The following is a 72,089-nucleotide window of genomic DNA, read 5'->3' as shown; positions in this document are numbered from 1 at the left end:
GACTTCTGTTGGCAATTTAAAACACTGCTGGAGGTTTGGGCTCCAGAGGCCTATCCAATGACACCATCAGAACTGATTTTTCTGGTATTCCGTATCTTCCAAATTCGTGTCAAAAAAAAATACGTTGTCACCCACCTGTTCCATTTTATCTTTTTTCCCCATGATAGCATCTTAAATATAAGGCTTTATTTATACATGGTACTGTTCTCAACTCTAGAAACCATGAATCATGGGCTTTAAAATAAGGCCACATAAGTGAAAATATAGCCAGGAATTAGAAAATCTAACCAACAAGATCTTCAAACCCTTATATAAGGCTAAAAGACAAAGGGTCATTGACAACAGGCCTACTCAGTTATCATAAGTTTCATCAAATGTAGTTTTTAATAACCTTTAACATTATGTGCTTAAGGTTTGCCAGGATTGCCAAGAATGCAGCTATTGCCAAATTACTGAAATCAGGCTTGTGTCTTGTGCAAACACTTTTCCAAGGGACTTGATAACCAAGCAAGAGACACAAGCACCACAGGATGTAGATGAGATGGGCTGAACATAAAAATGCATAGAAAGGGAGAAAGCAGGAAAAGAGACACAGAAATAGAAGTTGAAATAGCATGACAGTCAAATTCTAAGAAGTCAAATCTAGTAAGCAGTCTATTGTACTCTAGGGATGGTGAGAATCTTTGCGAGACAAGAATCATGTGGTTCCCTAAGGCCACGGGTAATCTGGTAAAATATAAAGACGTCTGCAAACAATCCCAACTTAATAGGATAACTCGGATGTGCACTTGGCAAAGGACTATCAATCACATGTACAGCTTTTAAAAAATGGTGAATTGGAGGTAATCTCAAAAGGAGTATCTTCTTATACAGAAGACACAAAGAGCAACATGCTCAATACCCACTGAATTTTGGAGGGGGTTGATTTGGGAGTTTCTTAACAGGGCTTAGGACTCAATTATCTTACCACATCCATCTTGTTACAGTTCTTTATGACTTTGTTTTCCCTTCCTTCCTTCATTCCCTCTTCCCACTCTCCCTCCTTCCCTTTCTACCTCCTTCAACAAATACTTATTAAATTCAAATTCTAGGTCAGGAATTTTGCTAGATGGTTCATGTCTTTAGGCACTATTTCCCCAAACTAACAATACAGCCCATACTCCTGAAAAGCAATCCATATACCCAATGGGTCTTGAAGACATACAGCCTAGGGTTGAATCCGGTTCTGTAGCTTTGAGCAAATTACTTAATCCTTCAACTTCAATATACTCATCCATAACCTGAAAATGATAGTTACATGTCTATCCCTTAGTTTTGTGGTAAATATCAAATGAGAGAATCCAGGTAATGAATTTAATATTATATAGGACATATAGTAATTGCTCAATAAATTTTAGCTATTATTACCATTATTGTTTTTAAGATTCATCATGGCTTCACTTTAAACCATCTATGAACCACCCCCCACGGCTGAAAGAAACTTCTGGGATCCCACAGCATCCTATGTGTGGTCAACAGAGAGACGCACCACCCAGATCCCACCCCCCAGTCCCCCATTGCTTCCCAGTTTATAAGGAGTATGGCCACAAGAGAGTCTTCAGCTGACAGCATCAGAGTCTGCATCAGCTGCAAAGAACGACCTCATCCAAGGTCATGTACTTCATAGGGCCACCCACACTCACATCTGGCCACTGAGTAGAGTAAGAGATTTATAGATGCGGCCCGACGTGGGACAACTAATTTGGGCAATACTGCAGACTGTCCCACTGTGTTGGCCAACACTTTGGCAGACCTGTATTAGTTTGACTTTTCCTTCTGCCCAATCTTGTCTCCTGCCTAATCCTTTCACATGTTTATCCCTAATAAACCTCTTGTATCCCAAACTTATCTTAGTGCGTGCTTCCAGAGAACCTAACCTGAAACTGCCCCATAGCTGTATTCTATTAGTTTGCTTCTCCAACTCCCTGACTTGACTGTATATTCCTTGAAGACAAGGAAAATCTTACTGAGCTCTGTATCTTCAGAACCTAGCAAGTGGTGATTAAATAGAAAACACTCATTCAGGTATTGTACACTGAATGAATAAAAAATAAGCAAGGAATTAGCTTGAAAGGAAAAAAATTGTAAATGTGTTCAAGAAAATTGAATCATCATAAAAATAATTATGTTTCACGTTAACTTAAAATGCTTCTGTGAATGAGGTAAAAGCTTTTTTTTAAATTACATATGCAAAGGTGGAAGAAGTAAATTTTATCAGCGAATTCAACTCTGCTCTGGATAGAATCCTCTTAACCTTTTAACAGCTGCAGAAACTTTTCTTTCCAGTGCTTCCTCCACATACTTGGAGAACCAAATAATGAACAATGTATGTACGACATCTGGTGGCTTCCAGATAATGTTACATTGAACCCTCTTGGAATCTGAGCCACAGAGCTTGGAGATCACAGGATAATGCCTGGAACTTTCCTTATATTGAAATTCTACCCAAATTAACATAGATCGCTCTGCGAGTGCTGGGAGGATGGGAGTTATTAAATTTACCACAGATGCCAGTTGTGATGAACATAACAGCCCCATTCTTTTAAATCCTTTGATTTATATTGTCTTCAGAATTAATAATCATTCATCCAATTAAATGCTCTTGGTCTGGGCCTCTGGCCAATTCGATGTCATAGGAGGTGATAAGACCCATTAGCTATAAGCCTTAAATTAACCAGCATCAGACCCAAGGGAAGTATGTTGCCCAAATGAGCCACCTCCCTTCTAATTCCAAACCTTCATGACCGATGCTAGAAAGTATCTTCATTACATTGCTGCTATTACGATCAGCAGAACAGATTTAAATCTTACAATTAATAAAGCTTAAGATCTCATGAGACTTTTTCAACCATTGGCGAATTAAAGTTACATTTTAAAAATCTATGCAGGGACGCCTGAGTGGCTCAGTTGGTTAAGCAACTGCCTTCGGCTCAGGTCATGATCCTGGAGTCCCAGGATCGAGTCCCACATCAGGCTCCCTGCTCAGCAGGGAGTCTGCTTCTCCCTCTGACCCTCCCCGCCTCATGTGCGCTCTCTCTCTCTCTCATCCTCTTTCAAATGAATAAATAAAAATCTTAAAATAAATAAATAAATAAAGTAAAAATCTATGCAAATATTACGTGACCTAATATAAACTTATGCAAACATAAAACATCTAGAGATAGGAAGAGCACAATAAAAACATAGACTTTTATGTGCTATTGATGATATTGTTATAAGAACACACTCCGGTGACCAGCACATTGACTAGATTAAAAAATACTCTGAGAAAAGGAAGAGCAAACTTTTGTGATTTATTAATAGGTGGCAGGATTAAAGGTCAGATTATGTTTATTTGCTTTATTTGGACAATTGACTTTATTCTACCTTTGATTCTGTATGTATTCTTATAGCTTTTGTTGAAAAATTTTAAATAGCGCTTGAATATATAGATCATACATCAGGGAAACTAGGAGGAGAAAAATAAAAATTTAGGCCATATTTGCTAAGTAGCTTCAGTTTCTTTAGGAAACAAAAGAAATCCACTAAAGCTAGGTTAATGTTTGGTGCAGTTCACATGGATTTGAGCATATGCTACTTTGTAACGGGCTAAACTGTGGGCTTTTCTTTGAACTACAAATCCTCAAAAATAAGAACTGATGAAAAGGGTCAGCAAAGTTAAGTCACCATGGAAATCCAGGCAGTTTTACGCACTTCACTTTCAAAGTTGACAAGTGCCATTGGGTTGAGGTCAACATTGGTATTCAAATAAGAAGGTAATCTACATTCCTTAAAACTAAAATCTAACAAACATTTTAAGAATATTTTTATGTAAATAAAATGTAAATTTCAACATGTCCTCAATCTTTTGAATTCTACTATTAATAAATGGGGACATGGGGACTTTTTCTCCAACAATGATACTAGAAAAGATATCTTTTTAGTTTTCATCTGTGCACATGAATTGTTTAAATTAAAATTACCAGAATTTATTGAACATGGTTCAGAGAAAAGCCAGGAGATTTTCTGGATCAAATTACCTCATAGCCTATTTTATTCCACTTGATTTGTAATGACTTGTGTATAATCTCATGACTACAGAGTTTACTAGAAGAGTTTGATTTGCCAAGAAGGAGTGGGCACAATTTTTGCGCTTATTGCTGCTAGAACACATACTATATGTTCAGGGGTTAGTAAACTTGTCCAGATCTGAGCATACACATGTTGGTTTTTAATTCCCTTTCAATTTCTCATGCTTATTTCTCATGCTCATCATCATTATTATTATTGAACTTTGAAATCTTTAAAATCTTTCCCAAAAGTTATCCTCATTGCCTCCTATTGTAGATAAACATCTGGAGAACTAAAGGAGGCCAAATTTGTATTTGTTGGTAAGTGTCAAAACTTTACCTTTTAGCAAAATTTTGCTAAATAAATAGAAGAGCAGAATTTTAAATATAGCTGATTGATAACCCTATGAAAATCAAACCTTAACTCTAATTTTACCTTAGGAATTCTGCAAGTTCAGAAGTGGAAAAGAAAATATATGGACCTAATTATTTTTTAAGTAATACATACAAAAATCCCCACCTCGTTTAATTTTAATAAATTATCATTTTTATAAAATAGGTAAAAAAGATCCATGACAGGAAATTACGTAGGGACATGGTTATAACCATGGAATGGAAAGGGGCCTACACAGAGCAATCCACATTCAAGAGAGCTGATGATCAAATAAGAACACACCGTCGACCGGAAAACTGAGGAAACCCGCAGTGGCTGGAAACCACTCGTAGGCTCTGTGTCTCCATCAGGGTTCTTGCTCTTTCACCTGTGAAACCACGTGATCTTAGGCAAGTTCTTAAATATTTCTGAGTCTCTATTTCCTGCTCTGTAAAATGAGAGTAAAAAGTACCAATGTCTTGAAGTATTAAATGTAAATTAAATTAAATTAATACTTTGGCCTATAATTGGCACATGATACATGTTAACTGTTGCTATAAAAAGGGTTTTTGATAGAATCAAATATTGAAAAAGTAAAGAAAAATAATCAAAAAAGACATTCAGATAATAATGATGAGGTTGAACAGAATAAAATTTGACACATTAAGGGAAGAGAAAGCGTTTTCTTTGAAATTAGGGGGGAAATATGTTTTGTGGATTAAAGGAACATATATAAATCTTTACTCTGGTGCTTGGCAAATACATCAACAAGCACTATCTTTAATAGCATAATTACTAATAGTAATGGTAGTATTAAATTCTATTGGCTAAAGCTTTGCACAAAAGTACTGAGGACTTGGGCTTGAAAAAAATCAAAGCAGAGTTTTTGTTAAGGAAAATGCCAACTCCCCCTTCTGGCCTTTTGACGTGAACTAAGGGAAATGTTTCACAGAGTTCACAGACTCACAGACAAATGTCCCTATTACAGTCCTTTCATCAAAATAGAAAGAAAATTATTTGAAGGGATTAATGAGTGTGGGGATGGGAAAAATTATTCACAATAGACCATAGATTCCAAAGGATGTTGCCAAAACATTGCCCCAGTCAGGAGAGGAGTGAAAAAAAATCAGCAGTAAGAAAGAACAGAGCACTAATAAAGATAAATGGAAAGTAAGATAAAGTCAAAGTTTGAGAAGAGAAAATAAGTACAGAATTAAATCATCACACATGTCCTAAATTTGGTGCAAATTTTATGGGTTCTGGAACTGGCTGAGCTCACCAGGCACTATGTGGATTGGTCAAAGGGAGATACGGAAGGCCCAAGAAGTATGTCACCAACTGCATTAAGTGTCCATGATTGGTTATGCGGCAGACACAGTGCCATATATCCCCTAAGCCCCATTTTCCTTTCCTCCTGACCACATAGCTAGATCCATTTGCCATTGTGCCTAGCAGTTGGGAGGAACAATGAGACTGAATTATACCAAATAGGGTGTGGAAGGTGTATTGTACATCATTTCTAGCACTAGCTTCTCTGAAAAAAATCTTTGCACACTTCTCTCTTCTCTTCCCTCATCTTCCAGCTGTATTCAGAGGATTCGGGAAGGCTCTGGGGGATGATGGAACCATTATTTGGAACAGGCATGGGTCATACAATGACGGTGGATCTTAGTTGTCTCTATTCCAGCCTTCATTCCACTGTGCCATGAGCAAGAAATAAACTTTCACTGGGCCAAGACACTCAGATTTCATGAAAATCTGTAAGCCTCCCCTCATGAGAACCACGAGTTAATCTTAGATTTGGCAGAATGTAGGTAACTGACAACCTAAGTTGAGTTTCTAGTGGAATGGTGAGAATGAAAGCATGATTGCAATATGTTCAAGAGACAATGTCAAGAGCACACAGTTGTTTGGGGAGTTTTGCTGTGAATGCAGAAAACTATATATATATATATATAGATATATATATAGATAGATAGATAGATAGATAGATAGATGCAAATGTAATATATATATATATATATTACATTTGCATCTACACACATATAAACATACATATATATACAAAAATCAGTGGCCAAGTGATATGTATAATGAGGGGTATGATAGGCACAATAATGGTCCCCCAAAGAGGCCCACATCCTAATCCCCACAATTTGTGAATATGTTATGTGGCAAGGGAGAATTAAGGTTGCAAGTAAAATAAAGCTGTTAACCAGCTGGCCCTAAGGAGATTATCCAGGTGGGCCCAATGTCAGCATGAGAACACTTAAACCAGGAAGGAGGAGGCAGAAGAATCAGAAGCCGAGAGATGTAGTAAAGACTCAGCTGGTTGTTGCTGGCTTTGAAGATGGAATGAGTGGGTGAGCCAGGAGAAGCTGGAAAGGCAAGGAAATGGATTTTCCCCTTGAGTCTCTTGAAGGAACACAGTCCTGACGACATCTTGATTATAGCCCAGTGAGACACCTTTTGGACTTCTGGCCTCCAAAATGGTTAAGATAATAAATTTGCACTGTTTAAAGCCACTAAGTTTGCTGTCATTAGCTACAGCAGCAAGAGAAATCTAATATGGGGGAAAGCTCATTTTAACAAAAGCAACCCAAAATGGTATGTCTAAGAATAACTTCATAAGGAATATGTTGTGCCTATCTGAAGAAAATTGCAAAATTTTATTGCAAATTATAAAAGAAAATTGAAATAATTAGAGAAACATAATATGCTTCCAAATAATGCTGAATGCTACATAGGAGCTCAATGTTCTCAGGCTTACATATAGATTATTATAGATTAATACATCTACATTATTATTAGATTTATATATTTATATTTTAGCTATTAGATTAAGACCTATACATCATTATTAGATTATATATAGATACATACAGATTAATGCAATCACATGCATACCCTTCAAGTCTCTATCTAGCTCAAACTAGGGTGTTGTTGTTTAGTGATTTTTGTTTTGGAAGAGTAAGCTAGAAAACACTGAAAATTTGGATAATCTCTACCTCTACTCTCTGCTTCTCTCTTCAGATTAATTTCATTACTTCCTAGACCTGTCTGGTTTCTTCATCCTCTTGGGAAGGGGACGAACATAGCTTCCCCGCAGTGTAGTCCTTATTGGCCCAGCCTGAGTCAAATAACTGTCCCTGATTGGCCCAGCCTGAGTCAAATAACTGTTCCTGAACTAATCTGTGTAGTCGAAGGAATGGGCATCATAATTGGTCCAGTCTAGGACACTCACCAGTCCTGTAGCTAGAAAACCTGAGTCTCTTGCCAGAAGAACAGATGCAGATAAACAGATAAGTATTCGACACAAGTCTAATTCTCAGAATCTATTGTAGGGAATAAAGATGAAGAAAAATATTTATGTAAAATATTTTTCATATTGGGTTATTTATAAAAGTTATTGAAACAATCTAAATATCCAACAATAATAAATAGTAAATTAAATTATGTTCTAACCACATGATGAAATATTTGGCAGCCATTAAAAACATTTTCCATGAGTTTTTAGGACTGATTGATAGAATTGAAAATCCATGGGAAAATACTCATAAAGAATTAACAAAACCAGAATACAAAAGAATGTACATTACGGTACAATATTGCAATATGTATATATTTCACCAAATATTAACAATATGTATATCTAGATAATGACATCACATTCTCTTTAACCTTTTCTGTATTTTCTAATAGCCTAAAGTGGTAAATGATTTATACTGTTTATGGACCTACATATAAAACTTTAATAAGCTATAAAATATTCAACTAATATAGACCTATCTCTTGCTACTAGTACCCAAGGCTCTAGTCCAGTGGTTCTCAAGTTTGACTAGGCATTACAATCCCCTTAAATGGCTATTAGAACACTGATCACTGGGCCCTATCCCCAAAGTCTCTGATTCAGTAGGTCTGTGATGTGAACTGAGAATTTGCATCCCTCACAAGTTCCCATATGATGTTGATGAAGACAGTCAGGGGACCACTGTTTGAGAACCAGTGCTCTATTCCTATCTGACTACATGAAATTGCTTGAACACCCTGCTTAGGTGCCCTTGTGAACCTTCATCTAGCTTCTCCTTCCTCAAACATGTTGCAAAACCATGCCTTCCTATCTGCCTAAATCCTCCCTGTTCAGAAATCTGATGAGACAGCACCTCTCCTGAGGGATTATTTCTTTAATTTCCTACTCTGGATCAGGTGATTTACCCATTGGCTCTCAAAGCATCTAGACCTCTTATCTGTCTCCACAGGGGGTCTGAAAGGCTCCATTATATCCCCTAGCATAGCTTTGAATAAAAGAATGAACCTATTGTCTCTTTTGATCTACAATTATCTCAGGTCATTGTTGTAACTCAGTTAAACTGTACAAATCAGTTAAACTGAGGCTCAGAGAATAGCTTACTGTTTCAAGGTCAACCAGATAGTTAACAGCTGGATCTGATCTCAACTCCAGGTTTCCTGATTACGAGTCCTGTATTTTCTGTATTCTTTAATATTCTAATCACAGAGTATAAAAGCTATGCATCTAGAACTTATTTTTCCGCTATTCAGTACTATGAGATCAAATTGATTCAGAAATAATGGATCTGAAGCCTGCATCTTCACAAAAAGCCACCAGAAGCAGGAAAGTAGGAGACAAGAGGAAAGAAAAAAATAAATTCTTGTTTAAAAAAAAAAATATATTGTATGCCAATGTTAGGTAAGTGGGGGGGGGGAGTTGGTAACAGTTTCATTGAGAGAATTCACATATGATACCATTTTATACGTACAATTTTAACGTGTACAATTCAATGGTTTTCTAGTAATTCAAAGGTTCAACTATTAGCACAATTAATTTTTGAACATTTTCATTACCCGCAAAAGAAACCATACCCTTTAGCTGTCACCCTCCAACCCTCCATCTCCCTAGCTCTAGACAACCACTAATCTCTCACTATAGATTTGCCTGTTCTGGATACTTGATTAAATGGAATCATGAAATAATGTGGTCTTCTGTGACCTGCTTCTTTCACTTAGCATAATGTGTTCTAGGTTCATTCTTGTTGTAGCATGCATGGATAATTCAGTCCTTTTTATTTCATTGTATGGTATACTGTATTTTATCTGTTCAGGTGATGTACATTTGGATTGTTTCTACATTTTGGCTACTGTGAACAATGCTATGAATGTCTGTGTACGAATTTTTGTGTGGGCATATATTTTCATTTTTCTTGGGTATATACCAAAGGATACACTGATTCGGTCACATGGTAACTCTATGTGTAACCTTCTGAAAGGAATGGCAAAACTATTTTCAAGGTGGTTGCATCATATAAATTTTTTTAAAGTGAATTTGTGCAAATACTTAGTAAGTTTCATTTGGACTATGCAAAAACAAACTTAACCAAAATATTCACTTTTTGGTCACTTATTCACTGTCACATCAATACAACGAACAGTCTCCTGGGTCTCTCTGGGGGTGAGGGGAGGTAGAGAGACTTCTGAAGCATTCACAGCCTCCTCCATCCTGTTTCCTCTGGCTCGTCTGTCACACGCAGTCATTTCCGAAAACCTGGAGTAAGGCCTAATTGAGCATGTATAGTAGTTTATACATGCTTCAGACTCTTATGTGAGTAGTTTCATATAAGAAATTGAAAAAGCCCTGGGAAAAACATGTGAGTTTACTCAACCAGCAGACTATATTAGACTCTGAATTTTCCACTGGTAATTACTTGTAACTTTTTGATATATTTCCACCAAATTTATGGAAGGTATCACACCATTAAAATACTAATCAAGATAGGTTTACCATTTCAAAAATATTTATTTACAATTTCATATGGATTATTATATTCATGTTTCAATTGGGTGGTTCCATAATCACAAGTAGGTGCCTTCAAGAACACAGCTCTGGGATCTTGTACCCTACAGGATAACTACTCATTTCTTATCAGAATTGTTGCCCTTGGGCATCATCTGCTGGGTTTTTGATTTAACTTGGCCAAGAATCTTGCCAAGGTTTTAATCTAAGCCTCTTGTTGGACATGAATTCTCAGGAATACTCAAGTTCAGTGGGAAGAATGAATTCTCAAGTGATGTTTTTAGACCTGGTATGCTCCTTTCAGAGGATTTCCCATTTTTAAAGACGTGTTTTTTTAAAAGAAGCCTTGATAAATAAGAGTGGGGGTAAGGGAGGGGGCCAACTGGACGTTGAATAAGTTGTTCTTTGTGTTCTAAGGGAAGGGAAGGAGAAACAAAGTTTTCCACCCTATTCTAAGATGTGCCCTTTGTCTTTTATCAGGATCTTTAGATTTCTCTAGTTTTCTCCTGCCCCATGACTTTGCAACAATGTGCCTTATCAGTTATCAGTGGACAGGCAAAACAATTTCCCAAATAAATGGATATGAATGACTGAACAAAAAAAATCTAATTTGCAAAATGCTTCAAGCTAGAGAAGGAGGGGAGGGCAGCTCATAAACCTATTACATTGAGATTTTAAGTTTATAGTAACTTTAAAATGAGCCATTGAAATTGTAACACCCAATTGAGGAGTTGGTAATACTCTTCAGAATTTTAATAGTTCTCAGAGAAATAAACATCTCATGTTTGAGAACACAGGCTTTAGAGTCCGAAAGCTTTGGCTTGAGTCCTGGCTCTGTAGCCTCCAAGCTGCGACCTAAGATATGTAATTAAGTCATCCTTGTCTAGTTCCCTTGTAAAATTGGTAACCCTGGAATATCAATAAATCAATATTTATAAATAGGATTTTTGTGAGCATTAAACCAGGCTATACAGTGAAAGCTCTTTGTCCAGTACTGAGAAAATAGTTAAGTACTCAAAAATTGCTTATTATTATTATTATTACCACTAAAAGCTGAATAGTCTTCTCTAAAAGAAATGGCTTCCCTGGAAGAGCTATATCAAATCTTAACTAATGAACTCTAAAATCTTAAATAATTGAAATTAAAAAATCAATAAGGAAAAATGTCAAAGGATTTTTGCTTTCAACAAACCCATCAGAACCAAATGTTTGAAGAGCTACTTTTTGTAAAGTCTTGCTTCAAAATACTCATCTGCTTTTAAACACTAGTTGAAGCCTTGGCTGGGCTTTGTGGTTAAAATTTTATCTGGTCTCCTTTTTAAGTATTCCTTCCTTAAATAAGTTATATCTGTCTTCATCTAGTTTCCCACAAATGTCCCCTCCCCTTTAAACTGTCCCACTCCTTTGAGAGTCAAATTTCCTTCCAAGAGTGACAATGGCAACTGTCTCCATCACCAACACTAGAATCAGGTGCATGTCTGTCTTACTTGTTACTCCAGTTTTCTCTTTAACCAGTTCATTTTTTTGTATATCATTTTTTATTTTGAAAATTGTGAAACCTTTAAAAAAAAGTTACAGGAATAAGAAATATTCAAATACCTTTCTAGATTCACTAATTGTTAATAACTTGCCACATTTTCCTTATTTCATTCTCTCCATGCCCCCCATACTTTTTTTTCTCATATCTTTATTTCACCCTAAATACTTCAGCATATATCTCCTGAGAACAATTATTACACTTGGAAAATTTAACATTGTGCAATTGTATCTAATATACAATTCATATTTAAATTTCCCCAATAACGTCCTTTGTAGCTACAGCAACCCCCACTTTCCAATGCAGGATTGATCAAGGATCACGCATATCTATCCATCTCTTAATTCATCAAGGATTCCCTTTATTTTTATTTTATGCTCCTCCCCCAGTAACCCACTGAACTGATATCCCAGCCCTCCTCTCTAAGAGTGGGCTACTCAAGTTGTCTGGTGAATGCTGCTTTCATTCCCAATCTGAGTGAGTAGAATTTCTGTCTATGCATAGATTAGAAAGATAGAGGTTAATTTCATTCATTTACTCTCCCTTCATCTCCACATCCAAGTAGACAAAAATTCTTAAATCTAGAACCTGCCTACTCCAGTGAATGAATAGCAACAGTTTGGAAACATTGCAAAAAATTAATTTTTTTTACTCCATGAACCGCATGTTTTGAAACCCTGACTTCCCAAATGCCTTATTTAATAATCAGTGCCTTTTAAATAAAATCACAGCACAAGGCTAAATTCTTTGGTGGTGGGGAGGGAGTGGGGGGCAAGTATCTACTTTTATAGGCTTTTTTGAAATATTTGACAATAGTGTTTAGTCTCCTTTCCAGGTCATTAGAAAAGAACCCCACCCCGCCCCGCCCCAAATGAAAACTACTGTCTTACTATAAATAAATGTGAAATTACTTACCCTGCCATGTAAATCTCTTTACACTGTGTCTCTTTCTACCTCTGGCCTAAATGTCCACTGTACCACCTTACTCACTGGTGCACCAGCCACTTTTGCTGTTGCTCAACTTTTTCACACCTCTGCTCTTTTCCCATCTGTTCTGAAGCTCAGAGTCCTCTTGTCTCCGTTCTTACCTATCAAGATATAGGCCAGTGTCATGTCTCCATGAGGCCTCCAGTCCTCTACACCATGAACTGTGGTCTTATTTGAATGGTTTCTCAGTACTTTGAAGATATATCTATCATAGGTTTTATCACATTCTGTTATTCTGTCTCTCTTTGGAAACTCTAAGCTACTAGAGTGCAGAGTCTACTCTTTATCATTATTTTCCCCTGTGGTCTAGCACACTATAGATGCTCAATAAATGTATGGTGAATAAATAAGTTCATCAACTAACCCATGGGCAGATAGTAAGGCATGTAGCAATTGAATAGAGAGTCTCTCAGGGATAAAGTGGTGGTATACTGGTTCTCCAGCAGTTATGACTCTCAAACTCCTTTGACGGCTGTATAAAAGCTTAGAAGCTGCTCCCCCAAAAGATGCTTACCTGCATAACCACATTAAATCCCTTACAATGTTAACTCACTGGACTAGGTCTCAAATAACTTCTGCTGTGGCCTATGATCTTCCTGTCAAAAATATTAGCCAATCACAGTTTCTACCTATGGGTGTGGCAAACAGATCACCCATCTATTTTGCAGAATCTACTATTTGGCTAGAAAATAACTTTCAAACTGGCAAAGCAGTATCATGTTGATAACAAAAAAGAGGCAAGTAATAAAATAGTAACTACAGTATTTTAGCATGAAAACACCACAGGAGGGGCGCCTGGGTGGCTCAGTCAGTTAAGTGTCTGCCTTCGGTTCAGGTCATGATCCCGGGGTCCTGGGATCGAGCCCCACCTCGGGCTCCCTGCTCAGCGGGAAGCCTGCTTCTCCCTCTGCCTGCCACTTACCCTGCTTGTGCTCTCTCTCTGTCAAATAAATAAATAAAATATTTTTTAAAAAATTAAAAAAAAGAAATAAAACAGCACAGGAGCCAATTAAATCTAGTTCTCCCTAATCTGAATACTCAAACTTAAGTAGAACAGTTACTCCTTTTGTGTATCAGCGGTCAGATTTCTAACGCAGTTATTGCCTGCTTCTTTGTCTTCAGAAAAGACTTAAATTTAAGAAAGTAAGGCTTTATAGCATGGAGAAAATTAGCCACTGCTGAATCAGTTTCTCTAAATTACATTACTCTGTAGCCAGAATTTAATCAAAATCAGTCACCATTTTCAGCAAAGTATGTTCCGAGAGTGTATCCTAAATAATGTAGTCAAGAATCATAAAGTCAGTGTATAACCTTCTATTTTTTAACCTTCCTGGAATAAAAAGATAATGAGAAAATAGATTGTTTATATTTATAGACTTTTTAGACATCTATGATACGAAGAATTTTAAAATAGGAGTTTAAAGCAGAAGAGCACAACACCATTTTAGATGTAGCAAACATATATGTAAATATTAATAAAAACTTTTCCCCTGAATTTTATCCTTAGTGATTTTTCAAAAGCAAAATTAGACTTGCCCCATTAAAACACCCATCCATTTGAAGTGTTAGCAATTAAACAATGCATATTTACCTGGCTAAAATATGCAAATACTTAAAAACTTATAATTGTGCAGTTATGTTCCTCTAAGAATTTAAAGTATAAGACGGATTTGTAACATTCAAGCTCCTAATTTACCTACAAATTAGGTAAGCAATGGAGTTGTCATTGACATTTTTGGGGGGAAAGGATGAAGACCTAGAAAATGAATATATTTGGACTAATATTTGTGGTCATAATCCCACTAAAATTAATATTTAATGTCAAATAAAAATTATAACATAAATGTGATAAGTACTGTATAGAATGAACCTAGATAAAGGATGGGGAGAGAGTTGGTGGGGAAGGAGAAATCGTGCCTCCACCACTATTACTATTGGTTTTTCTGTTGCTATTTATTCAAAGAGAAAAAGCCCTAGGATGGGTTCCAACTTACCTTCCACTGGCACCAATTTCCAATGGGTGTAAGTTTTAAGATAACACTGAGTCTGAACCATGTCTTTAATAGCTAGAAACAGACTATGTCATTGCAACAAAGGAAGGTGATATTCTGGTTGGTTGGACTTCAAATGATACGTAAAAGAAGACAAAATACCTGAAAATTTCAAACTGGACCAGATTATATCTGGCAAAATGAATGGATGAGGAAACAAACATGATTGATCGTAGCAGTGTTTGAGTATACTAGCAACAATAATTCTTAGTGTTTTTTGAGTTGCTTCCATGGAATTATGGACACTGCCAATTTAGAGCTAACTTAATTATTGCATCCCTTTTTTAAAAAACATTAGAAACTTCCCATTAGAATAAATTTGGTGCTTATACATTCTTCAAAATGTCACTGTATTGATAAAAATCACTTGATATAACAGCTGCCCACAGATAATTTAAGTATGTGGAGATGTGATCAAAGAAATGAATTTTTTTTTGCCTAATTTTGATAATTTTATAACTGCTTCTACTTTGTGAAATTGCCTCTCCATACAACTTTTCCGAAATGGTTTTTTCTTTTATATTAACTCTCACAAAGGCAAACATTTTTTATTTTAATTCAATTAATATATAATGTAGTATTGGCTTCAGAGGTACAGGTCTATGATTCATCAGTTTTATAGAACATGCGGTGCTCATGACGTCATATGCCCTCCTTAATGTCCGTCACCCAGTTACCCCATCCCTCCACCCCCCTCCCCTCCAGCAACCCTCAGTTTGTTCCCTATGATTAAGAATCTCTTATAGTTTGTCTCCCTCTCTGGTTTCATCTTGTTTCATTTTTTCCTTTCTTCCCCTATGATCCTCTGTTTTGATTCTTAAATTCCACATATGGTGAGATCATATGATAATTCTTACTCTGACTTATTTCACTTAGCATAATACCCTCTAGTTCCATTCATGCCATTGAAAAATGGCAAGATTTCAATTTTTGATGGCTGTGTAATATTCCATTGTGTGTGTGTGTGTGTGTGTGTGTGTGTGTGTGTGTGTACACATCAATCACATCCTCTTTATTCATTCTTCTGTTGATGGACATCTGGGCTCTTTCCATAGTTTGACTACTGTGGACATTGCTGCTATAAACATTGGGGTACACGTGCCTCTTCGGATCAGTACATTTGCATCTTTGGGGTAAATACCCAGTAGTGCAATTGCTGGGAGATAGGGTAGCTCCATTTTCAACTTTTTGAGGAACCTCCATACTGTTTTCCAGAGTGGCTGCGCCAGCTTGCATTCCCACCAACAGTGTAGGAGGGTTCCCCTTTCTCTAGATCCTCACCAAGATCTGTCATTTCCTGACTTGCTTAAAGACACAGTATTTTCTACTAACATGCTATGCAATTTTCCACTATTCTGTCTCAATTCTATAAAAAGAAAAAGATTTATATAAAAATACATTAAAAGCCCATACCTGCTTGAATATAGTACTTTATTTTTTATTTGTAGGGGAAAACGCTAGAAATGTGGGAAAACCTAAATTAGATATAGAAGACAGAGATATATGGATATGGAGAATTTGTTCACTCAGCTAGCCTCATTAACGGTAAAAAAATGTGTAATTATCCAAGCTGAGATACTTTGGAGAATGAAAGTAAAAGTAAAATGGAAATGCTATTCATAATTACGTTGGGACAATAGTAAATGAGGCTTTTCCCAAGCAAGTTGGGACATACGCTTTTCCTAATTATTAAGCATTTGTTAACATGACAGGCATAGGGATCTTTTTAAAATAAAATAATCAGTTGCTGCCTTCAGGGATCTCAGAGTCTAGCACCTGAAAGGAATAAATCAGTCCTGCAAAACTGATGCCTAGACAGCAAAAAGGCCCTGCCTTGCCAGCCAGTTGCCTTCAGTGGTAGGTAACTTTCTCATCCTTTATTCACTCTGGGATTAGCTTGGGGTCTAGGCTTCTATTATGTGTTTGGACATTTTTATGGCTTGACTCTGGCCACAGTTATGGCCCAGCTTTGCTCTCTTAATGGCTTTTTTTGGTGCCCTGTTTTCACTTGTGGTGGCCTAAGTTCCATAATTTAAGTAGGAGTACACGAATGTTCTTGTTACCAGAATTGGACATGCCCCAAATCCGGTTTGAGCGTGTGTTTACTCCCTGAGTACTTATGATAGAAGCAGCATTGATCTTGAATCTTTACATTGTCATTAATAATTTTTTAAATTGTCTGTAGTTTGCTGTTCACCATTCCATATGTTGGCTTCCTTACATATGTGGAGCCACGCAATCTTCAAAACCACCCAATGACCTTGATCCTATCATTATTCCCAATTTATAGTTGAGGAAACAGAGTTTCAGAGAGGTCAATTAACTTCTCCCAGGTACCCAGCTAATAAGCATGGAACTAGGATTCAAATCCAGAAATCTGCCTCTAAATCTCAAAACACTGCACTTTACTGGATTTGGCAGTTATTACTCAAAACACTACACTTTACTGGATTTGGCAGAACAACAGGTTCAACTTGGAATTGGCATCCATGGATTAATCCTTACCATCAGCTCAACTGAAATGTAAGAAGGTTAAATATTGTTAATCCCTTACACAGTTAAATTTGCTTTCTTTATAGTTTATCTTCTCAAAAAGTATGTGTGCTTAAAAATGAAGGAATCTGAAACTGCTTAGAGAGTACATTGTCCTTTCACAAAGTAAATATATACTAATGTTATTAGAGGAAGGCAGGAGTCCACATTTTAAGGGTCGAAGAAAAGATAGCTATTTAAGCTCCAAAACCCGCAGGAAATCCATGATCTTTTATCCAACAGTACAATCAGTTGAGTGGTCCAAGTAGCCATCATTCCAGAATACCTCCCCAAACAGCAAATGCAGATGATTGGTTCAATCAAAATCTTCAGTCAGAAAAGTTCTTTAACATGCTGGTCACATAAAGATGCTTGGCTTGTTTCTATATTTTGAAAAAGTTAGTTTAAACCATGCTTCAATTCCTCAACTCTAAATAGATGTAATTACAGGAATGATATTAGATATCAGAGACATGCAGAGGTTTCTTATAGCCTACCTATACAAAGTCGAATTGTATTCCATTAGAACATACCAGGTACTCTGCATAACTGAGTTTGTTATGTTTGCTAACAGCATTAATCAGAGTCCTCTTGCTTTCAACTTGAGTTGTTGAAAATCATTCTCAATTGTCTTTGTTCATTCTTGTTCTCATAAATATAGACAAAAGATCTTAAAGTGTCTCTACTAGTTTCCTAAGGAGGAAGTATAATGCAGTAAACATAGAATGAAAACTGAATTCAATAGCTTGTGTTCCTGTAACTTAATAGCTACTATTGAGCAAAACACTTCATCATTTATGTCCTGGCTTTCTAAACTGTAAAATGGGTGATGTCTGACCTATTTATTTTAAAATATCAGTTCAAGGGCGTCTGGCTGGCTCAGTCAGTAGAGCATGTGACTCTTGATTTTAGGGTTGTAAATTCAAGCCCCATGTTGGGTATAGAGATTACTTAAAAATAAAATCTGTAAAATAAATAAATAAAATAACATATTGGTTCAAAATTTAAATGGCCCAATGTATATGAATGTACTTTGCAACTTAGAAGCTCTATATAAATGTATACCCATTTAATATGAAATATGTGTAACTGGGCAGTATGACTTCCAGGTATAATCTGGAAGTTGTTGAGAATTTTCCATTTTAGGTATTAACATCTTTTTGTTCTTCCTGCATGTAACTTCTTATAACTGAAACTATTTGAATTGAGACTGTACTATACATATTCTATCTGCACTAACCTGTAGTTCATTAGGCATTATGAGAAGCTGGTTGCAGTCCGTATTTATATACTCTGTTAAATAATAAAAATCATTAGACCCCTTAGTTTGTGCTTTCTTTCAGTGGATGTTCTTTGGATACTAGAAATCCTGTATTATAAAGGGTTATGCTAGTAATTTGGTTGTAATCCCCAGTCAATGCTGCTTTTTTCAGATTATATCAAAATTGTTAGAATTGCAGCAGAATTATATGCAGTTACATGCATTTTACTGGGACTGTGTAGGGAATGTGATTTTTGTCATGGGCAAGTTACCTGTGAGAAAACTAATATTCCTTAAAGCCGTCACAAGCAAAATACAGCTTAAGCACAGATGACACAGAAAGAGAAATACTGTTTATTTTTTGCTAAGTTTTTACTTAAATTCCAGTTAATTAACATACAGTATAATATTAATTTCAGGTGTAGAATTCAGTGATTCATCACTTATGTACAAAACCCAGTGTTCATCACAAGCTCCCTCCTTAAGCCCTGTTACCTACTTAATCCATCCCCCACCCACCTCCCTTCTGGTAACCATCAGTTTGTCCTCTATTGTTAAAAGTCTGAAAGTCTGTTTCTTGGTTTGCCTCTCTTTCTGCTCCCTCCCTTATTCATTTGTTTTGTTTCTTAAATTCCACATTTGAGTGAAATCCTATGGTATCTCTTTCTGACTGACTTTACTTAGCATTATAGTCTCTAGCTCCATCCATGTTGTTGCAAATGGCAAGATTTCATTCTTTTTTATGGCTCAGTAATATGGCTAACAGACATGTGAAAAGATACCCAACATCACTCATCATCAGGGAAACACAAATCAAAACTACAGGGAGATATCACCTCATACCACTCAGAACGCCTAAAATTAACCACACAGGAAACACCAGGTATTGGCAAGAATGCAGAGAAAGGAGAACCCTCTTACACTGTTGGTGGGAATGCAAACTGGTACAACCACTCTGGAAAACAGTATGGAGCTTTCTCAAAAAGTTAAAAACAGAACTACCCTATGATCCAGCAATTGCACTATTAAGTATTTATCCAAAGAATACAAAAATACTAATTCAAAGGGATACATGCACCTCAATGTTTATAGCAGTATTATCAACAGTAGCCAAATTATGGAAAGAGCCCAGGTGTTCCTCCATCGATTGATGAATGGATAAAAGAAGATGTGGTATGTATATACATACACAAGAGAAATACTAAGATAATTAGTTTAAAAATCTAAAAGAATAAAAGTGTAAAACTTCTTATTGAATGAAACATTGTTCCTTTTATAATTTATTTTGAAATAATGTCAAAATTAAAGAATTTGGAATAATGAAAAAAACCCTAAACCCAGATTTACCAATGTTTAACATTTCTGCCACTTTATTATTCTTTTTTCCTGTCTGTATCTATCTATAAATGTACACATACATGTTCTTTATATTTTCTGAACCCTTTGAGAACATGCCGCATATATCAAGGTATGTTAACCCTAATGCTTCAATGTGAATTGCCTAAAAACAAGGATATTCTTATATAATCATCATAATCAAATTCAGGAAATTTAATATTGATAGAGTACTTCCATTTCAAAATTTTTACTGAAGTACAGTTGGCACACAATGTTACATTAGTTTCAGGTGTACAGCACAGTGATTTGATGTTTATACATTATGCTATGCTTACAAATGTAGCTACCATTTGTCAACCTATAACACTATTACAATACCATTGACTATTACGCAGGCTGAATCTTTTATCCCCATGACTTATTAATTCCATAAATAGAATCCTCTATCTCCCACTCCCCTTCACCCATTTTGCCCATTTCCCCAAGCTCCTTCCTCTCTGGCTACCATTAGTTCTCTGTATTTATGGATTTGTTTCTGTTTTTTTTTTTAATTTGTTTTGCTTTTTAGATTACACATAAAAGTGAAATCATATGGTATTTGTCTTTGTCTGACTTATATTGCACTTAGCATAATACCCTCAAGGTCCATCCATGTTGTCTACAATTGGCCAGATCTCATTCTTTATTATGACTGAGTAATATTCCATTTTAAATGGAATACCTTTTTTTTTTTATATTCAGTCATCTATCAGTGAACATTTAGGTTCCTTCTATATCTTGGCTATGGTAAATAATGCTGCAGTAAACATAGGAGTGCATTTATTTTTTTGAATTAGCATTTTTGTTTTCTTTGGGTAAATACCCAGTGGTAGAATTACTTAAGTGTATGATATTCTATTTTTAATTTTTGGGGGACCTTCGATACTGTTTTCCACAGTGACTGTACCAATTCACATGTCCAACAATGGTATAAGAAGGGTTCCTTTGTGTCCACATCCTTGCTAAAACTTATCTCTTTTCTTTTTGATTCTAGCCATTGTGATAGGTGTGAGGTGATATCTCATTGTGGTTGTTCAGTATCTTTTCATGTGTCTGTTGGCCCTCTGTGTGCCTTCTTTGCAAAAATGCCTATTCAAGTCCTCTGCCCATTTTTAATTGGATTATTTGGGTTTTGGTGTTGTATAAATTATTATATTTTTTGGATATTAACTCCTTATCAGATTTATCATTTGCTATTATCTTTTTCATTTAATAGGTTGCCTTTTTGTTTTGATGATGGTTTCCTTTTCTCTAAAAAGCCTTTTATTTTAGTTGGTTTTATTTGTGTATGGTCCCATACACATTTTAGTATTCTGGTTCTGGGAAAAATGCTGTTGGTATTTTGATAGGGATTGCATTAAATCTGTAGATTGCTTTGGGTAGGATGGGCATTTGAACATTAATTCTTTGAATCCATGGGCATGGAATATCTTTCCATTTGTTTGCATCACCTTCAATTTCTTTCATCAATAGTTTATAGTTTTCAGACAATAGTCTTTCACCTCCTTGATTAAGCTTATTCCTAGGTATTATTTTTGGTGCAATTGTAAATAGGATTGTTTTCTTAATTTCTTCTTTTTGCTTCATATTTTTTTAAGATTTTATTTATTTGAGAGAGAGAGAGAGAGAGAGAGCACAAGCAGGGGGAGGTGCAAAGGGACAAGTAGACTCCCTACCAAGCAGGAAGCCCAATGCGGGGCTCGATCCCTGGACCCTGAGATCATGACCTGAGTTGAAATCAAGAGTCAGATGCTTAACTGACTGAGCCACCCAAGCACCCCCTCTTTCTGCTATATTATTAGTATATAGGAACATAACTGATTTCTATATATTTTGTATCCTGCAACTTTACTGAATTTATTATTTCTAATACCTTTTGGTCAAGACTTTAAGGTTTTTTTTATGTATAGAATCATGTCATTTGCAAATAGTGATAGTTGAACTTCTTTAACAATTTAGATGTCTTTTATTTCTTGTCTAATTGCTGTGGCTAGTACTTCTGGTACTATGTTGAATAAAAATGGTGAGGGTGGGCATCTTTGTCATTTTCCTGACCTTAAAGGAAAAGCTGTCAGTTTTTCCCCATTTAGGATGATGATGGCTGTGAGTTTTTCATATATGGCCTTTGTTATGTTGATGTTTGTTGCCTCTAAACCCATTGTATTGAGAGTTTTTATAATTGATTTCCTTGGATTGATGAATTTCTGTGGTATTATGCTTGGCTTTCTTTCTCTTTATTTTTTGTATACCTATTATAGGTTTTGGATTTGTGGTTACCATGAGGTTCATATATAGCATCCTAAGTATATAGCAGTCTGTATTAAGTGATGGTCACTTAAGTACAAATACATTCTAAAATAACTTTTTTACTACCCCCTCCACATTTGTTTGTTGTCATATTTTGTATATTTTTATTCATAATTTTCTAATTTTGGCCTTTTTTTCCCCTCACTTAAAGTCCCTTTAATATTTTTTATAAGGCTGGCTTGTCAGTGATATACTCCTTTAATGTTTGTTTAATCTCTCCTTCAAATCTGAATAATAATCTTGAGGGGTAGATTATTCTTGATTATAGGTTTTTTTCCTTTCAGCTCTTTGAATGCATCCTGTCACCCCCTTCTGACCTGTAAAGTTTCTGCTGAAAAACCAGGTGATAGCCTTATGGGGTTTCCCTTGTACATAACTTTTTCCTTCTCTTGCTGTTCTTAAAATTATCTTTTCATCTTTAGCCTTTGACATATTCGTTATTATGTGTCATGGTGTGGCCTTCCTTGGGTTCATCTTGTTTGGAATTCTGTGCTTTTGGAACCTGAATGTCTCTTTCCTTCCCCAGCTTAAGGAAGTATTCAACTATTATTTCTTCAGATAAGTTCTCTGCCCCTTTCTCTCTCTCTTCTCCTTCTGGGACCCTATAATGTGAATGTGAATGTTTACTTGATGTTGTTCAAGAAATCTCTTAACTTATCCTTATTTTTTTTTTTCTTTCTGCTATTCAGCATGGGTGCTTTCCATTACCTTGTCTTCCAGATCACTGATCCATATTTTTGCACTCACTAATCTACTCTTGCCCCTAACATATTTTTCATTTCAGTCATTGTATTCATCAACTCCAACTGGTTCTTTTTTATATATTCTGTCTCTTTGTTGAAATTTTCACTAAATTTTTCCACCCTCCTCTCCAGCATGGTGAGCATATTTATGATCATTACTTTACATTGTTTATCAGGCACATTGCTTACCTCCATTTCATTTCGTTGTTTCTCTGAGATTTTTGTCTTGTTCTTCCATTTGGAACATATTCCTCTATCTCTCGATTTTGCTTACTTTCCTGTGTGTTTGTATGAATTAAGTAGAACAGCTAGTTTTCCTAAACTTGAAGGAATAGTCTTGTGCATGGTTGTACCCTGTGTAGATTGTGTGTGTCTTGTGACTTTGGCTGGTTGCTGCCATGTCTGGCATGGCCTGGGGTCTTGGGGCACTCCATGGTTGGACTTCCCTGGTGGGATGGCTTGAGCTAAAGTATGTGTGGACTGGGGTGGTTCCAGGGTTCTCCTCATGCCCTGACAGGACAGCTGAAGCTACTGTTGGTGCAATTCAGAGGGGACCCAGGGCTCTCCATGCAAAAGAGTGCCTGGCAGGACATCCTAAAAGCTGAATTGGGCACAAGCCCTGGCATCCCAGGGCTCTGTGCATAGGGGGTACCCCAGCATAACAGCTATAGCTGAAATGGGCATGGGCAGTCCTGGAGCTCTCCATTCAGAGGGCACCTGGAAGGACAGCTGAAGCTGAAGTGGGTGTAAGCTGGGATATCCCAACGTGCTCAGTGCAAGGGGTACCCTGGTGTGGTGAATGGAGGTGAGACTGGCACAGGCTGGGTTGTCCCAATGTGCTCTGTGCAGGGGGTACCCTGGCAGGGTGGCTGAAACTGAGATGGGGTATAGACCAAGGAGTCCCAGGGCACATAGGGAGTGTTTTGGCAGGGTGGCTGAAACCAAGGCAGGTATAGGTCAGGGTTCCTAGGGTTGCTGCATGAAAGGGGCACCTTACGGGCATAACTGGAGCCAAAGCAGGAATGAGCAAGGAGGTCCCAGAGTACTCTGCACTGAGGGTGTCCTAGCAAGTGAACATGGTGTGGGCCTGAGGTCTTCTGGAGTGCTTTGCACACGTATCACTTTGGCAGGATGGCTGGAACTGTAGTGAGTGCTGACTAGGGGTGTCCTGGTGTGCATTAAGCTGGGGTCACCTTGGTAGGACAGCTAGAGCTGGTGTGACTTAAGGCCCAGGGCTCACTGTGGTGGTAGCTGGCCAGGGCACATGGACCCTGCTCCTGCCCATGCACTCAAGGTGGACGGGAAGCGTAAACCATGGCACTCACTATCCCTCACATCCAGACAGAGTTCCTGCAGCTCCTTTGCTATGTGGCAGGGTTTTACGGCTAGTCCCTTTATATTCTAATTGCTCTTATAAACTGAAGCTTTTTTTTTTCCCCCTGTGCCCAAGGGCAGACAAATATGCTTACAGTCCCTCAGTACTACCCTTCCTGACTGTAGTTCACAGTGTCTGGGATAGGGGTTCCCTTTGTTACCATGTCTTTATCTCTTGCTGTTCTCCATTTGGTCTTTCTATCTTTTGCTGTATGGAAGCTATTCAGTCAGCTCTTAGTAATTCTTCCGGAGGAAGAATGTTGCCATCTTGGACCAGATACAGGATACAGTGCTCTAATCTACAATTCCCATCCCAGTTTTATGAATGGTCTTAATAATGGCCTTTATAATGTTTTCTTCTATAATGCCACCTGGGCACCCCTTCACCTATTCATAATTACTGATAGTTATTTTCTGAACCAAACTACTATGACATTTGAAAAAAGGAGATTTTCTATCTCTACCACTCCCTAATTATGTATTCATATATGTGCATACATATGTATATATATTTTGGATTTTCAAATACTTATATTTGAAAGTGTTAATAGAAAAATTCATCCAATTTACATCTTTTGATTACACTGCTATATATTTGCTCTCAACTCTATCATAATTTATATAATACTGCATTATACTTAATTTGCTCTGTTTCTCTATCAGATATGTCTTACTTTTCTAAAATTTTCTCTTGGAAATTAGGAAGGTTTGGGGTTTTGTGTTTTTGTTTTTTGTTATTAGTGGTTACCTTTATAGTTTTTGTATAGCTCAGAATCCTATAATCCTTCTCTTTCTTATTTTCCCTTTTATGTGGTCTTTTAAAAATAGCATCCTTTAACTTCCACCTATTAGCTATTCAACCACCATAGCCTCATTCCACTTCTCCCTTTCTCTTCCCTTTTTGGTTGCAGTTGTTTTATTCTACAAGAATATATGTATAACACATATATTCTTCCTCTCATTTTCCCACATGTGTTTTGTTTTGGCTTTATAACTACATTGTTTGACTACCACATATAAATATGTTTCAGGCTTATCATCAGTCATTTTGCTAAAGTTTCCCCAGTTATCACAAGGTCAGATAACATTTATTTGTAAATTTCCCAAAAGGGACACTTCTGAACAATATTCCCTGGTTACTTACATGTCTAAAACTGTTTTTCTCAAGTTCTGATAATTGAAGAACTGTTTGGCTACATACAACATTCGTGGTTCATAAATTGTTTCCTTGAGTTTCTTAAAAATACTCGTCTACTATATATAACCTTTGTATTGTTATTTCCTCCAGAAGTCTCATACCAACCTAACTTTTTTAACCTTAGTAATAAACATCACTTTGCATAGAGGCCCTGAGGATATTTTCCACTTTTAAAATCTAATGTTATAAATAGGTATATAGTAGATCCTTTTGATTTATCGATTGATCTTATTTCCATAAGGTTTTCTGGATTATAAATCTATTATTTGAGAAGAGAGAGATGGAGGGAGGGAGGGAGGGAGGGAGAGAGAGCGCGTACGTGCGCAAACAGGGAAAAGAGGAGAGGGAAAGAATCTCAGGAGACTCTGTGCTGAGCCTGATGGCAGGGCTCGATCTTACCACCCTGAGATCATGACCTGAGCTGAAACCAAGAGTCAGATACCTAAACGACTGAGCCACCCAAGCACCCCTGGATTATATGTTTAAATATTTTGTTCCATAATTTTTGTATAAGAGACTTCAGTTACAAGTATTGAACGTTCCTTGTTGATTTCCTTTAAAACTTTCCCCTTTACCCTTTTTATTTATTCCTTTATCTCATTCTCAGTTTTTTAGATGTTATTGTGCCTTTCTTGAGTTTTCAAGTTTTATTTGAATTTCTTCTCTTGCAGATTTTATTTATTTTTTAATGGCTTTTTATTGTTATGTTAATCACCATACATTACATCATTAGTTTTTGATGTAGTGTTCCATGATTCATTGTTTGCCTATAACACCCAGTGCTCCACGCAGAACGTGCCCTCTTTAATACCCATCACCGGGCTAACCCATCCCCCCACCCCCCTCCCCTCTAGAACCCTCAGTTTGTTTCTCAGAGTCCATCGTCTCTCATGGTTCGTCTCCCCCTCCGATTTTCCCCCCTTCATTCTTCCCTTCCTGCTATCTTTTTCTTCTTCTTTTTTTTAACATATAATATATTATTTGTTTCAGAGGTACAGGTCTGTGATTCAACAGTCTTACACAATTCACAGCGCTCACCATAGCACATACCTTCCCCAATGTCTATCACCCAGCCACCCCATCCCTCCCACCCCCCACCACTCCAGCAACCCTCAGTTTGTTTCCTGAGATAAGAATTCCTCATATCAGTGAGGTCATATGATACATGTCTTTCTCTGATTGACTTATTTTGCTCAGCATAATACTCTCCAGTTCCATCCACGTCATTGCAAATGGCAAGATTTCATTCCTTTTGATGGCTGCATAATATTCCTCTGTGTGTGTGTGTATACACACACACCACATTTTCTTTATCCATTCATCTGTTGATGGACATCTTGGCTCTTTCCATAGTTTGGCTATTGTGGACATTGCTGCTATAAACATTGGGGTGCACGTACCCCTTCAGATCCCTACATTTGTATCTTTGGGGTAAATACCTAGTAGTGCAATTGCTGGGTCATAAGGTAGCTCTATTTTCAACTTTTTGAGGAACCTCCATACTGTTTTCCTGAGTGACTGCACCAGCTTGCATTCCCACCAGCAGTGTAGGAGGGTTCCCCTTAATCCGCATCCCTGCCAACATCTGTCATTTCCTGACTTAATTTTAGCCATTCTGACTGGTGTGAGGTGGTATCTCATTGAGGTTTTGATTTGGATTTCCCTCATGCCGAACGATGTTGAGTACTTTTTCATGTGTCTCTTGGCCATTTGGATGTCTTCTTTGGAAAAATGTCTGTTCATGTCTTCTGCCCGTTTCTTGATTGGATCATTTGTTCTTTGGGTGTTGGGTTTGATAAGTTCTTTATTGATTTTGGATACTAGCCCTTTATCTGTTGTCATTTGCAAATATCTTCTCCCATTCTGTCAGTTGTCTTTTGGTTTTGTTTTGTTTCCTTTGCTGTGCAAAAGGTTTTATCTTGATGAAGTCCCAATAGTTCATTTTTGGCCTTGCTTCACTTGCCTTTGGCGATGTCTCTAGGAAGAAGTTGCTGCATTGAGGTCGAAGAGGTTGCTGCCTGTGTTCTCCTTTAGGATTTTGATGGACTCCTGTCTCACATTTAGGTCTTTCAACCATTTGGGGTCTATTTTTGTGTGTGGTGTAAGGAAATGGTCCAGTTTCATTCTTCTGCATGTGGCTGTCCAATTTTCCTAACACCATTTGTTGAAGAGACTGTCTTTTTTCCATTGGACATTCTTTCCTCCTTTTTTGAAGATGAGTTGCCCATAGATTTGAGGGTCCATTTCTGGGCTCTATTCTGTTCCATTGATCTATGTGTCTGTTTTAGTGCCAGTACCATACTGTCTTGATGATGACAGCTTTGTAATAGAGCTTGCAGTCCGGAATTGTGATGCCACCGGCTTTACTTTTCTTTGTTAATATTCCTCCAGCTATTCAGGGTCTTTTCTAGATTTTATTTATTCTTTACTTCTGAGATGATTCTATTTTATCCTGAATTTGATCGAATATGATGGCATTTATTTCCCTTTTGGTCCATTTCTTTCTTTAAGCTTTATTAATGTATAATTAACAAATAAAATTATAAGTTATTTAAAGTGTATTTGTGATGATTTGATACACATATAGATTGTTAAAGGACTCTTACCGTCTAACACCTATATAACCTCACATATTTACCCTTTTTTCCCTACTCTTTTGCCAAATTTCAATTATACAATAGTGTTCAAATCACCATGTAACATATTAGATTCTTAGACCTTATTCATCTTATAGTTAAAAATTTGTATCCTTTTACCACCTCCCTTATTTCTGCTATCATTCAGACTACTCTGGCAACCACATTTCAACTCAGTTTCTATGAGTTCAATTTTTTTTTTTTTTTTTTTTTTTTTTTTTTATAGGATACACTATATTCTTTTTTTTTTTTTTTTTTTTTTTTTTTTTACGTATAGGAGACACCATGCACTATTTGTCTTTCCCTGTCTGGTTTATTTTACTCAACATAATGCCCCCAAGTCCATGTATGTTGTCACAAATGGCAGGATTTCCTTTTTCTGTCATGGCTGAATATTATTCATATATACCACACCTCCAAATTCAGTTATCTGTTGATGGACACTTAGGGTTTTTTTTTAATCAGAGCACTTGTGAATAATTATGCAATAAATATGAGAGTAAAGATATTTCTTCAATATTCTGTTTGCATTTCCTTTGGATTTATTCCCAGAAGTGGGACTGCTGGATCATATAGTAATTCTGTTTTTAATTTTATGAGGAACTTCAATCCCCATTCTGTTTTCCATAGAGGTTAAACCAATTTGCATTCCCACCGCCAGTGCACAAGGTTCCCTTTTCTTCACATCCTTGCCAACACTTGTTATCTCTTGCCTTTTTAATGCCTACCATCCTAACAAGTGTGAGGTGATATCTCATTGTGGTTTTTGATTTGCATTTCCCTAGTGATTAGTAATGTTGAGCATACTTTACATAAATTTTGGCTGTTTGGATATCTTTTCTAGAAAAATATTCAGGTCCTCTGCCCATTTTTAATCATATTTTTTGTTATTGAGTTATATGCGTTCTTTATATATTTTATATATATTTCTTAGAAACATGGTTTGCAAATACCATCTCTCATTCCATAAGTTGCCTTTTCATTTTGTTGATTTTTTTTTCCTTTGCTGTGCAGAAGTTTTTTTAGTTTGATAGAGTCCCGCTTGTTTTTTGCTTTTTGTTGGTGGTGCTTTTGGTGTCCTACTAAAAAATTGTTGCAAAGACCAATATCAAAGAGGTTTTTCCTATGCTTTTTCTAGGAGTTTTATAGTTCCACTGCTTATATTTTAGTCTTTAGTCCATTAAAGTTAATTTTTGTGAGTGATATGAGATAGGGGTCCAATCTCCTATTTCTGCATGTCATTATCCAGTTTTCCCAGCACAATTTATTGAGAAGTCTTTCTCCTCAAGTATTCTTGGCTCTGTCACATATTAATTGGCTATGCATGTTTGGGGGCGTTATTTCTGGGTTTTCTACTTTGTTCTATTGGTCTGTGTCTATTTTTATAGCAATACCATACTCTTGATTACTATAGTTTTATAATATAGTTGGAAATCAGAAAGTGTGATGACCTCAGCTTTGTTCTTTCTCAGAATGGCTTTGGGCATTTGAAGTCTTTGTGGTTCTATATAAACTTTAGAATTGTTATTTCTATTTCTGTGGAAAATGCCATTGGAATTTTGATAGGGAATTCATTAAATCTGTAAACTGTTTTAAGTAGTATGGACATTTTAACAATATTTTATGATCTATTTAAACAGGATATCTTTCCATATGCTTGGGTTGTTTTTAATTTCTTTCATCAAAATCTTACATTTTTTATAGTATGGGCCTTCCACTTCCTTGGTTAATTTATCCCTGAGTATTTTGTTGTTTCTGATGCTACTGTGAATGGGATTATTTTCCTTATTTTTCAGATATTCCATTATTAGTATACAGAAACACAACTGATTTCTGTATGTTGATTTTTTTTTAATATACATATATCTGGCAACTTAACAATTCATTCATTACTTCCTACAGTTTTTTGGTCGAGTCTTTAGGATTTCCTATATATAAGATCCTATTATCTGCAAATAATTTTATTTCCTTCTTGATTTGGATGCCTTTTATTTCTCTCTCTTGCCTAATTGCTCTAGCTAGGACTTCAAGTACTATGTTGAACAAGAGTGGTGAGCATGGACACCCTTGTGATGTTCCTGATATCAGAGGAAAAGATTTCAATCTTTCACCATTGAGTATTATGTTAGCTATGGCTAAAATTATAATGTTAGCTTGTTGTATCTGGTCTTTATTATGTTGAGATATTCCTTCTATACACAATATGTTGAGTGTTTTTTATCATGGAAGTAGTTGTATTTTGTCAATTTTTTTTTCTGTACCTATTGGGAGGATTATATTTTTTCATTCTATTAATGTGATGTATAACATTTATTCACATTTATACATTGAACTATCCTTGTATCCTAGGGATGAATCTAAATCAATCATGGTGCATGATCCTTTTAATGTGCTGTTGAATTCAGCTTGCTAATGTGTTGAGAATTTCTGTATCTATATTCATCAGTGATATGGGCCTAAAATTTTCTTTATGTCCTTTTCTGGCTTGGTATTGGGGTAATGCAGTCTTTTTAAAATTTTTATATAATTTATTTAAACATAAAAATTTTAAGTAACCTAAGTTATGGGGATAAAAAATACAACATAGGGAATATAACCAATAATATTGTAATAACTTTGTATGGTAAAAGATAACTACACTTACTGTGGTGAGCATTGCATAATGTATACAATTGTTGAATCATGTTGTATACCTGAAACTAATAAAACATTGTAGGTCAACTAAAATTTTAAAAAGTAACATTAAAGGGCACCTGGGTGGCTCAGTCACTTAGTGTCTGCCTTTGGCTCAGGTCATGATCCCAGGGTCCTGGGATCAAGCCCCGCATCAGGCTCCCTGCTCGGCGGGAAGCCTGCTTCTCCCTCTCCCACTCCCCCTGCTTGTGTTGCCTCTCTCACTGTGTCTCTCTCTGTCAAATAAATAAATAAAATTTTTTTAAAAAATAAATAAATAAAAAATAAAAAGTAACATTAATGGGGATATAAAAGAGTTCAGGGATGTGTACATGCTAGGAGTGCTAACAGGCAATTTAAATTCATCAAAACAGACATTCACGCATGACAATAACAACTGCCTACATTAAAATGCAAGTTAAACAGGATCCCTTCTGCCTTCCAAAGAGTGTTGACTTGAAGTAAGATGGATTATTTACCATAAGGCATTTATTTTCTTAAGATCTAAGAGTTTTAAATCAAATGCAAACTTTCTATCAGTGTTTTTTCTTGGTCATAACTCAATCATAGGGACATTTAGAGACAAAACTTGTTTACCTATGATACATGATACTGTACTGAGTAATAATAAACTAAGACTAGATTATGTCTAAAGGCCCTCACAACTTTAAGATTCTAGTTTTGCAATTATTGGAATGAAAGACAAAATTGAATAATTACAGGTATATTACAATGTGTTTATACCTAATAAGAATATTATCTTTAATCTTAGATTATTTTTTTCAGAAAAAGACGCATTTTCTCATTATATTAGTTTGCAACTGTTCCCCCTTCAATTATTTTTGGAGGAATTTGAAAAAGATTGGTATTAGGTTTTTTTAAATGTTGGTAGAATTCACCTGTAAAACCATCTGTTACTGGGCTTTTCCTTGCTGAGACCTTTTATATTATTGGTTCAATGTGCTTACTCATTATTGGACTGCTTAGATTTTCTCTATTCATGATTCAATCTTGGTAGCTTGTATGTTTCTAGGCATTTATCAGTTTCTTTTAAGTTATCTGACTTATTGACATACAATTGTTCATAGTAATCTTTTATGATTCTTTTATATTTGTTACCAGTTGTGATGTCTCCTCTTTCATTTCTGATTTGATTTACAGGAGTCTTCTCTTTTTTTCTTAGTCTAGCTAAAGTTTAGTCAATCTTGTTAATCTTTTCATTTTATTTTACTTTAAAGATTTTATTTATTTGCAAGAGAGAGAGAGTGAGTGAGAGCAAGAGAGAGGATGAGCAGGGGGGTTGGGTTGGAGAGGGAGAAGCAGGCTCCCTGCTGAGCAGGAGGCCTGATGCAGGGCTTGGTCCCAGGACCCTGGGATCATGACCTGAGCCAAAGGCAGATGCTTAACTGACTGAGCCATCCAGGCACCCCGTTAATCTTTTTTTAAAAAAAACCTCTTAATTTCATTGATTCCCCCCCCCACCCCCAGTTTTTTGGTCTCTTATTTTCACTGTGATCTTTGTTACTTCCTTCCTTCTGCCAACTTTGGGCTTAGTTTCTTTTTCTACTTCCTTGAGGTAGAAAATTAGGTTGGTTGAGATTTTTTTTCTTAATATATTATCACTATAAACTGTCCTCTAAGACCTGTTTTTGCTACATCCCATACATTTCGGTGTATTGTATTTCCATGTTCATTTGTTTTGAGTTTTTTTTTTAATTCCCTTTTGACTTCATCTTTAAACTATTGGTTGTTCAAGAGAGTTTTGTTTAGTTTTCACTTATTTGTAAATTATCTGGCTTTCCTCATGTTGATTTTTAGTTTTATTCCATTGTATTTGAGAAAAATAGTAGGATTTCAACCTTCTTAAATTTGCTAAGCCTTGTTTTGTGGCCTGTCAAATGATCTATCCTGGAGAATGTTCCATGTGTACTTAAGAAGAATGTGTATTACGTTGGATGGAATGTTCTGTATAGGTCCATTTGGACTAAAGTATGATTCAAGTCTAATGATTCTTTGATTTTTCTATCTGGATATTCTATCCATTGCTGAAAGTGCAGTATTGAAGTCACCTATTATTATTGTATTATTTATTTCTCCCTTTAGATCAGCTGATACTTAATATATTTAAGGTCTCTGATGTTGGATGTGTATATATTTGTTACTATATTTTCAAGGTGAGTTCACCAATTGTCATGACATAATACCTTCTTTGACTCTTGTTACCATTGTTTGGCATAAAATCTATTTTTATTTACATAAGTATAGTTATCCCAGCTCTTTTTAGGTTTACATTTGCATGTAATAACTTTCTTCCATCCCTTCACTTGGATCTTAAGTATGTTGTTAGAGCTGAAGGTTAAAGGCAGTATATGAGACTTACTTTTAATCCCTCCAACTAGTGAATGGATACACTCTGTGCCGTTTGGTGAATTTAATCCATTTACATTTAGAATAATTATTGATATGTAATAAGATGACTTATTAACGCCATCTTATTAATTGCTTTCTGGACGTTTTGTAGTTTCATTGTTCCTTGATTTTTCCCCCCTTTGGTCATATGCTCTGATATCTTTTTCTCTCTTGTTTGTATATCTATATGAGGCTTAAATAAAAAATCTTATACATAACAGTCCATTATAAACTGATGACTACTTAACTTCAATTGCATACAAAAATTCTATTCTCTTACTCCTCTTTTTTTATGTCACAATTTCTTATATTTACTATTTACTAACAACTTATAGTAGCTATAGTCATTTTTATTGTTCCTTTCCATTAACCTTTATACTACAGTTAAGTGGTTGTACATCATCATATTACAGAATGAATTTTCTAATCTGAGTGTATATTTACCTTTACCAGTGTTTTTGTATATTTTCATATGTTCTCATATTACTAATTATTGTCTTTTATTTCAGCTTGAAGAAATCCTTTCAGCATTTCATGTAAGGCAGGTCTAGTGATAAACTGCCTCAGCTTTTGTGTGTCTGGGAAAGTATTTTTCCTTCATTTCTGAAAGATAACTGCACTGGATAGAGTAATCTTGGCTGGCATTTTTTTCTTTTCACCTTTAAAATAAATCATTCTACTGTCTTCTGGTCTGTAAGGTTATTGCTGAGAAATCTGCTAATGGGGGTTTCTTTGGGGTTACAATCTTTTTTTCTTACTGCTTTTCAGATTCTCTTTTGATTTTTAACAGTTTAATGTGTCTTGGAATGTTGTTTTGAATTGAGATAATGGCTATTGTAAATAATGCTGCAGTGACTTTGGGATGCATATATTTTTTGAATTATTGTTTTCTTTGGATAAATACCCAGAAGTATAATTACTAGACTGTATGGTAGTTCTATGTTTAATTTTCTTTCTTTTATATAGATTTTTTTTAAAAGATTTTATTTATTTATTTGACAGAGAGAGAGGCAGCGAGAGAGGAAACACAAGCAGGGGGAGTGCCAAAGGGAGAAGCAGGCTTCCCACCAAGCAGGGAGCCCGATGCGGGGCTTGATCCCAGGACCCTGGGATAATGACCTGAGCTGAAGGCAGATGCTTAACAACTGAGTCACCCAGACACCCCTACTTTTAATTTTCGAGGGACGTGCCTACTGTTTACCACAGTGACTGTACCAAATTATTCATTGTCCTTTGTTTATTAAGTTCCTATGCCCATTTTTAAATTAGATTGTTCTTTTACTATTGAATTCTAGAAGTTCTTTATATGTTGTGGATGTTAACCCTTTATTAGATACAATATTCAAATATTTTCTCCCATTCAGTAGGCCTTTTCATTTTGATAATTTTTTTTCCTTTGCTGTGCCAATATTTTTAGTTTGATGGAGTCCCACTTTATTTTTGCTTTTGTTGCCTTTGCTTTTGGAGTCAGATGCAAGACCAATGTCAGGGAGCTTACCACCTATGTTTTCTCCTAGGAGTTTAATAGTTCCAGGTCCTACATTCAAGTCTTTAATCCATTTTGAGATAATTTTTGTGTATGGTAGAAGATAGTGTTCCAGTTTTATTCTTTTGCATGTGGCTATCCATTTTCCTAACACCATTTATTGAGGAGACTGTCCTTTTCCCATTGTATATTCTTGTCTCCTTTGTCATAAATTGACCATATCTGTGTAGGTTTATTTGGGGGATCTATAGTCTATTCCAACATTCTATGTCTCTGTTTTTATGCCAATACCATACTATTTTCATGAATATAGCTTTGTAATATCGTTTGAAATCAGGAACTGTGGCACCTCCAGCTTTGTTCTTTCTCAAGATTGCTTGGGCTATTTTAATATGTTTAATATGTACTGGGGTTTTGATAAGGATTGCATTGAATCTAGATGCTTTGGGTAGTAGGACATTTAATAATGTTCATTCTTCAATCCATGTAATATCTTTCCATTTATTTGTGTGTTCAATTTCTTTCATGAATGTTTTATAGTTCTCAGTACAGGTTTTTCACCTCCTTGGTTAAATCTCAACTAAGTATTTTATTCTTTTTGATACAATTGTAAATGGGATGGTTTTCTTAATATTTCTTTGTTAGTGTGTAGAAATGCAACTGATGTTTATATATTGATTATATATCCTGCAACTTTACTGAATTTAACAGTTTTATGGTGGAGTCTTTATGGTTTTCTCTATATAATATCATGTAATCTACAAATAGTAACAGTTTTCCTTTCTAATTTGTTTGCTTTTTATTTCTTTTTCCTGTCTCATTTCTCCAGATAGGACTTCTAATACTATGTTGAATAGAGTGGTGAGAATGGGCATTCTTGTCTTGTTCCTGATCTTAAGGGAAAAGCTTTCAGCTTTTCACTGTTGAGTATAGTATTACCTGTGGGCTTATCCTATGTGGCCTTTATTATGTTGAGGTACATTCTCTACCCGCTTTCTTGAACATATTTATCATAAATGGATGTTGATTATGGCAGAATCTTTAAGCATTTATATATTTTCTTGATCTTAAAACTCATGCTGGTTGCTGCAAACCTCTTTTGTATTCTCAAAGTTGGTGCTATAACTTCAATTTGTTTCTTCCTGCTCATAAGTTTTGGCCTGCATTCTGGGCTTATTCCATGTTCTCCTGAGCTAACTCTTGCTGCTGCCCTTGAAGCCTCACAAGGAGTCAGAGCTCACATAGGAGCAAGCCTCAAAGTGGGGGAAGATATGGGTTTAGCACTTGAGAATTGGGATGATGATGACTGAAGGCCAGATGGGGGTATTCTGAGGTTTTTCCAGTGGCTCTTGTTCAGGCTTCCTGCTGGAGTCCAGTATGCAGTCCATAGGAACCACATCCCTTTAAGGCCTTCTGATTTTATTATCTGCCTCTTTCCTCACTCAGTCATGGGGGTCCCACCTCAATACTCTGGGTTCTGTGGGAGAGAAATGGGTTTCTCCATTATTATCTACATGATTGAAGAAGACAGGTACTCACTGCTTTTCCTCTCTCCCACAGGAGAGGTCACCATTGGCTGCTTCAGCCCCATGCAATGCCATCTTGGGGGGAGGTATGGCACTGACATACCTTACCCTCTCCAATACATCTACTCTTATATTTTCTCTTTTCCAATGGAATACTGGAATATTTCCTCTGGAAACCTGGACTTCTACAAAGGCTGTCTTATCTGTAGGTATCAGCTCAAGTCAGCCTTTCTCCAGGTGTACCTCAACTGTGGCAAAGAGGGGCTGAGGCTAGTTCATAGGCTTCTACTGATTTCACAGCCCATACCAAGGTCTCTCTATTACCCGGTACACAGGTGGGTGAGAATTCTTCTTGATCCTTTGGAATAAGGTGCTTGATCCAACAGCTCCCCCAGAGCTTTTGTTCATGGATGTATGCTGAATTTTAGTTGTTAAATGGGAGAAAAACAGGAGGTACATTTTATGCCACAATGATACCATAATTACCCTCAATCCAGCTAGAAGTCTTAAAGGATGTTTTCATGTCTGCCTTCATTTCTTCATTATTCATTAGAATTTGGTTTCCAACTTTATTTCTACTAAACTGATTGCTATTCAGTTAATTCAGTTAATGAGTAAATCATCAATTTATATGCCTTCTTTCCTTCCTCATCCTTCTTTTTATTTATTTATTTATTATTTATTTGTTTATTTATTTGTCAGAGAGAGTGCATGCACACAAGCAGGGGGAGCAGCAGGCAGAGGGAGAAGGAGAAGCAGGCTCCCCGCTGAGCAAGAAGCCTGATGCGTGACTGGATCCCAGGACCCTGGGATCATGACCTGAGCTGAAGGCAGACGCTTAACCGACTGAGACACCCAAGCATCCCCCTCATCCTCTTTTATATCTTATTTGACTCTTCCAGATGTTCTCTTTGTTTCTTCCTCCATGCTGTCTAGATATTACCCGAAACCATGTCTTTGACTTCTACTGCATTCTCTCCTTGGAAATTCATATTCAGTCTAGAAAGATAACTGAGGCACCTGGATGGCTCAGTTGGTTAAGTGTCTGCCTTCGGCTCTGGTCATAATCCTGGAGTCCCGGGATCAAACCCCGCATTAGGCTCCCTGCTCAGCAGGGAGTCTGCTTCTCCTCTGCCCCTCACCTCGCTCATGTTCTCTCTCTCTGTCTCTCTGTCTCTCTCTCTCAAATAAAATCTTAAAAAAAAAAGTCTTAAATATGTATGTCCAACCTCACCTGGTTACTAAACTCCAATATTTAATATTCAAATACTTTCTAGATTTCTTTGCCTCTTTGGTCTGACATCTCAAATTCATCATGTCTAAAATTTAGACATGCCTCTGTTCTCTGACACTTCTTTGAATTGCTATTTTCTTAATGAGCCAGGCTTTAAATTTAAATGACATCTATCTTTGATTCTCACACCTCATTAAATATAATGAGTGGTTAAATGAGTTTCCCTAATTCTCTCAAACCCAGGTTACCCCTCCTCTGCCTACATTCAACAACTCCTTCTTTAATGTAGTTTATACTTGGCCAATTAATCACCTTGAAGCATAGCTCTAAGCATTTATATCTTATTCAAAAATCTAAAATGGCTCTATACACCACATAGAATAATGTTTGGACGCCAAGCCTGTTATTCTTTAATAGTCTGGCCTCAGAAAAATTATGCTATTTTCTGTTTTTTTCTGTAATACAGAGCTTTTCATTCCATGTACATATCCTGCACTTCCAGTCTCTGTGTATTGCAAAATGTTATTCATTTTGCCTAGATTTCCCTATGCCTACTAACTCTTCCATCCAAGCAGGTCTAGATTCTACTCATTCTTCAAGGGATTAGCTTACATTCCATCTTTATTGTGAAATATTTCTTAGTCTTCCAGATGGAAGTAATCTCTTTTATGAAATCTTAGATTATTTTTATATTTCATCTATGGCATTGGTTCCTTTTGGCTTTGTACTATAATGATTTTAATGCAATTTTAATAAATATCTATGAAACACTTGCATGTACCAGGCACTTGGGTAGATACTGTGAATGCAAAATTGTATTAAACAAAGTTCAAATCTTCAAGCTACCTCTATTCTATGTTTATGAACATTTATCTTCTCTACCAAATGAATAGAGTATTTGGAGAAGACAGTTTTCAAAAGATGTTAAAAAGACAAATTCATTTATGGAAAAAATAATAGTAACAAATATTATGATCAGGAGAGACCAAAAAAATATTCTTACCTTCAAGACGTCACCACCAGCAGAAAAGTTCTCAGAACATTCTATTACTTTATATGTCTCAGTCTATACTAAATTTCACCTAATTTCAACTAAAGTTCAACTTTATTCTAATTTCTTTTTTTCCCTCTTCTTCCCCAGTAACTAAAGCAATCTTTTTAAAATGAAACGAAAAGGAAAATTTTGTTATAAGGAATGACTTTGAAAGTTTCCATGTGAAATTAAATTGGGTTATACTCTAAATATAGACTTAGTAATAAAGAAGTGTTTTGTAAAAGATTGGTCATAAATGACTTGTCTAATAAGATATATAATATTGATATCAATATGCAGCAGTGGTTCTCAAATGTTAGCATGCATCAGAAACCCCTGAAAACTTCATTACAACACAAATCAATGGGAATCCATTCCCAGAATTTCTGATTTGGTAGGTCTAGGATGGGACCTTAAAACGCATTTTGGTCAACTTCTCAGATGATATTGATGTAGTTGTTCCAGGGACCACACTTTGAGAACCACTGCTCTACAGAATTACTTTGCTCCATGAATATTTTAAAAACATTTTTAAGAGCATACAATTCCTTTTTTCATTTCTTATGAATTTTTAGAGAAAAGAAAATGGCCCTATATCATGATCATCTCCTGGCTACTTTGATTCATAGTCTTTGGTCTCTCCACCTTTCTACACCATTCATTGCTACTAGTAATGATCAAATTAATAAACAACATTTTTGAAGGCTTATGTTATCAAATCATTCTGTAATAGATAATCTCATAATGAAATCTTCCAACATGTAATATTGTTACCACTTTACATATATTAAAACAAAGTCACTCTACAGTAAGAAGTAGAGCCAAGACTCCCTGACTGGACCAAAGTTCTGACTGACACCAGTTTGAGGTTTTATTCTCTCCCTACTATTTCGTTTGAGATAATAAATTTGTAGAGATCAATGATGCATTATTCTAGTGTGTGTTACACAACTTAATTGAACGGAGATAATCAGTATATTTCCTAAATATAGTATTTGATGAAATTTCTCAGACAAAATTATTCCACCACGTCTCCTTTAACAAATGGCCTACTTCCTTTTTGGTTAATGCTTTATTTTATCAATAGTGAGCTCTTGGTGAGGGCATACATTAGGCATCTTCATAGTCTCATCATCATGAGAGAAAATGAGCACATTTTCTGCCACATAGTAGACATACAAGAGTCATTGAACTGAACTAGGGTTGTCTCACATTTTTGTTCTAAATGCCAAGGCTTATCACATAATATCAGCAGTGATTAGATTTAAACACTCTTAGCAGGATGCAAGCAATTTTCTGAAAAAGACTAAACAAATTCACAATTTTATAGGGCATGTATGTTTTTAATCACTTCTTAGAGTCCAATCAATCAATAACACCATTTCCTGGAATAATATAACAAAATAAAAATAAAAAAGATACTAAAAAATAAAAAAGATACTAAAAAGTAATATAACAGGACTCTAATTCTCTTTCAACAGTGCTTGTTTTACGCCCTGACTCTGAGGAAAATTTATTCGTAAGCATTAAATAAGGGAAACCCTCCTTTTTTTTCTATAAATTCATTCCCCCCACTCTTATCTAGAGAGTAATCACTATCTTATTCTTTTTAAGGTACAAAAGTATCTGTCTTACTCATATATTACACTGATAATATCTCTAACAATGAAGAATAGAAAATTCTCTTCATATCCCCCTTTCTAAAGTGCCTACCTGAGAAAGTAGTAAATTGGAAGTCACTAGAACAAAATTTAAAATCTTCATTAAAACCCAGATGTTGAAAATGTATGGCCAAACTCCAGGGCAAAAAATACACACACACACACACACACACACACACACACATTTTTTCAGGGGCATGGCTGCCAAAGGAAATCAACTTAAAAACTGGTGTTGACAGGGGACCAGCAGTGAGAGATCATAGGAAGCAAGAAAGCACATAATTAGATACTTGATCTGTGACATATAAAAGTTAAGTCAAGACGATGTGAACCAACTCATGGCACAGTCTGAAACACCATGAAACCAAGTGTAAAAACAGAAGGATCACACAGCTAAAGGACTCAAAGCAGCAAATAAGCCATGACATGCTCTTGAAGCAAAATAACATCTACCAGTGAGGGTCTAGGGGGTCATCATGTCAAGAACTACCACATTTAAACACAAATAACCTTTGCCAATATATAAATGTTCTATAATGTTCTATGTATACATACATATGTAATTAAAGATGGTTTTCCTTTTTTTTTTTAACCCCTGACTTTAACACAACCAGATGCCTGAAAAATTGTAAGTACACCAAACAAAACCTACTCTGTGCTTGGAAACTGAAGATTTCTGCAGTCATATAGCTAAGCATAATAAACATCAAACTCCAGGCTCAAAGAGAAATGACAAAAATCAATAACCTGAGCAAATACTATTCAAAGTACAGGAAAAATTGTTCTGTGTTTCTATAAAACTCAGAGCTTGGGGCTCAGTTGAATTACAAACCCAAGTCTGAAGCCAATATTTCCACAGATTCTTTGCCCCCAAGCACAATATTACAAGATGAATCTAAACAAACATAAGAGCAATCACTTTTCAACATATAGTGAAATATAGTGAATATAGTCACTCACCTGAGTGTTAATAGCACTACTGAGGTTTTTAAAATACTATGCCTAGCCTGCCTTTTACCCAGGATCTACTATAAAACATAATTGTTTCCAGAATCTAGATACAAATCTAATGTTTGTCAAAATATTGGCCATGGTCAAGATTTAACTTGCATGTAAAATAAATTGAAAGGATGGTGAAGAAAGGAGGACATATTTCTGTCTCTAGTGCAACTGACACTACATAAAGTAACATTTTAAATTGTGTTAATCAAACTTTAAGTATTATAAAAAATAAAGTATTTGGACTTAATCAGACTTCAACGTATTAAAATTTTTGTTCTCCATTATTAGCTGTGTGACCTTCGGCAAATTTCTCACTCTCTGGGCTTTGACTTCCTAACCCCTAACTAGAATGACTATAAAATATAACAGATGAAATAACAAATACAAAGTGTTTAGTTCAATGTTTATTTAACAAAGGCCCAATAAAATGTGAACAGAATGATATTACCATGCAGCCAATAGAATATATGTTTCTGGGCACTTTGTTTGGGACCCCCTTCTGAGATCCAGGGAGAAGCCCTAGAAATGTGTGATTTTTGTGGCGTGCATCAACTTAATTTTTGACATCTTGATATATTAATCTTATTTTAAATTTAATTTTAATGCCTGGCTTTCACTTCATAATATTGGATATATAGTTGACTCTTGAACAACCCAGGAGTTAGAGGCATCAGCCCTCCATGCAGTAGAAAATCTGCATATAACTTTCAACTTCCCCAAAACTTAACTACTAATAGCCTACTATGGACCAGAAGCCTTACCAATAACATCAACAGTTGATTAACACATATTTTATATGTTATATGTATTACACCTGCATTCTTACAATAAAGTGAGCTAGAAAAAAATGTTAAGAAAATTATAAGGAAGAGAAGATATGTTTATAGTCTTGTATTTATCAAAAACAATCTCTGTATTAGTGAACACTCACAATTCAACCCATGTTATTCAAGAGTAAACTATATTCTTAGCATCCTAAATTGAAATTTAATTCCTACAAAACCTCTATCTACCTATAATTATTGCCTATAATTATTAGTCATTACCAATAAGAATCAGTAACACTAAAATTCAGTATCATTTTTTTCCTAGCTTAAAATAACAAAAGTTTACTTTTAAAGAACATAATTATGGAATCTGAGCTCACAATTAAGAATGTATAACTAGTTTTGCTTTATTTTTTTTATTTTTTAAGATTTTATTTATTTGACAGAGAGAGAGACTGTGAGAGAGGGAACACAAGCAGGGGGAGTGGGAGAGGGAGAAACAGGCTTCCCGCTGAGCAGGATGCGGGGCTCGATCCCAGGACCGTGGGATCATGACCTGAGCTGAAGGCAGATGCTTAACCGACTGAGCCATCCAGGTGCCCCACTAGTTTTGCTTTAAAAACTGATTTACTATCGGGGCGCCTGGATGGCTCAGTCGTTAAGTGTCTGCCTTCGGCTCAGGTCGTGGTCTCAGGGTCCTGGGATGGAGCCACACATCCGGCTCCCTGCTCTGTGGGAGGCCGGCTTCTCCCTCTGCCTCCGCCTCCCCCCTCGCTTATGCTTTCTCTCTCTCTGTCTCTCTCTGTCAGATAAATAAATAAATCTTAAAAAAAAAAAAAACTGATTTACTATCAACAATGGGTCTTCATTTCGAAGACAAAAACTCAATGCCTACACGAAGTTAGAAGTTTCTTTCAAGTTTTCTGTTTCAAATAGGCAGTTGTTTTATTGAATTAAGCAAGGTGTAGTTTTCAAAATGTTAGTGTACTATCAAAACTTCTGTGTATTGGGTGAAGATAGAAGCCCATGTTGTTTTGATGGGCGGGAGATGGAGATGAGATGGAGAGATGGAGAACAGACACAGTATTGGGAGGAAAGAGGCTGAGTTTAAATGACATTAGATCTAACGCAAAATTGTCAAGCCAGGTAGGAGGTTTACAAAGGCCATCCACCCAGAGCCATAATGTCCAGATCAAAAATTCAAGAACGAACGCAAGAGTCCAATTGTCCATATACAATTTTTTCAAGTATATGAGTTAAGTTTAGAGAGTGAGTGCCAGTGTGTATGTAGGAGAGAGAATTAAACAATGTAGGGAAAGCTCTTTCTGATGGATGATCCAATGCCTGAGAGTAGCAGGTGGAAGGAATGAAACTGCCCTCACATAATGTCCAATCCCATGAGCCTCTCACTTTGGGAGTTTCTTGCAACCTGTCTCAAGACACAAAACACACAACTTAATCTGGTGTTATCAAAAACAAAACAAAACAAAACAAAACAAAAACACCAGCTATTCTCCAGCCCTAGAGGAAAAACTGCTTGTGTGGGATTTATTGAATAAATATATTGTATATTGTACTGTATCCTTGGCGTAACGGATTTCTTGTTGTTAGTTTTGTTAGTTTGAAAGTTATATGCAGATTTTCTACTTTTCATTGTAAACAATTTTGCTTTATAGTCTTGTTTAAGAAATGAATCTTTAAGAAGTAATTCTACTAATTACCCTAAGAGAGGATCACTTCCAATCAAGATTCTATAATAGAAATAGGAAAAAATCAAGTATATGTAGCAAAATAAATTATCAGTTCCTAATATTCAGATATGTAAAGATAATGTGCCTCCATAGTTCTCTATAGATCAACTCAAACCTCTATCTTACCTGATTTTAGCCATTCCAAATTTAAGCTAGCCATCTAAGAGTTTCCTTTCTCTTTCTTTCCCCGGTTTCTGGGTTCTTACCTAAGTTTGTGGGGATTAATGAGTGGTGATGGTGGTGGTGTGCAGTGGGGGAGGTTGGTCATCGGTCAGAATCTGGTCACCTGCTAACACTTTTACCCTCCCGAGTCCCTAGTTTCTCATCCTCCCATGCTGGCATCCACTAAGATCCACGATCCCATTGGTCATAGTTTTTATTCCACAGTCTGTGTTTCCCTCTCCATACAGAGAAGCATTTTTCTGATCTGCTATCCTTCTTTCATCTACTTCTTTTCCACTCTTGGGGCCATGAGATATCTATTTTCCCTGAACCCTTTGGGCTCTAGGAAAATGTCTTTTAGAGCTATCTCAAGTGTGATCTGCCTACTCACATCCCACCACCATTTCTACTCTGCTGTTACTACACTAGGCTGATGTAGTACTATAAGGACAGTCTCAGTTTTTGTCAGCTTCCTTGGGTTCCACCCTAGAAGCAAGCATACGTCCTTCTTCCCTCCGAATGACAAACTTAAATGGAAGGTATAAGAAGTTCTATCATGGGTGTCTGGGTGGCTCAGTTGGTTAAGCGACTGCCTTCGGCTCAGGTCATGATCCTGGAGTCCCAGGATTGAGTCCCGCGTTGGGCTCCCTGCTCAGCGGGGAGTCTGCTTTTCCCTCTGACCCTCTTCCCTCTCATGCTCTCTGTCTCTCATTCTCTCTCTCTCAAATAAATAAATAAAATCTTTAAAAAAAAAAGTTCTATCATATACCTCCACTTGGAACTAACCATACATAGAGAGAATATGGCATGACCCACTCATATCTTAGAAACTCACACCCAGTATTCACTCTGATGTACTTTTTTTTCTATTTTCTCCCTAAGCCTAACTTGAAGGCTATTTGTCAAGACTGAGAAAAATGAGTGCTTGCTTCAGTAGCACGCGTACTAAAACTGGAACAATATGGAGATTAGCATGACCCCTGTGCAAGGTGACACACAAATTCGTTAAGCATTCCATATTTTAAGAAAAAAAATTGAAAAAAATATAAGATTTTTTGGCATGAACTTTATGCTTTGAACTTTTATTGCTTCTGAAAAATACAAAAACCCAGCTCTTGTAGTTCAAAATTCCTTAATATTATCACCTTGTCTTGAACTTCAAAAATCTATTTAAAAATGCAAAAGCTAAGCATTCATTTCTTCTACATTTCTGCAATAAATTCACTACCATGATGGTAATAAGCCCAGGATGATTTAATTGCTAGACCAAGGAGAGATAGTCAGGGCCATTCTGAGTGGGGAAACATACCAGCTAACGTGACACAATATCTCAACAGTTCATCAGGAAAACTACTTGAAGGAGAATATTACCTCTTAAGTGTTGAGGGGGAGCTTTGCCTAATGGAAGAAATTTCTTACAAATTTCTTAATTGAGCTTCTCCAGAAAGCCCTTGGAGGGGATAGTAGAGCTTGGAACTATGGTGGTAGCAGAGCTCTCTGATGTGGCAATGAAAACTGTGGGTGAAACTTACTGGATGGTTTTATTTAACCTTCTTCAGATGTCAAAGTAACAAAGTCATGGAGTTCTTTACAAAGTGATGTAACTTTCTGTTTGATGGAATTCATCTATTAAAACTATCCTGTTTTGAATTATTTGTATAAATTAAAATCCTGTTTATTAACAGGATCTCTTTCTCTCTTCCCCCCAATCCACCTCTCTTTTTCCCCATAAATGTATAAAATACAAATAGTTATGGATACACAAGTCCATAAGGAAAGCAAATGATTAAATTTGCAAGTTCTTCATTGTGTATTTCACTTGCAATACTTTAATTGTATCAGCAAAGATTAAAAAGTTGAAATAACTTGAAATTGGGAAAATCATGTCTGTGGATTCTTAATTTTCCTAGGATCTGGAAAAGGCTGCTGTTAATTGTTTTATTTTATTCGCAGTCGGAGTCTATTCAGCTCAAGAAACAACAGTATTCCATGGACTTAGAGTTTGAGAACTACCATGAAACCATCTGATAGTCCTATATTAACTTATTCTTGTTGCATCTTTCAAAGATTTGGAATCACAACTTTCTTATGACCAGTCTTTTCTCTGCATGGGCTAAAAAACAGCCTAAAGTAAAGAAAGAGTGATTTCACATTTTCTTGTAAGTAAAACTAATCTATGACATTTTGCAACAACAAGACCATGGAGCAACAGGTTTGTTTTGTTTGGGTGGGGTGGGGTTCTTTTGCATATTTATTTTTGTTTTTATTGGTTTTAAGTAAAAGACAGTCAACAACTATGAAGGAAATAGATTTAGAAAGAATTTCCATCATGAGAGAATGTCTCCCAGCAGCTCTTGGTACAGGCAATATTATATTTCCTGCCAAAACTCATTCAAAAAGTATTTGGGCCATTATTGTTACTTGAGAGCATTTGGAAGGAGTCACACAAGAGAACTGTAGTTCCTACAACTCCCCTCTTGTATCTATTTGAGCAATAGTAAATAGAAGAGCAGTAGAATTATAAGTGATAGACTACATGAAGTTCAGACAGAAAGCATATGTCCCTTACAAAAAGAGCTTTGAACAATGGCAGGCAAACATTCACTGCTCTCAATGAGCCCCAGATGTAGAAGATAGAAGTAAACCATATGGGTCAGAGGCAAAAACAAAACTAAGAAAAAATGAGTATTTCAAATAGACCAAGACTCTACTAGATAGATCATTCTAAGCACACCCATCGAGGGACTTCACCAGTAGCAAGAAAATGGTTGATAGTTTTCAACCAAAGAGCCAATTTAGATAATGGGATAACAGTTCCTAGAGTTCTATTTTATGTATGCCATTCTATATAAGCTCCGTTTAACTCCTGTCAAAAGTAGAAGAGCCATAGGGAGTGGCACTTAGGCCATGAATTTGGTTTCTGAAGCTTAGAAAAATGCTGCAAGCAACCTGAAAGAAATAATGGTCTTTAAGCTTCTGTTAAGTATAAACTGAATATTTTTAAAAGTGGATTTTAAAAATATTTTTAAATATAAAACAAACAAAACTGAGCCTGGGTGACTCAGTTGTTAAGCATCTGCCTTCAGCTCAGGTCTGGATCCCAGGGTCCTGGGATCGAGCCCCGCATCAGGCTCCCTGCTCAGCAGGAGGCCTGCCTCTCCCTCTCTCACTCCCCCTGCTTGTGTTCCCTCTCTTGCCGTGTCTCTGTCAAACAAATAAAATCTTTAAAAAAAAAAAAAAGTGGATTTTAAGTTTCAAATAATTATTTTGTTGATCTTTTAAAGTATCAGGTAAACCTGTTCAGACATGTTAAGGAAGGGCATGTAAATGAAAACTCACACGAAACTATAGTTCCTATCCTGGATCACCAACGGATTAGAGGATTCATACCTAAATAGAAAGCACTTCTACTGGAATAAGTCAATAAGTGATCTTTTTAAACTGTGTCTGAACAGAGAATATATACAAGCCAATAAGTATCTGCAAAAAGAGTACATGTAATTACATCTTTGAATCTAAGATATTCATTTTACTATTTTTTTCCAGTATTTACATGACTTTATTTTTGTCACTGTAGTAGATACAGACCATGGATCATTTTACTATTTCTAAAGTAGGTAATGTTATAACATTTGTGTAATGGTGGGGTTTTTTCTGAACTACTATAATTAGACCAATCTTATTAAATGATGGCATCTTAAAACTGGAAGACTAGGGCAGTAGTTGATAATACCATCAAAGGAAGAGCCCTAAATTTCCCTTGGCATCTTTCTTTTTCCCCAGTTTTGAGATATATTCAACATATAGCACTGTATACATTTAAGGTGTAGAGCATAACAATTTGACCTACATATGTTGTGAAATGATTACAATAAGTTTAGTCAACATCCATCATCTCATTCAGGTGCAAGGGGGAAAAAGGAGGAAAAAGGATTTTCCTTTTGATGATGTTTTCCTCGTGATGAGAACTCAAGATTTATTCTCTTAACAGCTTTCAAATGTACCACACAGCAGTGTTAACTGGAGTAGTCATTACGTTGAACACTACATCTCTAGTAATTATCTTACAACTGGAAGTTTGTACCTTTTGACCACATTCACCCAATTACCCCTCCCTCACCCCCATCTCTGGAAACCACAAATCTTTGTTTTTAGTTTGCATATATAAATGAGATCATACGATGTTTGTCTTTCTATGACTTAGTGTAATACTCTTTAAGTCCATGTTGTTGCAAATGGCAAGATTTCCTTCTGTTTTATGGCTAAATAATATTCTAGTATGTGTCTGTGTGTGTAATCACATCTTTATCCATTCATCCATTCGTGAAAACTTAGAGTATTTCTATGTCTTAGCTATTGTAAATAATGCTGCTAGGAAAAAGGGGTACAAATACATTTTTGACATAATATTTTCATTTCCTTTTGATAAATACCCAGAAGCAGAATTGCTAGATCATATGGTAGTTCTATTTTTAGTTTTTTGAGGAAACTTCATTCTATTTTTTTAAAATCTTTATTTATTTATTTATTTTAAGATTTTATTTATTTATTTGGGAGAGGGAGAGAGAGAGAAACAGCATGAGAAGGGAGAAGGTCAGAGGGAGAAGCAGGCTCCCCGCTGAGCCGGGAGCCCAATGTGGAACTCGATCCCAGGACTCTGGGATCATAACCTGAGCCGAAGGCAGTCGCTTAACCAACTGAGCCACCCAGGCGCCCACTTCATTCTATTTTTGACAGTAGCTGGATCAAATCACAATCCCACCAATAGCACACAAGTGTTCCCTTTTCTCCAGTCCTCTCTAGCATGAGTTATCCTCTGTCTTTTTGATGATAACCATACTAACAAGTATAACGTGCTATCTCATTGAGTTCTTGGTTTGCATTTCCCTGGTGACTAGTGATGTTGAGCAGCTTTTCATGTATCTGTTGACCATTCATATATTTTCTTTGGAAAAATATTCCAGGTATTCTATTCAGGTTCTTTTCCCATTTGTAATTGGATTATTTGTCTTCTTGCTATCAAGTTGTATGAATTCTTTATGTATTTTAAACATTAACTCCTTATCAGATACATGATTTGCAAATATCTTTTCCCATCTGATAGGTTGTCTTTTCATTTTGTTGAGCAGAGGTAGTCCCACCTATTTTTTATTTTGTTAAATGTGCTTTAGGTGTCATAGCCAAATAATCATTGCCAAGACCCATGTCAAAGAATTTTTTCCTGTTTTCTTCAAGGAATTTTACAGCATCCAGTCATACTCAAGTCTTTAATCCAGTTTGAATTAATTTTGGTGAGTGGTGAAGAATAGGGATCTAGTTTTATTCTTTGGCATGTGAATATCCAATTTGCCCAGCAGCATTTATTGAAGAGACTGTCTTTTCTCCACTGAGTATTCTAAGATTTCTTATCAAATATTAGTTGGCTGTATGTAAATGGGTTTATTTCTGGGCTCTCAATTCTATTCCATTGGAGAGTGTGTCTAGTTTTTATGCCAGTACCGTACTGTTTTGACTACTATAGCTTTATAATATAGCTTGAAATCAGAGAATGTGATACCTCCTACTTTATTCTTTCTCAAGATTGTTTTGGCTATTTGGGTCTTCTGTGGTTCCATATAAATTTTAGGATTCTCTTTCTACTTTTGAAAAAAATGCCATTGGAATCTTGATAGGTATTGTATCGAATCTATAGATGGCTTTGGGTAGTATGGACATTTTAACAATATTCTTTTTTTTTTAAAGATTTATTTATTTGAGAGAGAGAAAGAGAGAGAGGGAGAGAGAGCCAGGGAGGAAGAGCCTGAGCAGGGGGAGAGAAAGAGGGAAAGTAAGATGGAGAGAATCCCAAGCAGACTCCCCACTGAACATGGAACCCCCTGTGGGCCTTGATCCCATGACTCCAAGATCATGACCTGAGCCTAAATCAAGAGCTGGTTGCTCAACTGACTGAGCCACCCAGGCACCCCTTAACAATATTCTTCCAATCCATGAACAGAGGTACCTTTCCATTTATTTGTGTCTTAATGTATCTTAGTTTTCAGTGTACAGATCTTTCACTTCCTTGGTTAGATTTATTCTAAGTACTATTTTTGATTTTTTAAATTTTGTGCATGGGATCATTTTCTTTTTCAAAAAAATGTTTCTAGTGTATAGAAATGTTACTGATTTTTGTATGTTAATTTTATATTCGGCAACTTTTCTGAATTTGTGTTTTAGGTTAACTTTTTGGTGGAGTCCTTAGGATTTTTTATATATAAAATTATGTTATTTGCAAATGGAGACCATTTTACTTCCTCCTTTCCAATTCTGATGACTTCTACTTCTTTTTCTTGCCTGATTTCTCTGGCTAGGATTCCTAGACTATGCTGGATTAGAGTAGTGAGAGTGGGAATGCTTGTCTTGTTTCTGATCATAGAGGAAAAGTTTTCAACCTTTTACAATGAAGTGTGATATTAGCTGTAGGCTTGTCATATATGGCCTTTATTATGTTGAGGTAGTTCATTCTACACCTAATTTGTTGAGGTTTTATTGTGAATAGATATTGAATTTTGTCAAATGCTTTTTCTATATATATTGACATAATTATTTTTCTTTTATTCTATGTGAGCTATCCCATTGATTTATGTATGTTAAATCATCCTTGCATCTCAGGGGTAAATCCCACTTGATCATGGTGAATGGTCCTTTATGTGCTACTGAATTCATTTTGCTAGTATTTTATTGAATTTTTGCATCTACATTCACCATGGATATTGACCCATAGTTTTTTTATAGTGTCCTTTTCTGGTTTGGTATCAGGGTAATACTGGTCTCATAAAATTACTCTTTGATATTTTGGAAGAACTTAAGAAGGATTGGCATTAATTCTTTTTTATTTATTTTTTTTAAAAGATTTTATTTATTTATTCATGACAGACAGACAGAGAGAGAGAGAGAGAAGCAGAGGGAGAAGCAGGCTCCCAAGGAGCAGGGAGCCCGATGCGGGACTCGATCGCAGGACCCTGGGATCATGACCTGAGCCGAAGGCAGATGCTTAACCATCTGAGCCACCCAGGCGCCCGGCATTAATTCTTTTTTAAATGTTTGGTAAAATTCACCCGTGAAGTCATCCGTTCCTGGGCTTTTCTTCATTGGAAGATTTTTTTTTTTTTTAATTCATGTAATCTCCTTTGGTCAGATTTTCTATTTCCTTCTGATTTAGTCTTGGTAGGTTGTATGCTTCTAAGAATTTTTCTATTTTTTCCAGGTTGTCTGATTTGTTGGCATATAGCTGTTCATAACACCTTCTTATGATCCTTTGTATTTCTGTGCTATCTGTTGTAATGTCTCCTCTTTCATCTATGATTTTGTTGATTTGGTCCTCTTTTTTTTTTCTTATGTTAGTCTTGCGGAAAGTTTATCACTTTCGTTAATTTTTTCAAATCAACTCTTTGTTAATCTTTTTTTATTGTTTTATTGTTCCCTATTTCATTTATTTTTGGTCTAATCTTTATTATTCCCTCCCTTTAGCTAACTTTGGGCTCAGTTTATTTATTTATTTTTATTTCCTTGAGGTATAAAGTTAGATTGAGAACTTTCTTGTTTCTTACTGTAGGTGAAGTTTCCTCTTTAAATTGCTTTTTGTTGCATCCCATAAGTTTTGTCATGTTGTGTTTCCATTTTTGTTTGTCTCACACACTTTTTTATTTTCAATTTCTTCTTTGATCCATTGATTGTTCAGGAAGCTTGTTTAATTTCCATGTATTTATGAGTTCTCCAGTTCTCTCCTGTTACTGATTTCTAGTTTCAAACAATTGTGGTCAGGGAGGAAAAAGTATGATTTCAATTTTCTTTAATTTTCTAAGACTTGTTTTGTGGCCTAACATCTGATCTATCCTAGAAAATGTTCTATGCACACTCGAGAAGAATGTGTATTCTTTTGTTGTCAAATCGAATGTTCTGTATATGTTAGGTCCATTTGGTCTATAGTGTTGTTCAAATCTGATGTTTCCTTATTTATTTTCTGTATAGATGATTTATCCATTTTTGAGAGTGGGGTATTAAAGTCCCTAACTATTATCATATTGCTGTTTATTTCTCCTTTTACCTCTGTTAGTTTTTGCTTTATATATTTAGGTGCACAAATGTTGGGTACATAAATATTTACAATTGTTATATCTTCTTGATGGATTGATCCCTTTATCATTATATAAAAACCTTTCTTGTCTCATTTTACCATTTTTAGTTTAAAGTCTATTTTGTCTAAGTATAGCTACCCCTGTCTTCTGTTGTTGTTTTGCTTTGTCTGGTTTTGTTACCATTTTCTTGAAATATTTTTTTCCAACCCTTCCCTTTCAGTCTTTGTGCATCTAAGGCTAAAGTCAGTCTCTTGTAGGCAACATTTCACTGGATCTCATTTTTTTGTTTTGTTTTTAATCCATTTATCCATTCTTTGTCTTTTGATTGGAGAATTTAGTCCATTTATGTTTAAAGTAATTATTGATAGACAAGAACTTACTATTGCAATCCTGTAAATTATTTTCTGGCTATTTTGTAGATACATTGTTTCTTGCTCCTAATCCTGCTGTGGTTTTTGTGCATGTCTTGTTATCTTTTTGTGTCCATTTTCTTTGACTTCTTTATTATGTTCTTTTGTATGATGACTACAGGTCTTCCCCTGGTGGATACCATGAGACTTACATAAGATATCTTAAAATTATAACACTATTTTATTATTTTATTTTTTAGCAAGCAAGTGGGGGAGGGGCAGAGAGAGAAACTTAAGCAGGCTCTATGCCCAGTGTGGAGCACAATGGGGGGGGCTCAATCTCACAACCCTGAAATCCTGACCTGAGCCAAAATCAAGAGCCAGACAACCAGCTGTGCCACCCAGACACCCTTATAACACCCTATTTTAAACTGTTAACAAATTAACCTTGATAGCATTCCTAAACTTTTAAACACTTCTCCTCCCCCTCACATTTCAAGTTGCTGATATTACAGTTTATATATTGTTACATTGTGAATCCAGTAACAGATTATTGTAGGTATGGTGATTTTTACTATGTTTTCCCACCCAAGCAAGGCTGTAGGATGGGTTCCACTATTGTCTGGGTTCTCTGTTCAGGCTTTCTAGATGTCAGAACTGGATAATATTCTCAGTAGTAGGTGGGGCTGTGAATTAGTTTCCCTGTCCCAGCAAGGCAGCAGAATGGGCCCCATGACCTGTATAGCTTGTTTAGGGACCTAAATCAGGAAAGACTGCACTGAATTCCTTGGCCAAACAGGGCCACTGGTTTTGCTCTGTAGATTGGAAAGACCACAGTCTATGCTTTCTGTTCAAGGGCCATTGTACACAGGACCATTGAAGGCTCTACACAACTTCTCATTTTCTCTGGTTAGTTTTCTCAGTTTTCAGGGCCAGCAAGGACCCAACGCAGGCAGATCTGTGCCCCACTGAATTCCCTGGTCAGGGCATACTGCCATCTTGGCTCTGCAGATGAACTAAGACACTAGTTCAGAGTACTACCTGGGTGCCGCAGGTCGGAATTTGGTCTGCCAAGATCTGAGCACTGGTTGTTGCAAACACCTCCCCTCATCTCCATTACAATCAGATTCTTAGGGGTGAAATCTCACACATTTCCCTGTAATACCATGGGGTGATACCAGAGTTGGGGCTCCCAAGAAGTGGCCCATTCAGGGGAGCTGAATGTCCACCCTGGGCTTTTTTTTCCATTGGTGAAAGGCTCAGGGGAGACCTCTCAGTGTGGTGCTGTGCTGGCTTGGGGGAGGAGCGATGTAGTCAACATGAGCTACTTTTCTGAGACTTCTAATATAGTCTGTCTTAGCCTCTGTGGTACAGAGGGGTTTCAATCTAACTCCTGTGTTCTAGGACTTTCTCAGTGGTGTCTTGTCTATGAATAGTTATTAGTTCTTCTTGTGAGAGAGAGTAAAGTCAAGAATGATCCCTGTCACCATCTTGGTAATGTCACTCCTGGCTTCGGATCTTTGGACAACAAGCTGATTAAGCTACCATTAAGTCCTATTTACAAGCCTATGCCTCATAAGGAGGAGTGATTGTAGAAAAAATACATGAATTAGAGGCCAGACAACCTGGAACTTATTTCTAAGTAAGTTGATACTTACTAGTCTCCTAGTAACTTTATACTAGATAAAGTTTGTAGACTCTTCCAACTCTAATATTCTTGGGTTCTTGGGGTTGTTTTTGTTTGTTTTGTTTATTTTGTTTTTTGGTGTTTTGGGTCTGTTTTTTGTGGGTTTTTTTTAAGTAAACTTCAAAATATCCACAGTATAAGAGCAGTTAATATTTATAATTTAAATATTTTATAATTCAAGAAATGTACAAATTATCAAAGATCAAATTCTGCTCAGAATGATCTTAATGTTAGGTATATATTTTTTCATATTCATTTTTTTAAAAATTGGTCATCTACTTATATAATCTTTTTTAATGTAACTTTCTGTTAACGGAGTATCCCTTTGTTTAATCAGGTTAAATAAGTAAAATTAATATTTTGGATATTATAAATTTGACCCTAAGCATGAGCTACAACAAGTAACTCCATGAAAATTGATGAGATTTAGATTTATTTATTTCTAGATAAAAATAAAGTAGGCATATATCATCATCATAGATTGGTCACTAGGTTATTGCAGTTGTTTTACATTCAAAGCCAGAATCTATACAAGTAGAAATAGAGATAAATATTAGAATATATTCATTAAAAATAAGAAAACACAAAAGGATATTTCCAGAGCATTTCGCAAATTTAATCCCCAAAACTTGAAATTTACAGATATATCCCCATGTACTCATCACAGAATGCATCAATAGCTAGTTTTTAATCCTTGAAAAACATCAAACACTTAAGCACCACTTAGTGAAGAAGAATCATTAAAATAAAATAGAAGTTCACAATGTTACTTGGAGAGGCTTGCATTTATTGTTTCCTATAAAAGTTCTAAGAAAACTGTAACAAAATTACAAATATTGGCAGGGAGCACATCACCTCTTTGACTGCTTTTAAAAGAGTTGTCTGTGACAAAGTTTATTGACGTGGAAAAACATTAACAAATCAGATTTTCAAAGAGCATGGAACATAGATCTCTAGTGAAGTGACTTTATCAGTTCAAGCTTTTTCTCTCACCAATGACTATTTTAGAGAGAGCAACATAACTGGCACATCACAGACTGCACAATCTCCAAAATATGTTTTCTTTCTAAACACAAGCCGTTGTATTTGGAAAATATTAACAATATTAGTAAAAGTCATTTTAAAAAGATATTACAAAATTATAGGTCATTTCAACAACAGGGGATGCTTAAAAGAATTATGAATGGATATTACATTTACAAAGAATTTAATAACCTGGGGAAATTGTCATATTATGTCAGTGAAAAAGCATAATACAAAGCTATATACATATAATATCCATCATATATAACATCTATAAATATGTGCTAAAAAAAGGGATTATTAAAAGGAAATGTACTAAAATACCATTCGTGGTTACTTCTTAGAGTGACTTTATGTTAAAACCTTGCTATACTTTTCAGATTATCTTTAATGTTCATAAAAAGGGAAGATGGCTGAGTATATAATACAAGATTTAAAAGTCCTTTATCATGATGAAAATTGATAGCCAGAAAGATTAAAAATAAAAGTGAAACCATTTAATTGGGGGGAAAAAAAGAGTATCACCATGCTCAATTTACATAAATGACACAAAATCAATCCATATTAGAAAAATTAGGATTTTTTAAAAAAATTCAACAATTAGCTAACCAAAGTCTCTTTACTCAAAATGTTTCTCTTCCTCAGTAAAAATCAGTGAGAGAGAGGAGTCATTGTTTATGCTTGCAAGTAGAGTTTCATTCTTTTCCTGTTCCTGGACCTTCAGTCTCCTCCTCAGATCCCCGTAACTCAGTGGTGGTTTCTGTTTCTGAGCCTGTGCCATCTGCTCTCTGCTGAGGAACGTGGGCTATGTTGTGACCAGGTCTACTATATGACATCACACACAGCTGTTGGCAGGACAAGTCCTGGTCAGGTACCTGTGTTCAGAACTTGCCTTCACTTTGAATGCTGCCCAGTTCCCTAACTTCTATTTCAGTTTCGTCTTCTGTAGAATGGAGATTATATCCTCAAAGCATTTTAAGACGGTTAAAAGGATAATTCTTGGAATGCTGCTGATATCCCTCCCACCTACCCAAAACTTCATAGTCTTCTCCATTTCATTTCATGTCAATTCGGTCCTTCCATGTGCTCAGGCCCAACTCCTTGATGGCATCCTCATTCCTCCTTTCCCTCACACCCCACATCCGATCTGCCAGCAAATTCTGTGGTCTCTATCCTCAAAATAAATGCAGGCTCTGGCCACTTCTCTCCATCTCTGCTGCGACTAACATGGGGCCAGCTACCATCCTCTCTCTCCTGGGTTATCTCAACAGCCTCCTTAACTGTCTCCCTTGTCCCCTACAATCCGTTCTCTGCAAATCACACAGTAAAACCACACCATGTCACTCCCTGCCAAAACCCTTCAGTGGCTGCCTATCTTGCTCAGTGGAAAAAGCGAATTCTCAACCAAGGCCTGAAAGGCCCTACAAAAGCTGGTCCCTTATTACCTCTCAGACCTTAACTCCTATTACCCTCCCCTGTGCCACTTGCCTCCAGGCTCAGGGGTCTCCTTGCTGTTCGGAACAAAAGGCAAGCCTTATTTTAGGACCTTTGCACTTGCTGTTCACTCTGCATGGGTCATTTCTCCCTTAGATATTCAAATGGTTTGCTTCCTCACCCCCTTCAAACCTTCACACAAATATAATAATCTCCTCAAGGACTTCCCCATTTAAAATTGAAAATCCTGGGGCGCCTGGGCAGGCTGAAAATCCTGGGGCGCCTGGGATGCCTGAAGCATCCGCCTTCAGCTCAGGTCATGGTCCTGGGATCGAGCCCCGCATTTGCGCTCCCTGTTCAGTGGGAAGCCTGCTTCTCCCTCTCCCACTCCCCCTGTTTGTGTTCCCTCTCTGTCTCTCTCTCTAATAAATAAATAAAATCTTTGAAATTGCAAATCCTCCCTTAGGTCTCCCCATCCTATGTCCTGGTTCTATTTTTAACGTGAACATGTACCATTTTTTCCACTTACTATATAATTATTTTTTAATTATGCTATTTAGAATATCACTCTAGGAAGGCAAAAATTTGGGCCTTTAACAGTGCCTGGTACCTGTGGTTAGTTAGTATTTTCTGAGTGAAAGAATGCGTGCATACCCTTAGGATGGTGACTAAAGATAGCAAGTACTTTACATATTTTAATTAATATCATGCTCTGTAAGAATATCTAGAATTATGAAATCATAGAGTTGAACTGAAAGATCTGAACTGAAACCAGTTTTTGTTTTTAGATTGTTCTATTTATTAGCTAGTTTACAGGCTGAACTGCGTCTCCTGGTAAGTTCTATTAATTGACGCTATAGTTATGCTCTGTAACTACACTAAGTCCATTCATTTTCTACATGAGGGAGCACTCTAAATATTTGAAGACAGCTAGAATTTCCCACTTAAGTTACTTAAGTTTTCCCTTCCTCATATAAGCTTTGTGCATTCTTACATACGTTATACCCCAAAGTGATGCTCATACCAGTATGCTTCCACTATTGCAGACCAAGACTACATTAATATTTCATGCAGTGACATCACACCATTAACTCATTTTGAATTTCTGGTGGTATATGATAACCAGATTATGTTTATGATTTATGGGGTTTTTCACATTAGCTTCTTTTAAGGTAGTTCTCTCCCATTCCATCCTATGCATTTTTCACAGATACAAGATAATCTTCATTGAGACCCTGTCCTTTTTAGGTTTTGAAATAAACTAGTCAAGTATTACAGTGGTAATGCTATAAACTTTCAGGCAAGGAAAGATTAATAATCAATTCTACCATCTTTAATCAGAAACACTTGTTATACATTTAAAGCTCCACCCGGGTAATTTCCACAAACCCTCTTCTTCTACCATTCCTATGATTTTCAGAATTAGCAGCTAAAGAGGATCCCATCTTCCATGAAACACCTACCCACAGTCCTCTCAGGCACTCTATATACTCTAAACATGCCTCAGAGATCTTATTGTGGAAAACCTCTTTCTCCTTCTGCCACCAAACCAGAACCTTGAGAAAACATAAAACTTACAAAATGACTCCTTCTCCAAAGATTGTGCCATTAAATTAACTTCATGATGTGAACTGAAAATGTTGAATAGAAACCTTGATTTGGCAAATTGCTTTCTTACTCTGATTTTTGGAAACTCATTGCTCAACCCATTTGTTTATCATTAAAAGCAGGATCATGCCGTGATATCTAATAATATCAACAGTGGAATCAGATAGCCTTAATAGGATGCTTTTGTAATACACTTTGAACTCCTTACAAGACACATTATAAATAACAAGCATTTATGGGTTGAAAAATAGTTAACTGCAAGAAGTGTTTAATAGCAGAACAAACAGCTTATTCCCTGTACTACAATCCTTTTCATCATACTATAACCCTCCCCAAACTAGGCCTCAACATGGCTAAGAGAAAATGATCTTTACCCTCAAGATTCATTACACATGTGTAGGTGCAAGACAAATTAGTGTTCAGGAAGATGGCAAATCTTACACACCCAGAAATAGAGCCATATTGTCATCAGAACAGATTTGCTGAACAGTTATTTTATGCCTCTAGCACAGGTTGCACCTAATTATCCAAATTGGACATGAGAGACAAATACATATGTACAGCCCTGTAGATAATAAAATGTTAATAAAAATGTATTTCAGTTGCTTTAAAAGGTTTTGACTAAGAGAAAGTTGCCAGACTTAGCAAATAAAATTCAGGATGCCCAATTAAATTTGAATTTCAGATAAGCAATTTTTAGTTTACATGTCTCCGGTAGTGCACTGACATACACATAGTAAAAAAATTATTCATTGATCTGAAATTTAAATTTAAATAGGTATTCTCCATCTTTTCTGGCAATCTTAGGCTAAGATCTAACTAACAGGACTGCCATTGCAGTTCACATCAGTATAACAGTATGTTAACCGGGGTTTTGGTCCAGGCAACAAAATACTAAAGGTGATGTGTGCCAAAGCTAGGTGCCAGACAAGACGCAAAATTCACAAATAGAATGTACAAAAACTGGTTCCACAATTCTTGGGCTATTCAGTCAGATCAAGAATATAGAAAAAGGGGGAGGCAAAGCATTCAGAGAATGAAAAAGATATTTTGGAGAATGTTTCTATGGAAAAAGCTGGTCTTGAGCCCCATCTCCTCTCCCCAAGGGGAAAAGAGAGGAGTTTGTCATTGCTCATCGCAATGAGAGTAAGGGCTGCAGCCAGAGCCCCTGGAGGGACCTGATCTTCTCCATAATTGAGAGAGACTATGGACTGAGAAAGTTAGAGTGATTTATTTCAGGATAACAGGCTATGTTTGCAAAGGAACTATACTTCCATTATTAGTAAAAGCAAAGAAATGTTTGATTCCCATGGACCAAATGTGGGCTCTGGGGGAAAGAGCTGGTCGGGAACACAAAAGGCTTGGATGCAGCGCCAAGAGGACGCTATCTCCACAACCAGGGCTGAGGGCAGAAGGAGAGATGTTATTCCATGCTATGAGAGCTGCCCCTAAAAAGGGCCCCTGAGGGGTCTTCAAAGTACCCACAGAAGAAAGTATCAGCTATAAACGCCCGCCAGGACCAGAGTGAGAAGTTGGCTTACAAAGATACCAGCCACCAGCAGCAAAGAACTTTCCTTCCTTATTTCCCTTTCTTCCCTCCTCCTCCTCTAACGTTGGCATGGTCCAAAACTACAGCTCAACAAGCCCAAGCCCAGGAAGGTTACTGATAAGCTTCTCTTTCTCCTCCCCAAATGCCCCAGCTTACTATCTACAGGCCTGGGCCTCTTACTCTGGATTAAAAATCAAAATTCTAATATCTTACACTGGATTATTTTTAAATTTCGCACTGAGGCCGTCTTATCTCAAAGTAACTGTTATCACTGTACAGTGAACATAAACATTTTGGGATCTGCTAAGTTTTAATCTGATAGAAAAAATCTTTGCTTTAAACTTTTAGTTTAAAGAAACAATAGGAGTTATAAGTAAAACTGTTTAGGTTATATCCAATACATAGTGGTTATATTGGGACAAGGATTAAAATAAAAGAGCCCTTTCCATGAAAACCAGTTTGTCTGGAAAAACTTGGAAGGTAAATCCATCTATGTCCACCTTTCCATCATATTGATTAACCAAGAAAAATGCTACCAGCTACACTACTCTACTATCCACTTTTGCCATGCTCTTCGTTTGCTGGCCAAATATAGAGCCAGTCTTGATTGAGAAGCCTATACACCATTTTATGCATTCAAGAACGTATCGCTATTGAATAGCGATTGTTTTGTTGTTTTATTTGGGTTTGGGTTTTTTGTTTGTTTTACGCAGCAAGAATGTAAAGACACTATAGATAAAAGTACTTCTAAATTTGTCTGAGATTTTTCAGTCCTAAGAAAGTCTTTACTTGGAGTCAATTTATAGTTTTACTTCCAAAGATTTCATTCAGGTTTTTTCTTCCACTTTTTTGTGCCAGTTTTATCCAACTCTCAAGGATTCCGATTCCTTTCTGCAAGAAAAAGAACAACGCTAGACAGATTAACCTCCAGAAACCGAGAACAAGAAAGACATATAAACATATCTGGAATCAATAACAAAATCTATTACAATAATGTATAACACAAGAAACTCTTGACACAGCCACAGCCAAAACATAATGCTAGCCAAACATTGCACAATGCTGAAGGCAGCAGTCATGTTTGAAAATAAAAATAGTAGATAGTGTCACTACAGACAGAATGTACAAATTCCCATAATACAATTCTCCCTGGGAATGCAGAAAAAGAAGAGTAAAAATGTGGGGACCTGATCTATTACATGTGTCTACTAATATTTGCAAATGTCCAAAATGCTTAGGAGTTATCCTGCTATATTTTATAATAAAGAATAACTAATGGAAAAGAAATGTATAAGAGATACTTTTTAACAAAAGTAAAATTATATAGAGTATCTTGTGAGTCTATTAGTGTAATTCAGATTTATATATCCAAAAGTATTACTTACTTTGGCTTTTCTAATTCCTCACTTTTTTTTAATTGAGATATAACTGGCATATAACATTGTATTAACATCACGTGTACAACATAATGATTTGATATATTTACATATTGCAAAACCATTACCACAATAAGTTTAGTTAACATCCATCACCCTTTGAGAACTTTTAAGATCTGCTCTCTTAGCAACTTTCAAATATACAATTAGCTATAGTTCTCATGCTGTACATTACATCCCCAGGACTTATTTATTTTATAACTGAAAACTTGTAACTTTGACCATTTATACCCATTTTGTGCCCCTCGCCACACACACCTCCAACAACCATCAATCTATTCTCTGTATCTATGAGTTCATTTTTTTAAAATAGATTCCACATAAAAGTGATGTCACATAGCATTTGTCTTTCTCTGACTTCTTTTAGTACAATTCCCTCATGGTTGATCCATGTTGCAAATGGCAGGATTTTTTTTTTTTTTTGTCTAAAGTATACAAAAACCCTAGTTTTAGGGCAATAACCCCAAAATGCTATTTATTGTTCTTTTAAACATTTCTGAAAAACTATGCACTAATAGCAACCAGTCCTTCAGAAGAAATTTAAAAAGAAAAAAATAATCCTATGTAGTAGATCACATGCTAGAAGCCCTGACTGCCATCTCCTACCTCAAATCCTAGTTCAAGTGACAACATAGCAAAGCAAGAGAAGCTGAGAAAACCTGGCCCTGGCATACACACACCTTTGCTTCTGTACCAGAAATAGTTTTAAAAAGGCACGTTTGTGCCAATGACTAATTCCACTTCAAAGCTGTAGTCTAGTGGGGTCTCTAATCTAAAACACATTTGACAAAAATTTCTCTTCACTCCCCACCCCTACCCTTTCCCAATACAATATTAGTTTGTGTTTTGTTTTGTTTTTCCAGTACAAAAAGCAAGATGGATGCAATATAACCAAATATTCAAGTTAAATGCCATCTTGCCCATGCAGGTTAATCAGAACAGTTTCTGAGCCAACTTATTCCAAATAAACCAAGCTCTGTCAGATATGCAGAACATTTCTTTTTTTTAGGTTCTATTATGAGCATCCCTTTGAAAGCTGTTCCTAGAATAGCTCCAATAGAACTGTTCTTCTATTTTTCAAGAGTTGGAACTTCTCTTTGACCTTAATGAGAATGGGCTTGAGGGGCTCAGGCTTGTTTATTAGGGTACCCTTTTCTTTCTGATGATTAAAGTGACCCTGTTATTTATTCTACTGTTATTGCATTTGACTAATTTTTTTCATGCAAAACATATTCATGAACAGACTTGAAAATTCAGACAAGTATAAACAAAGGGTCAGAAATCATCAATTTTCCTACCAGCTACCTTCAACTATTTTTTCTCACAGTTTTGGTTTTGTCTTCTAAGGCTTTGCCAAAAATATGTACACTTAAGAATATATATATATGTACACATATAGTTTTATATCCTACTCTTCTCACTTATTAGTCCATCAGCATTTTCCATGTTCTTATAGAATCTCTGTAAATATTCAGTCCTATATATTTTAATAAGTGGTTTCTTTAATTCCTATGATTGGACATTCTGTTCTAGTTTTTCACAATTTTAATCCTAGGAATTTCTTTGAGGGTAAAGCTGTCTTCAATACTTGAGATTACTTTATTATGGTAGATTCTCAGGGATGAAATTACCATTTACAGGAATCATCAGGTTTCTTAAGACTCTTCATACATATTCGATAAATGCTGCCCAGAAAGGTCACACCAATTAGCTCTGCCACCAGCAATAACTGGAACATTCCATCATACACTTACCAGTGTTTTCATCCCAGGCTCATTCGCATTTTTGCTAATTTGATAGGTGAAGAATTGGATCTCATTGTGGGTTTTAGTGCAATTTTTAAAAACCAGAGATCTTTATGAACATAAAGATAAAAATCTTATGAGGCCTTTTAGGAAAATTAGTAATCCTTCAAATCCTTTCCTCCCGCCCAAGTACACAGCAACCATTTCCTGTTTCCCAGAGGCAGAGCATGTTTTAGCCAATGTAGCTACCTTGTCTTTTGACCATGAGACCATGTTTATGGGCCTGGAGCAATATGACTTCTTTCCCTCTCTTTTTAATCGCTGATCTGTCAGTTGAGGGGATCCACTTCGGCTTGACAATGCGCTGAAGAAGTGTTCTTGTGTTGGTGTGCACTAAAATGCCCCACTCATAAAGTCCAGATAGTAAGCAACTTGATTCTTGATTCTTGGTCCATAACATGTTTCACTCAATAGTCTATCCCTGGGGCTACTATGTCCGCTTTATTTCAACAACCCAGCAACCCACAAGAATAATGACAGTCAATTGCTCTTACTTAGCTCTGTTAATGGAGCTGATTTTCTCTATCTTTAATGGTCCAGATGCATTCAGTTAGTTACAAGATAAATTACTCCTGCCTCCCTCTCAAGAAACCTTGTAGGTATTGATCTACTCCACCGCCTGCCTATCTCTTCCAGGGTGAAGTTCTCAAAGAGCAGACTTTACATCTCAATGAGAAAAAGCAAGAGCCTGGTATGGGATAGGAGTTCTGACTTCTATTAATCTCTGGTGTGAGTTTACTGTTACTTTCTGGTGTGACCCTATTCAAGGCTTAATCTCTCTGTGCTTCAATTTTCTTGCCTGAAAAATAGGAAGACTATCATACCTCATAGGGCTGTTGTCACGATTAAATGAGCTGGGGGAGGCGGCAGCACGTAGGTATGTGTGTGCACTTAGAAAATGAGTGTCTCACACATAAAGCACCGTATATGTACAAGCTATAATTTTATTCTACTTAATTCCTGCCACCTGAAATGAAAATCTTGGTTCATAGTTTGATTTCTTGCTGTAGACATTTTACACCGCTTACCTATATAATGTTTCCAGGCATAGCACAGAACCTAGCTGCTCTTTGTGCTCTGTCACATACTTACTGTTAAAGGATTCTTACATCTGAAATTCTAAGACCTATATATCCGGCTGGATTTTTATCAGGGCTGTTAAATTAATAAATGAATTTAGAGAACTAACACCTGTGCAATAATCTTCCCAGTTTATAAATATGTCCCTCCATTTGTTTAATACTTCTTTCATAATCTTTTCTATCAGAATCTCATCAAAGAAGCAGAACCACTGCATGTGAGTTAACACATTTGTTACCAGGATTGAGTCTTATACGATTATGAGAGCTGGCTAAGCAGTGTCTATAAGGTGGTTATCTTTTGTCTTATGCTGGAACTTGAAATTTCCGGGATAAAGGCAGAAGAGAAGATGGATATAGTGGAGGAAAGAATGAGGACAGGCTGGAACTCACAAGAAGGAGCTGGAACCCATGAGGAAAGAACAAAACCCATGCCAATTCTTACCACCTGTGATCTTGATGATGTGACCCCACACTGAAAGAGTGACCTTCGTCATAAAGCTAAACACACACCTGCCAGGATTTGCAGAGTTAAAGAAGGATCCAGGGAAAGGTGGTGAAACTGCAGACCAAGCTAGTGTCCCACACCAAGGTCTGAGATAGCATTACTGTCCCTGTGTTGAGAAACGCTAATGTTTTTGTTTAATTTCCATCTCCCTAATGGCCTATAAAAATGTCTTTAGTAGCCCATTATAACTGGAAATGTACAGAAAAGGAATTCTGAGAAATGTAGTTCAGTCTAGTCAAAGTGACAGGTTACAAATCCACCACATCTCTCAATAGAATTTATTTAAATGAATTATATGTTTCACATTCCTAATTACTTATAATTGCCTCTGTCAATGTGATCTCTATACAATATGTTTACTGTATGGTTGTGAACACCATAATGCCTTTATCTCCTTTCCCTCCATCATACATCACAGTAACTCAAATGGCCTAGTTATCCAAAACTGCTCTCTCTACCCTGGAATAGTTGATTATAACTAGAATAAAACTCAAAAACATGCTAAACAGACCAACTTGGAATTTGAGTAAAAATCCTAACTTAGCCCTCACTTCTGCCTTCCAAACTATTAAACTTTCCCCATCAATTTGCTCTATTCCCCTGTATTACTTTTATATAACTTCTCAAGTCTCCAGCACCTCCTCCTCCAAATGAGTGTACTCAGGCTACCATTACCAACACAGCAGCTGATGGCTTAAGCAGAAACTTATTTTCTCCTAGTTCTAGAGGCTGGCAAGTCTAAGGTAAGGTGCCAGCCAGTTGATTCCTTGATAAGAGCTGTATTCCTGGCTTGCAGATGGCTTCCTTCTCACTGTATACTTGTATGGTGAAGTGAGAGAGAAGGAGGAAGCAAGCTGTCTGCCATCCCTTCTTATAAGGGCACTAACTTCATCATGAGGGCCCTATGGCATGACCTCATCTAAATCTAATTTCCACTAAAGGTCGTCCCATCTCCAAATACCATCACCTTGGGAGTCAGGGATTCATCATATGAATTTGGGGCTAGGGGATCACAATCCACAGCATCTTCCTTCATCAACCTCAGTAAATGGTTCTGCTTATTTCATGTAGAAATGGAAACCATCGAAAGAGAAAATCTGTATCATCCCACCTTCATACCAATCAACCCTCTACATTTGAATTCCTATACTCTTTACCTTTCCTGTTACAGTGACTGAAATATATATCCTTATGGGACCCAATACTCCATTTGTTCACTAGATTTCATGCTTTCTTGTCCACTGAAGAACCTCATTCCAGCAAATGGCCCTGTTTCTCCTACATCACCAATTTTTCCTCTCTACTGAGAGGAAACAGGCAGACATGTTACATCTCCAATATTGATAAAACTTTTCCCTTCATCTTACATTATCCCACAAGCTATTGCCTTTAGAGTAAAATCCACCATACCTACTCTCTCCATCTCTTCTCTTCCTAGTCCCTCATGGACCCATCTCAAATGGACTTTCATTGCCACCACTGGACCAAAACCATTTACCAGTGACCTCCTCATCAATAAACCTGATCATCAGTCTCCATCCTATTTACTGTTAGCATTTAACAATATTGATGATTCCCTCTACCAAAAACTTTCTTCTTGAATTTTGGAACAAAAGGCACTTAAGTCTCTTTGTATTTCATTAGCCACTTTTTCCCAAGATCCTTTGCTGGACTTTCCTCATTGACCAACTTCTTAATGTAAGAATGCCTTATAACCCAATCCGGAGTCCTCTTCTCAATCTACACTCATCCTTAAGTGAGCTCATCCAGGCCCTCAGTCTTAAAATCATGATTTCATGATTCCTAAATGTGTAGCTCTAGCCCCGGTCTTCAGACTCCTATATGCAACTATCTACTCAGCATCTTCACTTAGATGTTCTAAAATTTAAAATGTTCAAAACAAACTTATTCTTCTTACCCCCAATATGGTTTCCCCCCAAATTTCCCTTCTTATTAAACAGCAACTATTCATCCAATTACACAAGATAAAAACTGCGGAATCATCCTGCCTCTTCACTCACACACTGAAAGAGCCAATCTATCAGTAAATCTCATTGGTGGTTCTTTCAAAATACATTAAAAAATCTACCCACTTCCTACCACCTGGTCCAAGAACTATTATCCTCAACAATTGTAAAAGCTTCCTAAATAATCTCTCTGTCTCCAGTCCTATAAATTCACAGTCTAATCTTTACAAAGTTTTTAAAAATTTTTAGATCATATCTATGCTCAAAATCTTCTAATGGTTTCCTATCCCTAACAGAATAATCCAAAGTCCATTCATGGTCTAAAAATCCCACAGTATGGCACATAGGTAACTATATGACCTCATTTTCATTCTCTCCCTTACTTACTTTACTCTAGTTACACTGAATTCCTTGCTATACTTAGAATATATCGAGCATGCTGCAACCACAGGATCTCTGCATCTATTGTTACTTTTTGGAATTCTTTTTTTCCCTAAGATAACATCATGGCTAAATTATTTTTTTTTAAATTTTATTTATTTATTTGAGAAGGAGAGAGCACACACAAGAGAGCACAAGCAGGGGAAGGGGGAAGAGCAGAGAGAGAAGCAGAATCCTTGCGGAGCAGGGGGCTGATTCAGGGCTTGATCCCAGGACCCTGTGATCATGACCTAAGCCAAAGGCAGCTGCTTAACCAACTGAGCCACCCAGGCAATGCTGACATCATGGCTAAATTATTACTTCAATCAGGTCTCTTCTAAATACCATCTCCTCCCAAAGCTTTTGCTCAACACCCTAAATAAAACAGCACCCTTGCCACTCTCTGTCCCCTTATTCTATTTTAGTTTTTCTTCCTATCACTAATCAAACCTGAAATAGGAACATGAACTGCCTAGATTTGAAACTTGTCTCACTTCTGCCACTGAAACCACTCACTGTTATGACTCTGGACAACTTCCTTACCTTTCTATGATGAATTTTCCACATCTTGAAAAAAAAAAAATAGAACCTACCTCATAGGGCTGTTAAGTCATGGAATTTAAGCCTGTTTGTGTGTGTATGAGAGAGAGAGAGAGAGAGAGAGAGGACAGTGAGAAAGACAGAAAAACACACTTAGAAAAATAAGTATCTGGCATATAAGCACTACATATACATAAATGCTAGAATAAATACCATTATCTCCTTTCTTGAGAATGTAAGCTCAGTGAAAGCAGTATTTTTCTGTCTTTCTTGTTCCCCCATTGTATCCCTAGTATTTAGAATACTAACTTCACATAATATTTATTGAATGAATTTCTTAGAATTTTTTTTTAAGATTTTATTTATTTATTTGACAGAGAAACAGCGAGAGAGAGAGTTCACAAGCAGGGGGAGGGGCAGAGGAAGAAGGAGAAGCAGGCTCCCGGCTGTACAGGGAGCCCAACGCCGGCCTCGATCCCAGGACCCTGGGATCATGACCTGAGCCGAAGGCAGCCACTTAAGCGACTGAGCCACCCAGGCGCCCCTGAATGAATTTTTTAAACAGTCATTTTTATGTATGACATGCACCTGGCTACTTACATTAATTCACTTAAATTTGAGTAATTTTTAGTTGAGTCTTTTGACTCTTCTTAGATATCCAAATATACCAACTACAAAAAATATTTTCTTACCTTCCTGTGTTTACTATTAATGTATATGTTTTGTGTCCTTTTTAATTGGCTAAAACTTTTAAAACAGTAATAACCCTTGCTGTCATCCATATCCCAGTTTTAGAGAGAACACATAGTAGTCGTTACTTCATTAAAAGAAATGCTCTCAATAGATTTGGTTTTGAAGCTTATTAAATTTCTTTTTAATATAATAGAGTGGTAAGAGATTTTTTTCTTCATGTAACCTGGTTAGAGTGGTAAGGGTTTCTGTGTGGTGGGCAGCTGCTGCAATCTAAACACATGGACTCTGAGATCATACAGATATGAGCTCGACTTCCAGTTCTAACTTACCAACCCACTGATTCTAAACAGGTGACTAAATCTCCCTGATTCTACTTATCTTTATGTTTCCTCAAAGGTTTACTCTAAGAGTTGAATAAAACAAAGATAATATAAGTAAAGTGATTCACAGAACATCTAACATATATTACATACTAAGTAAATCTTAGATGTCTCTTTCCCATTACCCTTTTAAATCATTCTTGAATCCTCATATTCAATTATTTGACAGGTATGTATATAAAACATACTAAATGTTACTCATTAACCCAGCCACTGAGATAGAAGTTCTCACAGTCTGATATGAGATCATTAAACTAGTGTAAAATTACTAGTGTAATACAAAATGTACCTGAGAGCAGATGTTCAATTAATGCTTAGTGAATAAATGAACAAATCGTTAAGTGAAAAGCATAACCTATAGTATATATCTCTTTCTAGAGTTTTAAATTTAAAGTTATCGTTTACCCTATATCGGCAAAGACTAAAAATTTCAGTTCTTGCATACATTAGCACAATACACCTCATGTATGTCTGTGGCTAGAATAGGAAAGGGGAAGATCCAGGAGACAGAAAATGTAGTATGTAGACCCTCAGATAGTAAAATGACGACATGGTTTTGGTGCCTCAAAAAAAAAAAACGTGTTTCTAAACAGAAAAAAATTCAGTAATTTGCTTTTATAGACAGCCAGTTCCATCATTGGCAGTATATTCAAACAGTTCCATAAGGAGGTGCCATTAGCACTAAATAAAATATCTCATAAGACTTCCAAATACCCTTTGACTGTTTCCTCTTCCGAGTTTCCAGTAAGAACTTAATTGTGAGATAAGGTGCAAGTACAAAATACCATCCTGGTATTTTTTCCAATTTCAGAAAAATAGACATCATTATAGTTAAACCAAAACATATATTCACCTAGCATCATCCATCTTTACTTAGAAAGCAATAGTTGCCTATCCAAACAGAGTTTGATTGATCCTAGGTTTTCAAAACACACAGGAATGGTTTTGGACAGATGTTTCATCAATGACAAATTGGCTGTGAAGGAAACATGACCACTTTGGGCAAAAGCCACATATCCACATATTAGTTTCAGCAGCACTCATTTCAAACTGTTTTCTCATCTTAAATTTCTAGGTTAATTTCTGTTAAAATAAATATTAAACTTTTAAAATTAGATTTAAATAAATCCTCTAAAGGCTAAGATTACAGTTTTAAGTAACCCACTAATCAACTTTCCCATTTTTATGGCAATAATGTTATTGGCAAGATTTTGCCAAGTGGTTGATGGCATCAACCACAAAGCCGTTTATAAGTACATATTATCACATGAAGGGAACACTGTTTTGATTCTTAGAGCATTCCACTTAAATGCTGACCTTAACCCAATCTGATTAATACTTTTTTAATAGTGGTTGTATTTCCTTTTTTTTAAATGAATTTAAGATTTTTATTTAAATTCCAGTTAACATATAGTGTAATATTAATTTCAAGTATACAAGATAGTGATTCAAAACTTCCCTACAACACCCAGCGCTCCTCACAGCAAGTGCTCTCCTTAATCCCCAACATCTATTTAACCCATCCCCCCACCCACCAGTGTAAATTGGTTTACACTGCACACTCTGCCATTAACAACCTCAAAATCCTGCTTAGGTATCTATCTGCCTCAAAGTCCTCTTCTTTACCATTCTCCTTCTGGCAGCACCCTGGCCTCTAGAATTCTCTAGTCTCTCTTCTGCAGACCAGTTCCAGTTTCAAGCATACCAGGTGCTTTTCAATGTTTGACCAAAAAAAAAAAAAAAAAAAATCACGCAAATAAAGAGCATTTACCCTCTCCAGAAGGCAATTTGTCTAGTCTAGTGTTTCCTGATCATGCTCTTGGAAATCTTTCCTATCTGATGAAAGAAAAATAACATCAGAACGCTGCAGTTCTTTGTTCTTGAGCTCTGCCAATGTGATGACCTCTGCTTTATGTTTCTACCTTGTTTCCCATCCTACATTCCTCTTCCCATCCTACATTCCTCTAGCAAATGGTTTCTTCACCCGATACTGTCTATATGCCTATTTCTACCTTATGGTCGCTGCTTACTTACAGTTCCTAATTCCCTCATAACTTCAACCTATAAATTAGATCATTATGACCTCTTTGACTTTTCAACTTCTCCCAATACTGCTTACTTCAAATATTCAAACTAAGAAAGCTGATCACCTAGCTTGTCTTTTAAATCTGGTCTTATCACAGCTTATCGGGCACCATATGGATTGACTCTCCTTTGTTCAGGGCCTGGCCCTGGTCCTCCAGTCATCCATAGTTTTGATTATCCCATGGTACAAAGATGATCATCCAGACTCACGTTCTGTAGTTATTGCCAACAGCTTAGTTCTCCTTAGACTGGGCCAGAGAGAAGCAACTATTACAATTGTATATTATGCCAATTGCTGTTTCTTCTTCACTATTGTAATAGATGTGTGGTCCCCAACCTCCATCTCTAGGACCCAGTGCATTCATACTCCAGCTCCTATGAGTGTGGCTGTTAAACACCTGTAGCTTTCCCCCCTCTCCAGGGACCTTTGTTCAGCTGACAGGAGCTGCCCCACCCCCCACCCTCACCCTGGAGGAGGTGCTGCCTTTCCCCTCTTGTTCACCTTCCTTATCTTGCTTTACATCCTCTCTTACAGATATTTTTTCTGAAGAGATCTCCCTCCAAAAATCTGCATCTGAGTTCTTGTGTCATGCTTTGCATCTAAGGAACATAACCTTAAAAACCTGTTAAATAAACTAAGCTCCCTTCGTAACTCTATTGGAAATAATTCTTCCAGCGACTTCTGACAGTAATAACTTTGTATTTATGTTTTCAAATCCAGAATTCAGATTCTATTTTGATTTTAGACATGCTATCATTCTAATGGAGATGTAAAACTACATAATTCACCTATGAAATGATGTATATAAGTTTGTGGTGAAATTGAATGAAATGAACTATAACCGGTTTAGTAGTTGTGTTTATAGAGATATTTTTAATCAAATTTCCAGTACTCAATTCTATTATTCAGATATAATTGACATAAAACATGTTTCAGTTGTACAGCATAATCATTCAATGTTTGTACATATCGCAAAATGATCAGACTAGTAAGTCTAGTCAACATCCATCACCACACCTAACTCCAATTATTTTTTCTTAAATGAAAACACTTAAAATGTACTCTTTAGTGGTTTTCAAATATACAATACAGTATTAACTATAGTCACCATGTTGTACATTACATCCATGGCTTACTTATTGTATAAATGAAAGTTTGTACCTTTTGACCCCTTTCACCCATTTGCCCACACCCCACCTCCTGCCTCTGGCAACAACCAATCTGTTCTCTTTATCTATGAGTTTGGCTTTTTATTTTATTTCATAAATAAGTGTTCTCATACAGTATTTGTCATTCTCTGACTGACTTCACTTAGCATAATGTCCTCAAGGCCCATCCATATTGTTGCAAATGGCAAGATTTCTTTCTTTTATGGCATGCTAATATTCCAGTGAATAAGTATGTCAGATTTTTTTTATCCATTCATCCAC

At 36.3% G+C, this 72,089-nt stretch overlaps 1 non-coding gene across 1 annotated transcript; it reads left to right on the top strand.

Annotated features, from left to right (window-relative positions):
* Nucleotides 1-44,898: 44,898 nt before the first annotated feature.
* On the top strand, nucleotides 44,899-45,001 carry LOC112823729 (U6 spliceosomal RNA). The gene has a single exon (XR_003208106.1). It is a non-coding gene; the product is annotated as a U6 spliceosomal RNA (small nuclear RNA).
* Nucleotides 45,002-72,089: the final 27,088 nt, after the last annotated feature.

This window comes from Callorhinus ursinus, unplaced genomic scaffold, assembly GCF_003265705.2.
Source record: "Callorhinus ursinus isolate GAN/ISIS: 27379988/994484 unplaced genomic scaffold, GSC_fseal_2.0 scaffold5, whole genome shotgun sequence".
Taxonomy (NCBI): Eukaryota; Metazoa; Chordata; class Mammalia; order Carnivora; family Otariidae; genus Callorhinus; species Callorhinus ursinus.
The sequence above is the reverse complement of the archived record's forward strand: the minus strand, read 5'-3'. Positions and strand labels throughout refer to the sequence as shown.